Raw genomic sequence first — 72,089 nt, 5'->3', positions numbered from 1 at the left:
GCTGGAGAGGAGAGAGAGGCCACAAAATTGGGAGAGAAAAAGATCTTTTTTAACCCCTCTAAAGACCCCTTTTTATAGTTTTTTCAAAACCCATGTAATTAGGACTAATTAATACCTAACTTTGACTTTTTCAAACTCTATCTAAAACCAACAAGGGAGGATGATTTTTTATGGTTTCCTAACCCTAAAGGGACCTTAACTAACCCCAATTAAACTTGTAAATGTTTTAGGAAACTTCCCAAATGTGGCGCCACTTGGCGTTTTTCAAAAACCCTAATTTAAAACTTTAAAATCAAGGTTAAAATCTAAAGTAAAAAAATTTTATTTTTAAAATCATGTTTGGACTCTTATATATTTCTAACCTCTAAACTAACTAGAACTATGACTAACCCTAGTCTAACCCTGACTTTTGCAAATGTGGCGCCACCCAGTGTGGGCCCCACTTGAATTTTCAAAAAACGATTTTAAAACTTGAAAATGAGAGGGTTTTCAAAAGATATTCAAAAGTAGACTTTGAGATTGAAAGTTTTGAAATGGTACAGAGTTTTGACTGAGTCAGAACTCTTCTGGATATGGTGCCAACTAAGTGGGCCCCACATCGAAGTTTTGAAAAACTTGAAACAAAGACTGAAAATGATTTTCAAAAGGGGTTAAAATCACAGTTGAAATTCAAAGTTTTGAAAATAGAGTTCTAAGCAAACTGGAACTCTGGACCAGAGTTCTGAACCAATTAGGACTCTGAGATTTTGGATTTTAAAATTCAAATAAAGGGGTTTTTGAAATATTTTATCAAAATTGGTAAAATAAGTCAGAAATCACAATCAGGGTTAGAGTCCTAACTCATTCAGAACTCTGAAATAGAGTCCTGAATCAACTGGGACTCTGCAAAATGACCTAATTTTTGAAACACAAATGGAAAAGAGTGAAAATGGAAGTAAAAACAGACTCTAGAACAAACTTCTGACTGGATTAATACTCTGAGACGGCGTCCTGATCGGACTGAAACTCTGGATTTTTTTAGTATTTTCTAAAAAAACTGATGAAAGAACTTATGAAAACAGTGAAAACAATAACAAATATTGAAATAAAACAGAGTGTTGATCCAACTGGGACTAATGGAACAGAGTCCTGATTGAACTAGAACTCTCAGATTTTTGGATTTTCTGACAAACAACTGAGGAGATTTTGAAGAATAAGTGAAAACAAGATAGAATTGAAGTTTGGTTCAGAGTTCTGATATGATTAGGACTCTGAAAAAGAGTCCTAATTCGACTAAAACTCCTAAATTTTTTTGGTTTTCTGAGAAGTAAATGACGAGATTTAAACAAAGCTTTTGAAAACCAGTGAAAATGAAGTGAGAACAAACTTTGGATAGAGTCCTGATTCGATCAGGACTCTGAGATAAAGTCCTGATTCGATCAGGACTCTGAGATAAAACCTCAAAATTTTGAAACTCTCTGATAAAGGTATAACAGTTTTGATTCCTGAATGAATAAATATAAGAATTTTTGAAAGATTCTCTCAAAATTAAAATCAGGGTCAGAGTCCTGATCCAACTGGGACTCTTCAAACAGAGTCCTAGTTCAACCAAAACTCTGAGTTTTTGACTTCTATTTGAAAGATTTGATTAAAAACAGGTAAGAATATCGATGAAAGATAGAGTCATGATCCGACTGCAACTCTGAGGAAGAGTCCTAATCCGACTAAAACTCTAACATTTTGGCTAAAATAGAAGATTTTGAAAATCAGATGAAAATATTTTAAAAACAAGTGAAGAACAAAAGTAACAGACAAAATTAAGATAGAGTCTTGATTGGATTAGGACTCCGAGAAAGAGTCCTACTTCGACTAGGACTCTAGGATTTTGGCCAAAAACAAAGAATTTTGATAAGCTTTCTCAAAAATAGGTAAAAAGGGTAGTAAAAAATAGAGTTCTGATCCGACTAGGACTCTGGAAAAAGTGTCCTGATCCAACTAGGATTTTGGAAAAAGAGTCCTGATTGGACTGAGATTCTGAAATTTTGGCCAAAAATGACGAGAATGAGCAAGGATATGACTACAACTGGTTTAAAATCAAAATAAAGTTTTAAAAAGATCCAAAAAGATGAAAATACAGAGTCGTGATCTGATTAGGACTCTAAAATTTTTGAGATTTTTGATAAATAAAGAAATCCAGAAGTGACACCACCTAAATGGGCCTCATCTGTGAATTGAAATCAATTGAAATTGAGTTTAAAATGAATCCAGATTATTTTCTGAGGAAAATATTTCAAAATATAAGGTTCTAGGGGTTGGAAAATGACAGAATGTTGATTAAAAACCGAGGTTTTAAAATTGATTTTGAAAGAAAAGTTTTAAAACTCGAATCTGGATTAAATATTTTGAAAACAGGAGTGTTGGATCTCGAAAATGAGATGTAATGACATGCAATGCTATGCAATGCAATGAAATGGTATGCCGAATGCATGCAATGACACATGAAATATATGAACACTGGATGAGGGTAAACATTTGGGGTGTTTACACTATCACAGGAAACACTATAAATAATAAACGCTAAACCAGTAATCGCTATACGATTTAGCAAACGTAAGTACAAACCATGCTAACTTCATAATCGCTATATTGAGTTATCGTTATTACAAGAATCACTATAAATAATAAAGCCTAAACCAGTAATCACTATACGATTTAGCAAATGTAAGTAGAAATCATGCTAACTTCATAATCGCTATATTGAGCAATCGTTATTACATGAATCACTATAAATAGTAAACTCAAAACTAGTAATCGCTATACGATTTAGCAAATGTAAGTACAAATCATGGTAACTTCATAATCGCTATGCAGAGTAATCGCTATCACAGGAATCACGATACATAATAAACCCTAAGTTAGTGATTGCTATACGATTTAGCAAATGTAAGTATAAATCATGAAAGAATTATAGAATTACAAACCTAAGTTTATGTGTTTTTGTCGATTTTTCAGTGGCACTTATGTGTTACACTTATTAAGGAAAAAATTATATAATTACAACAAAGAATGATAGAATTAAACATAGAATTATCGGGATACACAAATCACATAGGTTTATTCAGTGGCACTTGACAACTGAGATGAACATACAAATCATCTCTTTATTTGCATTGGTGGAGTCTCTTTATTCGATGGCCCCTTTGTTCCCTTGAGCATATTACACCCACTGGTAATCATCTCAACCAGTGACCCAATTTGTCTCCCCAAATTTTGAATGTTTTTTCGTAACTCTTTATTCTTTCTCTCCAGCATCGCTAACCTTTTGTTGAACGATACATTCTCTTTTAGGAGCAGTGTTTGCTCCTTATCTTGTACTGCAATAGAGGGAATCACAAAAAGTTTCAAAGGGACATGAGGGACATTATGTCTATGCTGGAAGACGACATGATCGGGGATAAGAGCATTCTTACTTTCAGGTTGCTTCTCCTCAATCTGTCGATTTAGACGCATGGGTTGCTAATATTGTTTGAATTAGTTGGGGTTATATTGGCGTTCTTTATAATCACATGGTATGACACAAACACCTCCTTTGTTTCAGCTATTCAATTGTTTTTTGAAGCGTTCGTGCCAATTCATGTTCCTGGCCCCACCACTATTCATCTTCCTTCTCAATAGCATAGGCACTTTTGGTACCAACTGTCACAAGCTAGTTTATAGGAATACTCGACTACCATGCTGCAACTCGGCTTCACATTTGCTAAAGAGCCAAATATCGCAGACAGACAGACTCGCAGCCACAACAACAACCTATTTGTTCTCGTCCTCCCCATATCCATATGGTCTCCAAACAACCTGTATAATCGAGATTTTGGTTTAGATATAGACATAATTATTCATGAAAAATGTTGAATGCGATAACGATTTGTAATAAGGAAGACAAAATGCTAAAGCGATGATTACTTAAGAATGCTAAACATTATAACGATTTACACTAATGAAAGTTAGATGCTAATGAGATAACGATTTGTACTAAGGAAGACAAAATACTAAAGTGATGATTACTTAATGCTAAACATTATAACAATTTATGCTAATAAAAGTTAGATACTTTAGAGATAATGATTTGTACTAAGGAAGACAAAATCCTAAAACAATGATTACTTAAGAATGCTAAACATTATAATGATTTACGCTAATGAAAGTTAGATGTTAAGGAGATAATGATTTGTACTAAGGAAGACAACAACCTAAAGTGATGATTACTTAAGAATGTTGAACATTATAACAATTTATGCAAATAAAAGTTAGATGTTAAACATATAACAATTTATACTAAAGAAGACAAAATCCTAAAGTGATGATTACTTAAGAATGCTAAACATTACAACGATTTACGCTAATGAAAGTTAGATGTTAAGGAAATAATGATTTGTACTAAAGAAGATAAAATCCTAAAGCGATGATTACTTAAGAATGTTAAATATTACAACGATTTTAAATCATTTACCTCATTTAATTGCAATCCATCTAAAATAAACTGAGCATTTTCCTTATTGACATTTATTGAAGCCCACTGGCCGATCTTGGGAAAACCACAAACCGTAGGGCCACAGTGAGGACGCAAGGCGACAATATGCTCCCACGTTCAGGCCTACAAAAATAATTTATTAGTAAGACTATAACCTTCAACGAGCTTAGTCTATAAGTACTAAATATTTAATAAATAAATACCTGAACAAATGGCCAAAATCCTCCAACGATTTTTGTACCATTACTCGCACGGTAAAGTTGATTGTACAAGTGTGCGAGCATAGCAGCACCCCATGCCCAGTTGTCGACTTCATCTAAGTCTTTCAGGATCTGCAACCATAAGTATCTTATTCTTGAACCAGAACAATCAGAAAATAAAGTAAGTCCAAAAAAATAAAGAAGTCGTGCAACTCTTGGTCAGCTGCTTTAGATGCGCATGCAGCGGACCGACCTTTCCATTTATTACGAAAAAAATAAACTTTCATCGTTGAGGAATTGCCTCCACCAGAAATACACTCACGCAATTCCTCCATCGTCATTCCTAGAAGGGTCGTACAATTTTCACTTGGGTTATAGTTTGAATCCCTTATTAGGATAGCACTTTCATGGTACTTGAGACCCGTAATTCGTGCCACATCTTCAAGGGTCATGGTCATCTCAAAAACCCCAAACTGAAACATGTTTGTCTTATGGTTCCACTTATTGACCAGATGGGTCATGATGTTCCAGCAATTTTCAAAATAATGTTGGTCTAGAAGGCCGCTTAAGTACATCTTTCTTAATCGGTCCTTCTGATATTCACTCAGCTTTCTATACCACGACAGAACTACAAGCCACTGACACCGCCCTTTCAGTTTTTTACTTGCTGCTCTGTTTCTCTTCTGACCTGCCTATAACCCAAAATATCAACTCACAATTAATCGCTATACATAGTAATCGCTATCGCAGTAATTGTTATACATAGTAATTGCTATACATAGAAATCACTATAACAGTAATCTGTATAAAGAGTAATCGTTATTCATAGTAATCGTTATGCATAATAATACCTACAACAGTACATTGCGACATCCAGTAGCAATTAACATACCTTGGTCACACTTTTCTCCTCTTCATCCCCTCTCTTCCTCTGCTTTTATACTTTTTTCTTCCTTCGCTCTTTCGCATCCATCCTCTATTTTTTCCTTTTCCTTTCCTTCTCTTCCTCCTTCCGCTTCTTCCTTTCCCTTCCCTTCTCTTCCTCCTCATGCTTCTTACTTTCTCTTCCCTTTTTTTCCTCGTCCTCCTTCTACTTCCTTTCTCTTTCCTTCTCTTCCTCGTCCTCCTTCTCCTTCCTTTGTCTTTCCTTTTCTTCTTTGTCCTCCTTTTTCTTCTTTTATCTTTCCTTCTCTTCCTCGTCCTCCTTCTCCTTCTTTTGTCTTTCCTTCTCTTCCTCATCCTGAATCTGCTTCATTTGCCTTTCTTTCTTCTTTCTTCTTTCTTCTTTCTTCTTCAATTGTATTTGCTTCTCTTCCTCCTTCTTTTTCAACTATCTTTGCTTCTCTTCCTCCTCTTTCCTCTTCTTCAATTGCCTTCGTTTTTCTTTCTCTTTCTCCTTATTCTTCCTTTGCTTTTCCTCCTCCTCCTCCTCCTTCTTTTGCCTTCGCTTCTCTTCCTCCTTATTCTTCCTTTGTTTTTCCCTCTCCTCCTCGTTATTCTTTCTTTGTCTTTCCCTCTCCTCCTCCTCCTCCTCCTTTTGGCTTCGCTTCTCCTCCTCCTTCTCCTTATTCTTCCTATCATTCACCTATTCCTTCTTCTGCCACGATTTCCTTTGCTTTTTTTCATTATCCACCTCCTTCCTTTTCTTTTGCTTCCCTTCGTCATCAGTTTTCTTCTTTTACATATGTACTTCTTCCTTATCATTCTTTATTAGATCATCATCTTCAATATCTGATAGATTAGGCTCTGCTCTATACTTTACCAGCAATTCCTCTCTTTCTTTATCATTTTTAATCGTCATTATTTTGTAGTACGCTTCTAATTGCTCATACAAAGCATATTATTCGACGATTTTGTCAAGAGATTTTTCCTCTAACGATGAAGTGTTTCTTCTCTTACGAATGTAAGCCATTGGTAACCTGCATAACACAAAAACTCACCAAGACAACAAAGGGTGCTCTAGGGAAGACGACGAAGCGTTAGATTTTTTTGTGGAACGTTTATGGGGTAATATTGCGAGGATCTCCTTTTATAGCAGAGGAGTTTAATGCTTATGGGACCAGCCAAATATTTTATAATAAAATAACATATACCTTTAAGCGGTTCACATTTTAGATAGTTTACGCAATGACGTCTTTGTCGGCCACAAATTGATATGAAAATTCCCATTGATAGCTTATAAATCGATGTACAGAATCAGGATAGAAATCGATATTAAGAATCAAAATAATATCTTAAATCGATATCATGAATCCGCATAGAAATCGATATTAAGATTCAGAACAATATCTTAAATCGATTTGAAAATTTGTATTGATATCTTAAAAATCGATATTTAGAATCAAAATAATATCTTAAATCGATATAAAGAATCAAAACAATATCATAAATCGATATTAAGAATCAGCATAGAAATTGATACTAAGATTCAGAACAATATCTTAAATCGATTTGGAAATTCGTATTGATATCTTAAACATCGATATTTAGAATCAAAACAATATCTTAAATCGATATTAAGAATCAAAACATTAGCTTAAATCAATATAGCAATTCCTATTGATATCTTAAAAATCATTGTAATGTTTAGTCGATTTGCCTTTGTTACGAAAATATTGTCATAGTATCACATAAATCGTTGATCAAATATCATACAAATCTATATAGAAATTCCTGTTGATAGCTTATAAATTGATATACAAAATCAACATATAAATTGGGGGTTTAGGTTTAGGGATTAGGGTTTACGGTTTAGGATTTAGTGTTTAGGGTTTAGGGTTTAGGGTTTAGTAATATATTAAGGGTTTAAGGTTTAGCGGTACAGTTTAGTAAGATATTAAGGGTTTAGGGTTAGAGTTTAGGGTTTAGGGTTTAGTGTTAGAGTTTAGGCATTAGGGTTTAGGGTTTAGAGTTTAAGGTTTATGGTTAAAGGGTTTAGGGTTTAGGGTTTAGGGTTTAGAGTTAGGGTTTAGGTTTAGGGTTTAGGTTTTAGGGTTAGGGTTTAGGGTTAGAGTTTAGGGTTTAGGGTTTAGGGTATAGGGCTTAGGTTTTAGGGTTTAAGGTTTTAGGGTTTAGTAATATATTAAGGGTTTAAGGATTTAGGGGTTTAAGGTTTAGGGTTTAGTAATATATTGAGGGCTTAAAGTTTAGGATTTAGGGTTTAGTAAAATATTATATTTCGAGGTTAAGACTCTTCAAGCACAAGTGTTTACGGCTTAGGGTGAAAACAAAAGGTTATCCTTCATTTTTTGGCTGGAGGAGATTTTGGTACATTAATAGAAACATCATTTCATGACATTAATGGCGAGAAAGGATACTTAAGTCTTTGCAAACATACCGGACTTCGATGCTAAGTGATGCAGACACACACACGGGGAAATGAGCCCCACGTGCTTACATACGTGGCGCTCATTCAGACCAGAGAACACGCAACTGCGTTTTTGGGGGGGAGGGGAGGGAGGGGACATATACCTGCTTAGTTGGAAATGAGGGGAAGGAAGGCTCTTGCTAAAATCGTGACCGTCCCTTATACTTTTCGGATGAACGTGGTATTTAACAAAACTGCTTTTTCGTCAATTTTGAAGGAAAAAATATTTAAAAAGTAAAATGTACGAGTCTTCTTCCCTTCCCTTCTCTGCAAACTCTTTTTGAATGTTGGGTTGGGAGCTGGTTCTCCTTTTCTTTCTCTTTCTGCAACCCCTCTTTGAACCAGCAACATGCCTCCATCAACGCTCCCACTCTACAAACTCTCTTTAAAAAAAAAATTGTGGACTGAGAGTGTGGGGAGTCGTGTGAATGCTAGTTCTCCTTCCCCTTAGTTCATCGTGCCATCGGTGGTTTTCCCTTGCTCAACGCTCCATCCATGGATTTCAGAGAAGTCTTCAGCCGATAAGCCTCTCTCTTCCCCGCTTGAGTGCCTTGAATTGTCTCTGGGTAAGTTCCTTCTTGCTTGTGAGGTTCACACTGGAGATGTGAACGTTGCCCAGGATGCCCGTGTCCTCATCTTACTGTTGTTGCCCCTCTGCGACAATGGTTGTATAATTCTCTTGTTAAAGATCATCAAACCAATTTTTTGATAGAGCTTTAGCCTCCATTCTGTTTTGTAGCCGTCTGGGTCCATCCTTGCGTGGTGGGAGCTCTGTTGGATTTCTGGACTTTCGCTCACAACATGCAACAGTGGCTTGAAGAAGTAGGAGGGAAGTGGGTCGGTGAAAAGAGAGTTTGGAGAGAGAGAAGACCTGGATATATTATTATTATTTTTTATTTAAAATTGACAAAAAACAGCATTTAACGCAACTGTTAAATACCACGTGGCATTCATCCGACAAATATAAGAGACTGTCACAATTTTAGCATGAGCCTTATGCTAATTTCCACCATGACCTGATCTGCTTCCGTGCAACTGTCCTGACAGTAATTGGAAAACTTAAACGAATTGCCCCAAGGAGAGGAGAGGGTTGTGTATGTTCGCCCCCGATGATTCACTGAATCCCACGTCCGTGTTCGGGGGATCGAATAAGCGCCACGTATTCATGCACATGGGGCTCGTATTCCCGTGTATGTTGACATAACTTTGCATCGCACTCTGGTGCTGTTGCAAAGACTTAATCACCCTTACTTGCTTTTCTTGCCCTGAAATGACGGTTCGAGGAAATGACAAAAATATCCTCCATTCAAAAGTTGTGAAACGACGGGTGGGGAAAAGGACAAAAAAGTCCTCCTTCCAGAAAGTTTGATGTTAACCATTTAAAGTGGAGACGTTCGCCTGCGCCATCTGCTGTAACAGTGCTCCCATTATCAACGTTCCAGTGTTACAAAACATTCCAGTGTCTTCTCTTCATTACTGCTGTCGTTAGGCATCATGGAAGAAAGCAATGATTCACAAACATTCCAACCAGTGCCATCAAGGCACAGTGAGTAGCTTTTCATCTCATCATGCTATCGATGAATAAAGCATGTCGTCTTGTGTGCCATTAAGGCATTGTTTGGTTATTGCAGGTAGATCTTGTTATTACGAAGGTTGGAAACTTATCGATATTTGTAAGACGTTGGGACCTGTTGACAAGAACGCTTGTTTGCAGATGCTAGGAAGGGCCTCTACCCCATCAGGTATCCTACAGTCACTCATCATATGCATTGTATCTCAAACCGCTGTATTAGTAACAGACTCTCGTTTTTGTGAGATACATTTTTGTTAGTTAATATCGATTTGTTTGCTATTATGTTCAAGTTCTTCCTTATCGATTTGTAATTTATTGTGCGATATATTTATCGACCTTTTAGATAGTATGTTTTTGTATCGTCGAGTTATAAGTTATAAAAACTGAACTGCCGTATCGATTTTCAATATCTGACAAATCGCTATACATATCGTTTTGTAAGATATTATATGTTTTGTAATATGTATTTGTAAGATATTTGTACACAGACTTTGAAAACGTTTGGGTGCGGAAACACATCTTGACACGCATGGCGGGGCGATTTTCGCATGCATATCGTTGCTCTCTCAGCGACTTCTATTGAACTCGCTTTAGAGCCTCGTGGATATTATGAGAGCGTTATCGTCAACACACATGTACGACATGTTTATTTTATTGGCATGGTAAGCGACACGTCGATGCTCAGCACAAGCAAACATAAAACCGCACTTGCTTTGATACTTTCATTCATTAAATCGTTGCTTTGACTTGCGTAACCCTAGTGGTATCCGTTCTTTTATGCATCCTGATTAAATCGTAGTAAACCTATGCCGCTTGCTAACGGAAATTGATATATTGCTTACAAAACATTCCACTGTCTTCTTTTATTTGTCGTTGTTGTTAGGCATTAAGGAAGAAAGCAATGATGCACAAACATTCCAACCAGTTCCATCAAGGCGGCGTGAGTAGCTTCCCAGCATCATGCTATCGATGAAGAAGGCATGTCGTCTTGTGTGTCATTAAGGCTTTGTTTGGTTATTGCAGGTAGATCTTGTTCTTACGAAGGTTGGAAACTTATCGATATTTGTAAGACGCTGGGACCTGTTGACAGGAATGCTTGTTTGCAGATGCTAGGAAGGGCCTCTACCCCATTAGGTATCCTACATTCACTCATCATATGCATTATATCTCAAACCGTTGTATTAGTAACAGACTCTCGTTTTTGTGAGATAATATCGACTTGTTTGCCATGTTACTGCAAACACAAATTGATATATTGCTTAAAACATTATTGAGCTTATCATCAGGTTGTAATAAAGACGATGTAGCTCAATCAATAGAAAGATCTGGAGAATTGAATATCTATACTTATGACCCAACTGAAGAATTGAACATCTGCACTAACGATGCACATGAAAAGAAGGGTGCAGGCATTAGACCCACTATTGACTTGAATGTTCCAGTGGAAGAAATGCAATTCAATGATGAGGTAGACTACCATGACAACGCACATAATAAAAGTGTATGCACCGGGAATGTACACGGAAGTACACCTGACTTCAATATTCCAGGAGAAGAAATGCAATTTAATAATGATCATGATTTTGATGTCAGTACACTTAATAAAATCGTAGGAACTGGGAATGTACATGGAATTGCACTTGACTATGTTCCTGTAGAAGGAATGCATTTTAATAACGAAGAAGATGCATATAAATTTTACAATGATTATGCCTTAAAAGTTGGCTTCAGTGTGAGAAGGTTTTCTTGGTCAAAAAATGCACAGGGTGTCTTGGTTAGAAAGACATATGTCTGTTCCAAGCAAGGTTGGAAGAAATCAATGGAAAATCCAACTAGGAGCACGCCAGAATCAAGATGTGGATGTCAGGCGAGATTGGTTTTGAGAAGACATCCGAATGAGAAATTTGTCATGCGTACTTTAATCAGTGATCATAATCATGATTTATCTGCATCATTTATGACTCCTATGCTAAAGTCACATCGTAAAGTAACTGTAGCTCATGCTGCAATGGCTGAAATAGCCGATAGCGCCGGCATTGCATCAAGGAAGACATACAATTTGTTTACCCGCATAGATGGTGGTCGCGAAAATGTGCCATTCACACCTTTGGATCTTAGAAACCACTTGAGCAGGAAGAGGACAGATAACATGAAGAACAGAGAAATATGTTGTTTGGTTCGTTACTTACAGAATAAATCAAGCAATGAACATGGTTTCTTTAGTGCAATGCAAGTGGACGCAGATGGATATGCCGTGAATATGTTTTGGTCAGATTCAAGGTCTAGATTAGATTATGAATGCTTCAATGATGTGCTTGTGTTTGATACTACAATAAAGATTAACACTGAACAGTGGCCATTTGCGCAGTTTGTGGGAGTGAACCATCACGCACAGAGTTGTATATTAGGCGGTGCTTTTGTGTATGACCAGACCAAAGAAACCTTTGAGTGGTTGTTCAGAGTATTTACACAGGCAATGAACGGGAAGCATCCTGAAACTATACTCACAGATGGTGATCACGCAATTGCGGCTGCAGTGCTTCGTGTGTGGCCAGATGCACATCATCGCCTGTGTTTGTGGCATATCTTTCAAAATGCAGCAAAGAACATATGACACATATTTAATCAGAATACAGGGTTTGACAAACATTTTACAAGGTGTGTACTTCGTAGCGTAGACGAGGTCACCTTTAAGTCAGATTGGGACAAAATGATTAAGACATACGACCTTGCTGACTGTCTGTGGTTACAAAATTTATATGCAGAAAAAGAGAAGTGGGCATTGGCATATGGAAGTCAATACTTTTGTGCAAGTATGATAAGCACACAAAGAGCCGAATCTATGCATGCCACGCTGAAGAAAACCCTGTATTCATGTTTAACAATGTTTCGTTTCATGGAACAATATGAATTATTTGTAGACGGTCTAAGACAAAATGAGCTTGAACAAGATGTGAAATGCTTCAATACACGACCTCTAACTTTTGGCATGAAAATATTAATGCGACCTGCAGCTCTGTATACACTAACTGTATTTGGATGGATCAAGAAAGAGGTGTTGCATGTGATGAATTGCAGAATAGAAGAACTGGTGCAAACCGAGAATATGCACAAATACCATATTTTTTGTCAGGGCGAAAAGCATCAGGAAAGGCAAGAAGTGCATGTCACGTACAATGTCGACAACGGAAGGGTGGAATGTTCGTGCAAAATGTATGAATTCAAAGGTATCCTATGCTGTCATGCATTAAAGGCACTCAATCAAGAGAAGATACAAGAAATACCTGAGTCTTACGTAATGCGAAGATGGACGAGACGCGCGAAGATTGAAATGCTCGTTATGGACAATGCGAGTAAATCTGGTATTGACGAGAAGTGCCACATAGCCTCCCGTTACCAACAACTGTGTAGGTCATTCATGCATGTTGCTGATTTGGCATCGAGAAGCGAAGAAGGCTATGCATGTGCGAGAAAAGCTGCAACGGAGTTACTTGAAAACGTGGAGTTAATTCACATTAAGTCTTTTGCAGCGAATGAATACCAGCCGAAGATAATGGGATCGAACAACGTAGGTCAAAATCATGTCTCGCTTGACACTCCCGAGAAGTTGCGCCGAAGCGTAAACATTATCTTCAACAAGTCAGTAGTGAACGTTGTTGATTATGATGGACATATTCATGAAGCAAATGGTATCAAAAGAAAACCTGCCTCTGATCGCAGTCGTCGGAGAGCAAAGGGTGCACTAGAATTGGTTGGCAAGAAAAGGACTAAGAAACAACCAACCTGTAATAAAAAACAACAAAGCCCTTCGAATGAACAGGTATGTAAAACATTATATTGCTCCCCATTGCGTGAAGCTTGTCAAATAACTAACTCGTGTAATGTCCATCATGCAGCAATACCCTGCAGAAGTACCGGCAAACGTTCAAACCTACATTCCTCGCGACCAGATTTCCGGCAACGATCGCTACAGTTTTACAAGGCTTTTGGTATGTTATCGATGTTGCGAGGAGGTAGGCATTTCTTGTGAAACTTAATTCAGTGTCTAATATTTTCTCTTTCATGACAGGCTACGATGCAGTCGACAGATAGGTTTGGGACACAGGAATCTCGTGTGGGCTATTAACTTAGTTGGCATGCCTCTTTGCATGACCCGATCTCCAAAATGCCGGATTTTTGGAGAGTTTATAGTCGTTTGTCATTGACGACTTGCAGTTCGTGGTTGAATTTGTTCAAATCGATAGATAGCGGGTTTTTGCTTCTAGTTGTTCTAGTTGTTTCAATAATATACCTATGTTTTCTTTCAGCTAGACTGTTTTGTTGTGGTGTTTTTGGACAAGATCTATGATGAACTATTCTATGGTTTTCAAGATAGTTTTTAAAATCATTTGAAAGATACTCTCCTCCGGAATCAACTCTAAAGATTTTTAAATTATCATTAAATTGATTTTTAATCATCATATGATATGTCTTAAATGATGCAAAGACTTCATGCTTATGTTTAAGGAAATATATCCAACAAAATCTTGAATAATCATAAAAAAAAATAACATAGTAAGCAAATCCTCCCTTAGACTCTACGGGTGTCTTCGCCTCGAAAGAATAGCGCACAAAGTATTGGCGAAGACAAATACAACGATTGTTTGCCATCGCTGATTACAGCGATGCAAATAATCAATAGATAAGAAAAGGATTTGTTGCCATCGCTGGATACTTCGTACTTTGAGTCAGAGAGCGATCTGTGGCATCGCAGCATAAATCCGAGTGCACAAGTTCAAAAGATTTGTTTGTAAACGTAGATCTTTGTTCAAAAGTCAAGCTTCTCATTTTTCCAAAAATGCAATGATTACAATTGAAATTACTATTACAGAGATCTTTGTCTTCGCAATCGCTGTATTTGTCTTCGCCTCGAAAGAATAGCGCACAAAGTATTGGCGAAGACAAATACAACGATTGTTTGCCATCGCTGATTACAGCGATGCAAATAATCAATAGATAAGGAAAGGATTTGTTGCCATCGCTGGATACTTCGTGCTTTGAGTCGGAGAGCGATCTGTGGCATCGCAGCATAAATCTGAGTGCACAAGTTCAAAAAATTTGTTTGTAAACGTAGATCTTTGTTCAAAAGTCAAGCTTCTCATTTTTCCAAAAATGCAATGATTACAATTGAAATTACTATTACAGAGATCTTTGTCTTCGCAATCGCTGTATTTGTCTTCGCCTCGAAAGAATAACGCACAAAGTATTGGCGAAGAAAAATACAACGATTGTTTGCCATCGCTGATTACAGCGATGCAAATAATCAATAGATAAGGAAAGGATTTGTTGCCATCGCTGGATACTTTGTGCTTTATTCTTTCATGATTGAATCATAGTGATTTTTTTTTGAGAGCCTTATAACACATATATGCTTGATTGCATCACTGTGATTTTTTTTTGGCAGCCTTAGAACATATATATGCATGATTGAAATTTTTTTGATAGCCTTTGAAAAAATATATGCATGATTGGATCACTATGAATTTTTTTTGACAACCTTAGGAAACATATATGCATGATTGAATCACTATAATTTTTTGGACAACCTTACAACACATATATGAGTGATTGAATCACTATGAAGTTTTTTTGTCAAACTTAGAACACATATGCATGATTGATTCAATTAATTAGCTTCGTGCTTTGAGTCAGAGAGCGATCTGTGGCATCGCAGCATAGTGATTTGTGGGTATTATTCGAATGTCTAATCACACGTGGAAAACGTATTCTTGAATATTTGAAACTTAATGAGCGGTATAGAAAGACGTATTTTTGAATACTTCGAACGCAAGCATTTAATTTGGCGCGGTTATCAAAAAAAGGCGGCATGCGAAAAGCCGTATTTATTATCAAAAGAAAGATTGCCCAAGCTAAGAGTCTTGAGAGAGTAGAGGAGGGCCTCACCACCCACCGAATAACAAAAAATACAACGACTCAACTTCAAGTGCAGTAAGGACCCAGAGTCGAATAAATTTAGAGGCAGCTCATCAGTAAGGACCCACAACAGTCAATGTGCAGGTCAGTCGGTGCTTGATGGAGCAATGTAGGATCTTCTGATGGATGTGCACAGAAGCAGAAATAGAAGAGAGAGAGAGCGAGAGAGGGTTGATGAGCCCCCGGACCCCCTCCTGTAAGGGCAAAAGGCCATGAACACGCTGGGAGGAGCCCTCAGACCCCCCTTCTGTAAGGGTAAAAGCTTTGAATCAGACTCCATAACTCTTCAAGTTGAATGATGCTACCCACACTGGGAGGAGCTCTCAGACCCCCCTTTCTGTAAGGGTAAAAACTCTAAATCAGACTCCACAACTCTTCAAGTTGAATGATGCTACCGACGCTGAGAGGAGCCCCCAGACCCTCCTCCTGTAAGGGTAAAAACTCTGAATCAGGCTCCACAACAGTAAATGTGCAGGTCAGTCGGTGCTTGATGGAGCAATGTATGATCTTCTAATGGATGTGCACAAAAGCAGAAATAGAAGGGAGAGAGAGAGAGTGAGAGTTGAATGATGCTACCCACGCTGGGATGAGCCCCCAAACCCTCCTCCTGTAAGGGTAAAAACTTTGAATCAGGCTCCACAACAGTCAATGTGCAGGTCAGTCGGTGCTTGATGGAGCAATGTATGATCTTCTAATGGATGTGCACAGAAGCAGAAATAGAAGGGAGAGATAGAGAGTAAGAGGGTTGATGTTCATGGCCTCCTCCAGGGGAGATTTCTTTTTCGGATAATCCTGCAGTGCAGAGACTGAGTCTTAAATAATCATCTTCGGGGCACTTAAGTCTTTACAACCACTCCTTTTCAAGAACCGTCATTTTTTTTTTGCACCAATGGAGGAGAGGGTACTTAAGTCTTTGCAATCGCATCAAACTCCAACGCTAATTAATGGTGACAAACATGGGGATACGAGACGCACATGCTTACATACGTGGTGCTCTTTGGGACCCCCGATCATGAGATGTAGCTAACTGCCCTGTTCGGGGGGGGGAACATATAACCTGCTTCCTGTAGCGAGTGAAATTAGCGATCATCGACCCACACTTGCTTACATGGCACCTCTCTCTCTCTCTCTCCTACCTGGTTCAATCGATGAAGACAAGAGGATATAAATAAGGGTAAGGGATTTCCTTTTCCCAAAGAAACTTTGAGCGAAAGCTTGATCTCTGTTAGGGGATTCGGAAGGAAAGAACACTCCCCCCCCCCCCAAAAAAAAAAAAAAAAAACCCTAGAAGGTGGAAAAGGAAACCAAGCCAAGAATTCTACAAGGATGAAGAGCGAGAGGGAAAGCATTACGAAGACAAAGATGACGAGGATGAGGATGGCCCCGTATGGATTTGTGGATCACCTTCACAACAACAACCATAACCTCCATGTGCTCGCAGACGCCACTCTGCTCTTGCTCATGGAGAGAGACACACTTGGTCATGATCGCAGCAGTTGCCATAGACAGAAGGGACACTCGCTACTGATCCCCAACACGAAGCAGAATTCACCAGAATGGTTGTGGGAGATGGTGGACCTTCACCGTGGGAGTGAGCCGGTCTTGCTGTGCGTGAAGACGCTCACCCACAGTGACACCAGCCACCAACTCAACCGCCTCGTGATACCCAAGCACAAGGTGTGGACCAAATTCTTCCTGGAGATGGACGATCGGGAGCGAGGCATGGTCATGGGCTTGATGGGAACCGATGGGAAAGCTGAAGGCCTGTGGGTACAGGTGTTTGACGGGAAGGACCGGTGGCGGAACCTGTGCTTCAAGTATTGGTACAACAGCAAGACCTTCGTGATGATAGGAGACTGGAAACACATCGTCGACGAACACCGTCTCCAGGGCGAGAGTGACGCGGTGCAGGTGTGGTGCTTCAGAGATGGTAGCACCAAGAAGCTTCACTTTGCCATATGCGTGGTTAGAGGAGGAACGAAGGAGGAGGAGAACGTGGGGATTGAGAGTGTGGACGAAGAGTGTGGGTACAAGGTTTTCATGCAGGACAACTGCTTCCAAGAGACCCGTGGGTATTGCCACGATTGTCTCCAGAGAGGAGGAGGAGGAGGAGGAGGGATGATGCTCGGTTTAGTTCAGGTGATCGCGTTGAGCGTGCGGTTGAAGGGCTGCATGAGAATGACTCTTATATTCATTTGATGCTCCTTTTATTTGTTAATTAATTGTTCTATCTCTTGTTTTATTATTTCTTTCTTTTACTAATCAGCAAGGGTCTCGATGTGAAAATTGTGCTATCGTCTTTGTAAGGGAATTGAACTTGTGTAAAATTTTAACAATTTTCCTTACTTCCTCTTCTATGTGATGTTTGATTGTGTAATATTAATTATTGTTTCTTATAGATGGATCAATTTCAAATTTCAGTTCCATATTTTCCCCCCAAGGCTCTTAAAAAACAATTAGGGCTAGAAGGGGGAAGGGCAACATGGTCGAAGCCATCGCTGGCATGTCCGATGACTAGCTTTTTGTTTTCAACTTCTGAGTAAAGAAGGTCGTGATAAGAATGCCATCACCGTTACATGTTTTTTTGCATATGCGTCCGCTTCCATTTGACGGCGGACGTACGACAGTTCTATCAGAAACGAAAAGACTTCTTGAAAATTGGTACAAGTAGGAGAGGGTGGTGTATGTTCCCCCCGGATGATTCACTGAATCCCACGTCTGTGTTCGGGGCTTTGAATGAGCACCATGTATACAAGCACATGGGGCTCGTATTCCTGTGTATGTTGACATAACTTTGCATCGAACTCTGGTGTTGTTGCAAAGACTTAAGTACCATTTCTTGCTATTCTTCTCATAAAGTGATGGTTTGAGAAAATAACAAAAATGCCCTTCATTCAAAAAAGAAAAAACAAACAGTTCAAAAAAGGACAAACATGTCCTCCATCCAGAAAGTCGAGGATGATGTTGACTCTTTAAAGTCTTTTTCTTCTTTCTCCGTTCAAAAAAAGGACAAACATGTCCTCCATCCAGAAAGTCAAGGATGATGTTGACTCTTCAAAGTCTTCTTCTTCTTTCTCTGTTCAAAAAAAGGACAAACATGTCCTTCATCCAGAAAGTCGAGGATGATGTTGACACTTCAAAGTCTTCTTCTTCTTTCTCCGTAAAACACTGTAAAACCCTCTCTCTCTCTCTCTCTAGAGAAGAAATCAAGGGAGACAAAGAGTTCTCCCTGGATAAGGACATGAACATCAACCCTCTCACTCTCTCTCCCTTCTCTCTCTACTTCTGTGCACATCCAAGAGACGATCCTACATTGCTCCATCAAACACTGACTCACCTGCACACTGACTGTAGCATCGTTCAACTTGAAGAGTTGTGGAGTCTGATTCAGAGTTTTTGCCCTTATAGGCGAAGGGTTTGGGGGCTCCTCCCAGCGTGGGTAGCATTGTTCAACTTGATTCGTTGTGGAGCCTGATTTAGAGTTTTTGCCCTTACAGGAAGGGGGTCCAGGGGGGGCCGCCCCTGGCGGGGGGCTCGGGGGGCAGCGCCCTCCGGACTAATTTTTTTTTGGGCCTTCCAACAATAATTTATAGTGTTATTGGGCTTTCCTACAGCGATTTGTAGTGTTTTCGGGTCTCCAACGGGCCCCACAACAATTTATAGTGTTATTCGGTTTTTCAACAATGATTTGTAGTGTCTTCCGCAAATCGCTATAGCGATTTATAGTGTTTTAGATCTCATTATAGCGATTTGTAGTGTCTTCCGCAAATCGCTATAGCGATTTATAGTGTTTTTAGATCTCACTATAGCAATTTATAGTGTTTTTAGATCTCACTATAGCGATTTGTAGTGTCTTCCGCAAATCGCTATAGCGATTTATAGTGTTTTTGAATCTCACTATAGCGATTTGTAGTGTCTTCCGCAAATCGCTATAGCGATTTATAATGTTTTTGAATCTCACTATAGCGATTTATAGTGTTTTTGAATCTCACTATAGCGATTTGTAGTGTCTTCCGCAAATCGCTATAGCGATTTATAGTGTTATTCAGTAAGCAAATCGCTGTAAATCGCTACCTGAATTAGGACCAACTTGTCAGGGCCATATCTCCTTAACCGGAGGTCATATTTCAAATCCGTAAAAAATGGTGTCTTCTTTATTGAGTCTAGTTTATTCTTGTAAATTTTAAGCAATTTTTATTGTCATTTAATTCCCCATTTTAACTAAAAACCAGACCCTTATTATTTTGTGTTATTTGAGTTGCACAACACCATTCTCGCTTGACATCCACATCTTGATTCTGGCATGCTCCCTGTTGGATTTTCCATTGATTTCTTTCAACCTTGCTTAGAACAAATGTATGTCTTTCTCACCATGACACCCTGTGCATTTTTTGACCACGACACCCGGGTCCCGTGCCGGAGGGGAGCCCCCGGACCCCCCTCCTGTAAGGGCAAAAACTCTAAATCAGGCTCCACAACGAATCAAGTTGAACGATGCTACCCACGCTGGGAGGAACCCCCAAACCCTTCTCTTGTAAGGGCAAAAACTCTGAATCAGGCTCCACAATGAATCAAGTTAAATGATGCTATCCACGTTGGGAGGAGCCCCCAAACCCTCCTCCTATAAGGGTAAAAACTCTGAATCAGACTCCACAACTCATCAAGTTGAATGATGCTACCCACGCTGGGAGGAGCCCTCAGACCCCCCTTCTGTAAGGGTAAAACTCTGAATCAGACTCCACAACTCTTCAAGTTGAATGATGCTACCCACGCTGGGAGGAGCCCTCAGACCCCCCTTTTCTGTAAGGGTAAAAACTTTGAATGAGACTCCATAACTCTTCAAGTTGAATGATGCTACCCACGTTGGGAGGAGCCCCAAGACCACTCTCTTGTAAGGGTAAAAACTCTGAATCACGATCTACAACTCATTTAGTTGAATGATGCTACCCACGCTGGGATGAGCCCCCAAACCCTCCTCCTGTAAGGGTAAAAACTATGAATCATGCTCCACAACAGTCAATGTGCAGGTCAGTCGGTGCTTGATGGAGCAATGTAAGATCTTCTGTTGGATGTGCATAGAAGCAGAAATAGAAGGGAGAGAGAGAGAGTGAGAGGGTTGATGTTCATGGCCTCCTCCAGGGGAGATTTCTTTCTCAGATAATCCTGCAGTGCAGAGACTGAGTCTTAAATAATCATCTTCGGGGCACTTAAGTCTTTACAACCACTCTTTTTTAAGAATCGTCATTTTTTTTTGCACCAATGGAGGTGAGGGTACTTAAGTCTTTGCAATCGCATCAAACTCCAACACTAATTAATGCTGACAAACATGGGGATACGAGACGCACATGCTTACATACATGGTGCTCTTTGGGACCCCCGAACATGAGATGTAGCTAACTGCCCTGTTCGGGGGGGGGGGGGGGGGGGGAAGGGGAACATATAACCTGCTTCCTACAAGTAGGGATGTTTTAGGAGTGCCCATTAGCTAGGAGACTTCTCTTTGAAAGAGCTCAATCAAGGGAGATGTGTGGTGGCGGTAAAATATAATTAAAAATAAAAATTAAACCCATAACAGTGGACAAACATTTCGTTCAACACTCGTAAAAATAAAAAATTAAAAATATTCTATTTTTTTTTTAACTTAAAGGTTCTTTATATACCCTAGTCGGATAACAAACATTAACCCTATCCCTATATATTATACACACTTGATTTATATAGATCTAAGCACAAAAATAAAAATCTAACCATTGGATCATGTTTAGCACATTCTATTTATTATTTTCATGTTAAAGGTGACTAAAATATGAAGTTTTATACTATTTTTCAAGCCACCTTATTTTCATGAACTGTGCACCATTGATTTTCACCATCTCAAAAATAAAATCTCATGGTATATTTAACTTGATAAAACTTTCTAATATACTAAATAAATCATACTAAAACACATCCAGATGGTTAGATTTACCATTTGGTAGCAAGATATGCATAAACAAGAGTGTGTACCACCATATGATATGATCGCACAAAACAACTATGTGTGTGTACATAGGAATGAAAACCTCTCTAATGAAAAACCCTCTCAAACCTACCAAATGGACATTTTATTGGATTTTTGGTCTTTTTTTTTTCAAAATTCATGGAATCCAAAGCTTTTTCCTCCTTTTGGGATGAGGGAAAGCTTGAAATCATGGAACTAGCATGGAAAAAGCCAAAGCCAGTTCCACGATTTGACTACCACCATGGAGAGGTGGTAGTCAACAATGCCCACGCCAACATTGCTTTGGGATATTTTTCTCTTTTTTTGATGTTATCCCAATTTACCACGATAAAACCCCACCTACCCCCTTAACTCTACACACACCATCATCCCCGTCTACCACGTTTGCCCGCATTTCAGGATCACGTCAATGAAATTGTTATACAATAGAACAATGCACTTGACCTCCAAGTCTTTCACTTTTTAGAAAATCTTTAATGACTTTGTTAGGCCCTCATTAAGAACTGTTTGAATCCTTTCAAAGCTTGGACAAGAAAGAAGCCTCGGGCTAACATCAGACAAGTACTCTTGTTTGAGCCCAACGAAAGTGAGAGGATCATACATGCGGTTCTTAAATCATGAGGCCTTGGGTACATGTGTCGGGGTGCTGAACTTTGTTGGACATGGTGGGAAAGATGTTTGAGGTCTCTCATGGTTGCAGATTGGGCAAAATAAGAAAAATATGGCAAAATAGCTAAATCGGATAGGTGCGGTTTGGATCTAATAAGCATTTTGGGTGTAGTTTCGGTCAAGAATTGAGAGGCTCTAGTTTAGGGGTTCTAGGGACACATAGGGATGTGTGTGAGGAAAATAGATATAACCTAAACTTAGGAGAAGGCTGCTAGTGATCATGGGTTGTCAGTTTAGTGAATTCAAAAATTTCAAGTACCTGACAAGATGCAATTTTGAGTTTCGAGACTTAGGGAGTTAATGAAGGTTAATCTAAGGCTAAGGAAGGTTAGCAAAAGTGCATGAGAGGTTTGTAGCATGTTGAAATAAGGTTTTACTCTGGAACTCATACGTATGATTTGCAATGTGAAGATGTCATTCGGCTTCTCGAAAAAGCAAAATGCGCAATTTAAGCATTGGGGGGAACTCAGGCTCTAAAGAAGGGTTGGATGTCTAACTCTCGCAGGCCTAATATGCAAGGGGTTTAGGGAGGACCAGAGGTCATGCTAGAGGAGAGAGAAAGTAGAGAGAGAAAGAGAGGAGAGAGATAGAGAGAGATGAGGACTACTAGAGAGAGAAAGTGTGAAAACTTCAATCAATTATTCAATAATAAAATAAGCTTTCTCAAGCCTCTTTATGTCCTAATTATCTAGTACTCCAACTAATTAGAAAAATCAATAACTCATTTAAGCTAGGACTTCTACTTATCTAAAAATTAGACACTGATAATCAAACTAATTAAAGATTCTTAATTAAAAATTAATTAATAAACTTCTACAAGGGAGGACATCTCCTAGGACTCTAGATTCAAGCTCCCTTCATATGGGGGCCCTTCTGCTAATTGGCTTGTCTCATGGTGGTGTCACATGTCCAGCTTTTTCTCTTTCTAATTGAGACGGTGAACAATTAACCTTTCTTTAATTAGAGAAACCACAACAACTGCCACATCATCATCCTAGGACCTATACAGTGCTGGAATCCCCCCTTATGAGCATGGGTTAGCATATCAGATTTGGAGCACGGATCTTGGGACATCTCCTGGAAAATTGAGTTGTAACAAGTTTTGTGAACGATCCCTATCCCTAATTTCACATAACTATTGATGAGCTCAATGAAGAACTACTCATCCAAGTCAACACCCTTCTTCTGCATATAAAAAATAATGCATCTGGGATGATCGTGTTTCTGATATTTGCCAAGGATCTAAACCATCTTGAGATAGGTCGATCGGTAGTGCTGAAAACATGTCTTCTCGACCCATCAAAAGAAATTCAGAGCTTGTTCGTAATTCTTAGCACCATCCAAGACACTCAAAACCAGCTCCTTATCAGGAACCAATGACCTAATGGAGTTCTGCAACCTAGTAGTCCAGTAGTCCATGCCCATTTAGACATCATTCTACAAATAATCGCACCAACATCTTTTGTGGTTTTGGGCTTACCTCTTTCCCTTCTTTCTTGGTTCGCAGGAAAGATTGGTTCCTCCTGGGTGTTCAAGGGCTCACCACCAACAGCTGGATCTTTATCATGTTGACAACGTACGTGGACTCGAAGAGGTAACTATGAAATCCACAAATCCTCCCAAACAACTTTAATAATGGATTTGAAAGTTTTTGCCCTTATATTGATTTGATGGTGCTCCCAAACAGATAGGTGGGAAGTGCCAAATTCATAGAATTTGTGGATTTCGTACTTCCCTCTCTAGCTACCTTCATCACTGAGATTCCAAACAGGCCCTTATTTTGCTAGTGGATTGAACTTATATAAGGCTCCGAATTAAGTCACAATCTCAATGGGCATTGCTAATAGAAGTATTTGAGGGCCAAGATATGCCCAGTGCAGACATATTACTGATTCATTTGCATCCCAAAGAAGTACTATTACATCGAAAGTGGATACCACACACTAAAATCAGATACCATGATTTGCATCCTACTATAACCTATAGCCACTACAACATCTTTCCCCTATAATGGTAAGAGTAAATTTCCTTTTTGGCAACTCAAGAGTGCTTCTTGCTGGCTTTTAGGGATGGTAAACGAGATGAACAAGACGAACTTGAAGTGTTCAAGCTTGGCTCATTCTTGGGGTGAGCCAAGCCGAGTCTGAGCTCATAATGAGCCCGAGTTAAATGAGTCGAGTTCAAGTTGGCTTGTTTATAGAAAACATACATCAGTTTAACGCTGGAAGAAAATAAGATTACAAAAAAAAAAATACATGTAAAATATATATTTTTAATACTTAACGACTTTATATGAGTCGAGTATCTATTGTTCATATTCAGCTTGCCAAGCTTATTTTACAAGAGCTCTCTACGAGCCGAGTTGTTTTGCCAGCCTCATTGGCTTTCTTTATTGTTTATTTATGTGCTACAGAGAATCATTTATGCAGGTTCACGTAATATTTCTTGATTTATTGATTAGGTAAGGAAAGCCATTGTCGAGATGCATGTCCTAACAAACCTTTTGATTAGTATGCAAGAACTTCACTATAAAATGGTTGTAGGGTAACCCCATATTTTTACACTTTCTCACCAAGTATCCTTAGAAAAATGAAGCTTGCTAAGGTGCTCTTTGCTCTCATCCTGGCAGTTTGCTTGTGCGTGCATTCTGTATAAGGAGAAAGAAGAATGCTCACTGTGCGGCTCTTTACAGTGTATTTGTGACTATGTGCCCACCCTAATTTAGATTTCTGTCTCCATCCTTGGAGGGAGATACATAAGGATTTGCACATGAAAGGTGGTGGTGGGAAAAAACTGAGACTTGTGCTAGCATGATACTTTTCCACCATTGATAATTTTTATATTTGTTTCACTCATGAAAGGAAGAGGGAAGCAGTACCAGGTCAACAATTTTCCATGAAAACTGCATGAAACAAACGTGCCCTTAAAGCTTTCTTATGTCATTTCTCATATGAGAAAAAGACGATTTCTCATAACCTAAAACAAACATTGAAAGAATTTCTCATATGAGAAAATTTTCATATGAAGCTACTTCTCACGAGGAAACAAAAAAAGAGGCGTGAAACAAAAGTGCCCTAAGGTTGTCAATGGGTTGGGATCCCACCCATTTGGGTCTGAGTTACGTTAGGTCAAGCAAATGAAAGCCCCAACATCACTGGCTCAATTTAAAGAGTATTGGGTGATTTACATATAGGTGCATAATGTTATGGTAAATTTGCATTTAGCCACATTAGGTTTTAGATAATTAAGATATAAACTTTTAAAATTTGCTCAAATGACTACTTGCTTTTTGTTGACCTCACTCCTGCTAACTCTTAGAAACATGACTATTGAATGTCACTTGTGTAACCTTATATTTTTACATAAAATAACTTTATTGTAAAACAAAAATGATGTATTTTTATGAAAAACCCTATAATTTTAAAAATTTGCCCAATGTCCACACTAAAAGAACTATTTTAATCTTCGCACAATGAACCTCTTGAGATTCGCAGGATATATCAATAGACTCCTAGGGCATCACACACTCTCACTTAAATGTAGATTCACATGTTTTTTTTTTGTGAACCTTACCAACAAGGGTGTCAATGGGTCGGGTTTGGTTCAAACCCATGTGCAACCAGACCCAAACCTGACTTGAGATGATAATACCCAGTCCAGACCCGAGTCTGATCGAACCCACCATAAGAGAAACCATACCCAGATCTTATAAGGATTACATGAACCAGACTTGAACCATACTTGTAAAACAATATTTTTTATCATTTTTATTTTGAAAAATTATGGATCTTAATCGGAACTCTGGTCGGGCCCAGGTCTGGGATGAAACTTCACAAACCATACCCGACTGTCTCGGAAGTTATTTTAAAGGGGAAAACGTGTTCCTAAACGTCTTATTTGATACATTAATAATGGTTAGGCCATTACATCAAACCCGGAAACCCCCACAAAATAACGAGTTAAAAACAGGTTATTTTTTAAAATAACTTCAGAGACAGTCATTATGGTTTGAGAATGAGGTTGGTTCACGCTAAAGGGCAGTTCAAGAAACAGGAAAGATTAAAGAAATAATATAAGTGAGGCATCCTTTACCCCGACATTCTATTTGTTTTAGTTACACCTGCTCTCTCTCTCTCTCTCTCAATCTCGAACTTTCTCTCTTTCTTGGGCTAATTTATTGCTGGATAGAGGAATAAATCGATCGAAAAAGAGATGGGTGGTGGAACATTCCTAATGGTGGTGGCTCAACATTTTGATGTTCTTGCCGGGTGAGAGATAAATGAGAAAGGAGGAAATCGTTCTTTTGATGTTTTTATCAGTCAAGCATCTGAAATTTGGGGAATGGGAAATGGTTTTTCTTCGTTTTTGTATTCTCTCCTTTTTTTGGTGTCCCTTGAATTCATTGGTGAAATTTGTTGATGGTCACTTAATTAATTTGATTATGTGAAATGGCTTCTTGTTAATTGCTGTTTCTGTTCATTGTTTGTTGTGGGCAGGCCTGTGATTGCTTTGCTTTATCCCTTGTGAGTATAATTTTCTTCATCAATTTTGTGTTTTTCCAATTAGATTCCTTTAACAAGACTGAGATAGGTTTCTTTATCTCTCTTTAATTTTCTAATTTTGTCGAGAAATTTAATGATGGATTTCTGGCTTTTGGTTGTTTAGATTGGGTACTGTAGTCATATTTGTTCTCTATCTTTTCGCTTCTGCTCCCCCTCTTCTGGCAGGTATGCTTCAGTTAAGGCAATAGAATCAGAATCTCGTCTCGACGATCGACAGTGGCTGACGTATTGGGTTCTCTATTCTATGATCACACTCTTTGAGATGACATTTTCCAAGATGATTGCATGGTAATGTTTCTATTCATTCTCAAAGAAATTCGGTAGTTGTTTTGAGTAGCTTGAAGCCTTTCAGTTGCAAAGTACTTTCCTTTTTCATGCTATTTTTTCATTCATGAAAATTGTGGCAAACAAATCTCACAAGTCCCAAGGTCACAAAACCAACACTACAAGCTCCTTGATATTGAACCCAGGGCACAAATGTCACCAAGAAATTTAAATTTACCATAATATTCAGATATTTTTCTATGAAAAAATGTACCAAAAATATCATGAGAATTTTGACTTGTTAAACATAGATTTCTTACTAAACTATGATGATATTTTGGTAGGAAATCCTTTGAAATTTTCTATTAAGCTGAGAATTTCTTTCAGTAACCAGCTATTTAAGTATTTCTTTTCTAAGTTCCTTTCCATAAATACTTGAATAATGCCCTTTGCGATCATGACTTGAATTCCTGACGTTAGCAATAAGCCTTGTGTGATCAGCAACAATGATGATGGTATCAATGAAAAGGAAACCCTCAAACAAATCAATGAACATCTAAGACAAATATGCGGCAGGAAGCATGTTAATGCAATTAGAGTTCCATGTTGGATTGCATCAGGAGAAAAGAAGGAAGCTCGTTTTGGAGTACTAAAATTAGAAATCTGGAAAGTTAAATTACATCATAAGGTATCTTTGTAACAATAGAGGTTAAGAACGACATTGGCTGATGCTGCTGAAACAATCACACAGCCTAAGAATGGATTCATTTTAAATACATGACTGAGAAGCTTACTAGAATTTTGCACCTTCAAGATGTAAATCTGAAGAAGAGAAAAGAAGACTAATTAGAGGGTATTACTTGGCCCAATCATTCTCACTCCGTGGGGCCACACAATAGTTGATATATATTTATACTATATGTTACAAACACTGATTAAAATAATTGAACTATTAAAGGGTGTCTTGTTGACTTGAGTGAGAAGAATATATTGTAGTTTACAACAACACTGGCATTCCCCTGAAGTCATGAATGGTTCTTGAACATGTGCAACTTGTTCATCAAATACGTGAATGTTTCCTTTTGTAGCCCCTTTGTAAATGTATATGTTTTCTGATGTTCTATTCCAATGAATCTCACTTTTATTTCTTCTACTTCAATCTTGTCACACACAAGATGATAGTCAAAGTTACCATGTTTAGGCCTATTATTGAAAATTAAGCTTTGGAACTGTCTTTTATTCTTGTTTCAATCAAAATATTGACCTCATTAATTTTCACATGTACTTACTAGTACGGCTTGGCAAAATTCCATGGGATGCTTCATGTATACTTCTTTTTTAATTTTCTGTGAAAAATGTATCCTTGACATCTAATTGATATAAGAACCAGTCATATGATAAGGCTAAGGATATTATAATCGTTACATAGGTAATCTTAACCATCTGGTTGAAGGTTTCCTCTTAGTTAAGAGACTATTTCTGTTTATAACCTTTTGCTACAAGGCATGCTTTACAACTTTCCATGCTGCTATCATGTTCATATTTGATCTTAGAGACCCATTTACAACCTAGCTATTTGTGTTTGGGTCTTTCAACAATGTCCAATATTCTATCTTCATACATGGCCTTAATCTCTTCTCCCATTGTCTCAATCCACTTATCATTTTTTACTGCTTCAAGGCAAGTTGTGGATTCTTTGATCTTTAACATTTCATTCATGTCCATTTGATGCTTACTAATCCCTTCATGTAACACCCATCTTTCAATAGGGTGTCTAATGAGAGGGCTGCTAGACGTGAACATGTACTGGATCATGTTGCTCAACATTTTTGTCTTAATTCCGAGAGATATTAAGCTGATGGTATCGTGTTTCACTGGCTGCACCATGCTGCACATCATCTCTTCCTTCAGTGTGATATGTGGCAACCTCTACATTTTTACTGATTTTCTATAGATTCTAATTTCTGTATATTATTCTGGCTCTTATTCTCAATATCAGCGGCAACTACCATCTTCTTTAATGAACAGTGACCTGTTTGGGAGCAGCATTTGAATTTCCTTTCACACCCATTATTGCTTCTAACTGACTTGGATGAGAGTCATGACTTGTTGCTTATTTGTCGATGTCATTTTCTTAAAAAAAAATGAAATCTTCACCTAGATTTGTTGGAACCTCATCCAAGTCTAAATCTATGTCACAAGGACACGTTCCTCAAGGGGTGAATCGTGTGTCGGTATGACACAACAGATCCAGGCACAGAGTGTGATTCGTGCAGGACACGATCAATACCGTGTCCGACATGTTGACATGATGCACTACACGTAGACACAGAGTCTGACACGTTTGACACAGTGTCCAACACACATGGTTTTAAGGGTGTTTTATGAGGTGTTAAAGTTGTATGCCTTTAACACTTCATGCCCCAATAAGCCTTGAGTCTTAGGCCTCTTAAAGGGAAAGTGAAGCCCACACTTCTTTCCCAAAGAGGCCTAAGCCTCTATATGAGGCTTTAGCTTCATATGAAAGGCGTGGGCCTCCATGCAATTAGTTTTTTTTGATAGAAACACTTTTCAGTACATTTTTTTATTGATATTTAATAATAAAAAACAAAATCCTATCATCTATTTACAGTGTAAACTGTAAAGTATTAAATAATCAAAATAATAAAAGTAAAAGATATTTAAAGGAAGAAAATCAAAGCATAGTTCTTATGGGGAAAAAGAGAAAAGAAAAAAAGGGAGACCAATAAAAAATTCATTAAAGGTAATTAGTGTTCTTTTACATTATTTACTTTTCGTTCTTATATATTTGAATCAAATTTTTTCTTTTATTTAAAGGTGATTTTAATTTAATAACTTTCTTTTTAATTGTTGTTTTTCTTGAATTCTTAATCACAAAGCCACAACTAGAAGCTTTGTAGAAGAATGCAAGTAAACTTTGCTCTCTTTCACTTTATTTTTTCTAGTTACTCAAAACTAATATTATTACAAGGTCTAAATCTTTTTAAGGATCTTTAATTCAAATCAACATTCTACTGAACAAAGAATAACCTCCTTTCTAGTAATGATATTGTATGATGCTCTTAATTTGCGACAATTATTATTTATGTATATTTTATAGTTGAAATATGTTTTCGAATAAATCTTTTTAACTTTATATATTGAAATTGTTGAGGCTTACGCCTCGTTCAGATTTTTCAAGAATGCCTCATTACACCTCATACCTTTAAAAACCTTGCCGACATATTTGACATGGTATCCAACACCCTCGACATGGTGTCTGACACATCAAACACAGTGTCCGACACACTCAACATGGTGTCTGACATGCCCGACATGGTAAAAATATGCTTATAAATATATGCTTTTAAGTTTTAATGGATAATATATATATTATTGTTATATGTAATTTATATATATAACATATGTACGGCTGTGTCCCCGAATCCTAATTTTTGAAAATTGCCGTATCATACCAAGCGAAACCGCATCATATCCCGTACCCGCATCCGCATCTGCATCCATGTGACATAGGTCTAAATCATTAGCGGGCTGTGACTTGTGCTGTTACGATATCACAGTCCATATTGCGTGCACCCATCTAACCTTAACTTTTGTTCATCAATAATAGCATTCTAGATCAATACAAATTTTCTAAGGTTAAGTCGTCAGGAAACACACATCTCTTCCTTTGAGTCAAGTTTATTCCTATACACTCAAAAATTTTTCGATGTAAAATAGTCAAGTTTCCTTCCAACTAGTATCTCATGTGGAGTTTGTCCATCCATGACAGTTTGATGGCATCCTATTAATTAAAATACTGCAGCATGAAAAGCTTCAACTCATAGGTGCTTCTTGATGCCACTACTAAACATGAGAAGCAAGCTAGTTTTCTTTATTTGTACATTTTCTTTCAGCAGTTTCTTTATGTTGAGAGTGTTAGTGCAATTGTTGTTCAATCTCATTGTCTCTTAGGTATTCTTTTAAGTATATTAAATGTGTATTTTCCTCCATAATATTGAAGGGTTTAGAAATATCCATCAAAGTGATTTCAACAAAGGGTTAATGGAAATTTTCAATTACTGTGTATTTATGCTTAATGAAATATACCTACGTGAACCTCAATTGATAATGAACAAAAATAACATGGTGTGATGTACAGAAAGAGAAGCGGTGAGATAAACACGGCTAGACAATTGGCAAGCTTGACATATAGAAGTATCAACACTTGTAAAGTAAAAAGGAACTAAACCACAATTACACAATTTATTCAAGGATTCAACATTATGCTGAATTAATCTGTAATGCCATAAATGTGCATCTTTATTGGCATGTTTGGAAATAATCAATGCCTTGGAGCTTCGTTAACTTATCATCAATAACATAGAGTTCTCATGGTATGATCAATAAAGAAGTAAATCAGATCTGATTTAGTGGATCTTTTGGATTTGATGGAATCCAAACAGGTCCACAACTAATATCTTGATTACTGTAGAAGGAAGATATCGATGCACAGCCACCTGTGTAGAGAGAGAGAGAGAGAGAGAGAGAGAGAGAGAGATGGCTGCACAATAGAATAACTCGTTAACTTGGATTAGGGCTTCTCTCTATATTAAATAGAGAGAGGCTAAAAAGAATAATTACATCTAAGCCCATTATGAAAACAAATTTCAAAAACCCTCTAATATAAAAAGACTTAAACTTAAAACCACCTATTCTCTACACTCCCCCTCAAGCTGGAGCATAGATATCAATCATGCTCAGCTTGTCACAACATTTTGAGAAATTTGGCCTAGCAAGAGGCTTTGTAAACATATCCGCAACTTGGTCTTCCGACTTTAGATATTTGGTAGTGATATGACCAGCTTGAATCATATCTCTTACATAGTGGCAATCAACCTCAATGTGCTTTGTTCTCTCATGAAAGAAAGGATTGTTCGCTATATATGTTACCGCTTTGTTATCGCACATCATGGTCATGGGAGAGGAAACCTTCACCTGAAGATCATGAAGAACAGTACGAACCCACATCAATTCAGCAGCTGTTTGGGCCATAGCCCGATATTCTGATTCTGCACTCGACCTGGAAACCACATTTTGCTTCTTACTTCTCCACGAAATCAAGTTGTCTCCCAAAAACACACAGAATCCTATGGTAGATTTTCTATCTACTACAGATCCAACCTATGTCACATGGGTGCGGGTGCGGGTGCGGGTGCGACACGGGTGCGGCGCAATTCCAAAAAATTTGGACACGGGGACTCGGCTATATATATATATATTAAAAAATATATATTATAAATATATATATTTTAAATATTATAATTATATATATATATAACAATAAATTAACACATAAAGATTGTAAATTTTAAAGCAAAAAAAAAACAATTCTTAACAACACAAACTTACCAAAATATAACACATAAAGAAGCTTGTGAGTGTGATAAACAACAAAACTTATCATAAATCAGCCTCATCGTCTGAATTAGAAGGAAGAACAGGATCGATGTAGTCCATGTTGAGAGTATGTAAATTATGTTCTCCCTCCAAGTCAAAATCTTCTGGATTTACATCCCAATTCTTGGATGGTCCACAACTGCATCAAAAAATCACTATATTAGTATCTAACTTAAAACTTTGAATACAAATATGAAATATTTAAATACAAACTTTGAATACAAAGAAAAAAAAGTACCTATACTCTTCTTTGGTGCGGCGAGTAGATTTGAGTGAACATATACCAAATCCTCTGCTCTTTTACTAGTGAGTTTGTTTCTTTTAATGTTGTGAATTTGAGCATATGTACTCCAATTTCTTTCACAACAAGATGATGTAGCAGGTTGAGATAACAACTTCATTGCAAGACGTTGCAGATTTGGTGTCTCTGATCCATATGTTGCCCACCAATTAAGGGGATCTTCCTCGTCCCTTGCCACAAGTGCTGCTAAAGAATCAAATCTTCCAGTAGAAAACTTGCCAAACTCACTATTTACAACCTTAAACATGTGAGGATCATTAAAAACTCTTCCCAAATATATCATTCTATTTCTTGATATCTCAGGATCTTCATTTGGAGAAACACGACCAACACCTGCTGTCAACCATTTTTTTGCATAGTATTTTGGATTGAGAGAGTGTGCCATGCAATGCAAAGGTGTATTGCTTTTATCCCATCTTCTCACTAAAACTGAATGTACATGATTGTAAAATTCTGAATCATCAAGTGCAATATCTTTCTTCTCATGTTTAAAAATGATACTTTGAACTTTTTCAATCATATTGTCCCACATTTCATAAATTCTATGAAGCATGGGTACATCTCTGTCAACTTCTCTCAGCATTTCCCAAATAGGCTCTGTAAATTCAACAAAATATGTAATTTTATCCCACCAAAAATCATCACAGATGCATTTTTTGATAGCTTGAGCCTTGACATCATCTTCAGTACGATAAAAATCCCAATCTTGATCAGCCACCATCATCATCAATGCATTCTTGAGTTGCTTAATTCTTTTTATCATAACAATTAGAGAAGCAAAACGAGTTTCAGCAACTTTCAGTAACTTGAGATCAGAATGCCTATTAAATATAGAAAGGGCATGATGATGGTTTACAACAAAATTTCTAATATTTCGAACATCATGCTCTATTTCCTCAATCCATAAGCACATTTCATGTACATGTGCATCATCTTTTGATGGATTGCATATACTCTTAAGTGCCAAATTTAAACTGTGTGCTGCACAAGGAGTCCAAAAAATATGTGAATATGTATCTTCACTTGCCAAATTCATTCCTACACGACTGCAAACTGGAGCATTGTCAGTAATGATTTGCACCACACTTTCTTCACCCACTTCTTTTATCACTTCAACAAATAATCTCTTTAAATATTCAGCATCTTTATACTCTCCAGATGCATCAACAGTCTTCAAAAAGATTGGCCCATTTAGTGAGTAAGCAATGAAGTTTATCAATGGTCGCCTTTGTATATCAGTCCACCCATCAGAAACAATCGACACTTCATGTCGTTTCCATGCAAATTTTTGGGTCTCTAGCAAGTCTTCAATTCTATTTTTTTCCTCTGCAAGAATGACTGTTCTTAGTTTTTCTGAACTAGGAGGCACATAACCACTCAAATTGCAATTAGCCAAAGATGTAATCATATCTTTCCAGTATGGACTTCTAGCTACATTAAAAGGAATTGAGCTTGAGTAAAAGAATCGACCAATCTTTTTATCAATTTCTGCTCTTGCCATGTTTTTGAATGACGCTTGTATTGTTTTATTGCTTTCCATCTTTCTTTTCTTTAAAAGCTCTTCTTGTGTATCACTAGCAGTAGGAAAAGACAAATTAATCGAATCGCTTTTCATCTCTGCAATTTTCTTCTTTTCAGCTTCCTCTTGTTCTTTTTTTAATTGCTTTAACATGTCTTTGTCAACCCCAGAACATGCCCTAATTCCTTGACCACGAATATGCAAAAGATGTGCTTTCACACGCATATAAGAACCTGTGAAAACAGTCTTACATAGATTACAATGAAACTGCACATTCCCACCACCACCACTATTAGCTTTTATCCCTTTTGTCACAAGCCTCCAAAGTGGTTGAGAAACATCTAATTCAGGGTTAGAACTTGAACCAAATGTATTGACACTACCGCTAGAACTCGCCATTATATCTGAAAAGTGAAAACTGAAAAGAAAATAATTAAATAAGTAAATAAAATAAAGTTAATAAAACAGGGAATATTGGAGGGGCCGAGCCCCTCTTCTGCGAGCAGAGGGTGCAGGGAGGGGGGCCGAGCCCCTCCTCTGTGAGCAGAGGGTGCAGGGAGGGGCCGAGCCCCTCCCCTGCGAGCAGAGGGTGCAGGGAGGGGGGCCGAGCCCCTCCTCTGTGAGCAGAGGGTGCAGGGAGGGGCCGAGCCCCTCCTCTGTGAGCAGAGGGTGCAGGGAGGGGCCGAGCCCCTCCCCTACGAGCAGAGGGTGCAGGGAGGGGGGCCGAGCCCCTCCTCTGCGAGCAGAGGGTGCAGGGAGGGGGGCCGAGCCCCTCCCCTGCGAGCAGAGGGTGCAGGGAGGGGGGCCAAGCCCCTCCTCTGCGAGCAGAGGGTGCAGGGAGGGGGGCCGAGCCCCTCCTCTGCGAGCAGAGGGTGCAGGAAGGGGGCCCGAGCCCCTCTTCTGCGTGCAAAGGGTGCAGGGAGGGGGGCCGAGCCCCTCCTTTGCCAGCAGAGGGTGCAGGGAGGGGCCGAGCCCCTCCCCTGCGAGTAGAGGGTGCAGGAAGGGGGGCCGAGCCCCTCTTCTGCGTGCAAAGGGTGCAGGGAGGGGGGCCGAGCCCCTCCTCTGCCAGCAGAGGGTGCAGGGAGGGGCCGAGCCCCTCCCCTGCGAGCAGAGGGTGCAGGGAGGGGACGATCCCCTCCCCTGCGAGCAGAGGGTGCAGGGAGGGGGGCCGAGCCCCTCCTCTGCGAGCAGAGGGTGCAGGGAGGGAGGCTACGAGCAGGGTCGACATACCTGACGGAGGGGGAGACGGTGGCTGCCTGTCGCCGGAGTTCGGATCGCCGGCGTGGTTGCAGGAGAAAGCTGCAGGGGCTGAGGGGGAGAGGCAAAATCGAGAGGGTAAGCCTCTCTCCCTGTCGATAAACCCCTTTTAGGGTTCGGCTGCCAAAAAAATTGGATATGGGTCGGGTTTGGACCCGACCCGACCCGGATCCAAAACAAAATTTAAAACTCGAACTGGACAATTTTGGACTCGGTCAAAGTTGACCGAGTCCAAAATGTGGTCGGACTCGGCCCGGACTCGTTGACCGAGTCCGACTCGGAGTTGACCGAGTCCGGGCCGAGTCCAAAGCCGCACCCGAGTCCGCACCCGAGTCCGTGCGTGTCGACGCGGGTGCGGCAACCCTTTAGCCGAGTCCGTGTGACATAGGATCCAACATAGTCAGCATCAGAACAGGCTACTATCTCCAGAATTCCACCTTTCCTGAACAATAACCCCTTTCCAGGAGAAGATTTTAGATATCTGGGAATCATTATGGCTGCATTCCAGTGTACCTCAGTTGGTTTGTCCATAAACTGGCTAACTTTGCTTACTGCTAAAGCAATATCTGGCCTGGTCATAGTTACATATAATAGTTTCCCTACTAGGGAGCGATAACTTTTGCTATCAACTGGTTTTGACCCTTCTTCAAATAACTGAACTTTATGGTCCATGGGAATATGTGTTGGTTTAGCTCCCAACATGCCTGTTTCCTTTAATAAGTCAAGAACATACTTCCGTTGAGACAAAACCATCCCTTCACGGCTCCTGGCAACTTCTATACCCAGAAAATACCTGAGTGAACCAAGGTCTTTTGTAACAAAGTGTTTTTGAAGATGAGCCTTTGTGACTTCAATAGCTTTCACATCATCTCCTGTAAGAATGATGTCATCCACATATACCACCATAACAACTATGCCAGAGCTAGTTTTCTTTATAAATAGTGTATGATCTGCTGCTGACCTATTAAAGCCAAAGCATAACATCACTTCAAACAACTTTTGAAACCATGCACGAGGACTTTATTTCAAGCCATAAATCACCTTTCTCAATCTACACACCTTCTGACACTCCCCCTCAACCTCGAATCCTGGAGGTTGTTGCATGTAAACGGTCTCAGATAGATCCCTATATAAAAATGCATTTTCACATCTAATTGGCACAAGCTCCAACCATGCTGAACAACTACTGAGAGAACAAGACGAATGATACCCATCCGTGCAACAGGAGAAAAGGTTTCAAAGAAGTCAATACCATATGTCTGAGTATACCCTTTTGCTACTAATCTGGCCGTGTACCTTTCAATAGAACCATCAGATTTGTACTTTATTGTATATACCCATTTACATCCAACAATGTCAGCATCTGCTGGGGAATCAACTAGATCCCATGTATGCTGAGATACTAAAGCATTCATTTCTCCTTGCATAGCCAGCTTCCAGCGATTATCAAGCTCTGCCCGTTGATAGTTCAGAGGAATAGTTTCAGCAGATAAGGCTGAAATAAAAGACTTCATTTGATTTCCAATTCTGGCATCAGAGACAAAATGAGATATGGGATATAAGGTACATTGTCGTGTCCCCTTTCGTAGAGCAATAGGCCTGTTATCATCATCATGAAGATCACTGTTGTCAGTAGAACTTACCTAAGGAGAAGAAGAAGATGAAGGCTCTTGCGGAGGTGGAGCTCTACGCACATATACCAATGAAGGATTATTAAATCTAGAAGCGGATGAAGTTTGGTTCGGTAATGAGGGCACAAATTCCAAAGGAAAAGGAGGTATAGGTAATGGAAAAGACTCAGCTGGATCAACCTGCAGCGGAGAATTGGAAATGGAGTAATATGGAGTGAATTCCAAGAAAGATACATCCGCACTGACATACTCTCGGCGAGAAATAGGATCATAACATCGATATCCCTTTTGATTTTTGGGATAACCTATAAATATGCATTTTGTAGCTTGAGCAGCTAATTTATCACGGTCAGGGCCAAGTTTGTGTACAAAACAAACACATCCAAATATTTTTGGTGAGAAAGAAAAGAGTGGGGCAATAGGTTTTAGGATATGTAATGGGATTTGATCACCCACAGAAGACGAAGGCATGCGGTTGATCAGATAGCAAGCAGTGGTAATCGCATCACCCCAGTATAATGCAGGAACATTGGATTGAATCATAATGGTCCTGGCAACATCAAGCAGGTGCCGATGTTTTCGCTCAGCCACCCCATTTTGTTGAGATGAATAGGCACAAGAAGTTTGGGGTTGGATGTCATGATTTTGGTAAAATTGTAACAGACCTTTTGATTTAAACTCGAGAGCATTATCAGTGCGAACAATCTTGACAATAGATTCAAACTAAGTTTTTATTTCAAGAATTAAGGATTTTATAATACTTGGAACTTCAGATCGTTCTTTTATTAAAAACACCCATGACAACTTAGAGAAATCATCAACAATAACAAGATAGTAACGACACTGAGTCCTAGTAGGAATCTTACTAGGACCCCATACATCTGCATGAAGAAGTTCAAAAACTTTATTACTAGACTGACTCTGACTCGAAGGGAACGAACTTCGATAATGCTTTCCCAACTGACATGCTTCACACTGAAATGATGTGGTAGAAGGAATTTGAGGAAAGACCGAACGAAGCTTTGACAATGAAGGATGACCAAGACGACGATGCCACTGAACAGGACTGAATGAGTGTTCCACTGCAGCATGAACATTACCCATTGGATGATGTAGGTAGTAAACTCCATTTTCTTCATAGCCTCCACCAATCATCTTCCCCGTCAGCAAATCCTGAAAATGACAACCCATCGGATCAAATATTACTCTACAATTTTGTTCTCTTATAAGGCAACTAACAAAGAATAAACTTTGAGGAAAGTTTGGAGCATGAAGAACATTTTGCAACTGTAATAAGGAGGATATAGAAATATTTCTCTGACCAACGACCGGGGAGGAACTCTCATCGGCTAATGAGACTCCTCGATGAACATTAATATCCTTTATATCTGAGAAAACAAGTGAATTTCCACACAAATGTCTAGATGCACGAGAGTCAATAATCCACTTACTATCAGTCGGATGAAGATGATTTCCAGTTGAATATGCAACACCAGCTATAGGAGTGAAACTCAAAGGACGAAGAGCTATCAACTCATCATATTCAGCACGACTGAGGGTGATACTACGGTCACTTGCAAAGATATTCTCCTGTACATTTGTTGCCTCAATAGTAGTAACATTTGCTTTAGGAACATATGACTTTGATGAAGAAGAGGTTGGCCGACCATGCTTATCCCAGCAACGATCTTCTAAATGTCCAGATTTTCCACAGAATGTACATTGAAGTTTTCCTCTGCCTCCCATACCACGTCCACGACCTCGTCCTCTGATATTCTGAATATTTCCACGCCCATAACCAGATGAGACAACAAGAGCAGATGACTGAGTCACAGGCTGAGATTGTGGAAGAGAGATCGCAAGTCTACTCAGACGATTGTATGCATCAGCAAGAGTAGGAACATCTGATCCGGTCAACATTTGAACTTTTGCAACAGAAAATTCTGAAGAGAGACCTGTAAGAAAGCGAACAACCATGGTTTGTTCTTGATGATCCTTTTGCTTCGAGCAACAAAGAGGCCTGTGAGCGTTAAGTCTTTCAAACGCAGCTTTGACAGAGGCATAGTATTGGGCCAAGGTCTGATCTCCCTGCTGCAAATTATATATTTCCTGTTCGACTTGCAGGATACGACTCACATTAGTTTCTTGTGAGTATGTATCACGAAGATTGTCCCACATCAGTTTGGCTGTATTATAGTAGATCAATCCATCTACAATATGGGGTTCAACACTATTCATGATCCATGACATAACTATGTCATTATCTTCATCCCAAGTAACATATTTTCCCAATTTTTCAGTGGGTTCGTCTTCCAACAGAATATGTTTTCGACGATGTCCAGATACCGACATCATAAAGGTTCTGGACCACCTGACATAGTTGGTTTCATTCAACCTTACGGAAGAGTCGTACGAGAATGGGTTGGCAAAAGCCTTATACTCCCCCAATATGTTCCATTTTAGAATCACATTTCGAAGTTTCAGCCATACTGCTCACTTGAACAGCAAGTGCTCAAGTAGAATTTTCCAACACAGCAGGGAATCAGACCTGCTGTTTCCACAAAAAAAAAACAGCCCACAAACAACAGGGAATCACTCCTGCTGTTTTCACGACAGAAGGATAACTTAAACTAACATGCTTCACAGCACGAAACAAAACTCGACACAGCAGGGAATCACGACCATTGCTGCGCCCAAACACACCACGACCAACAATAATATGCAGTCGCAAAAAAAATAATCACGACAACTGTTGTTCTCCAAACATATAAGGCACGACAGCCAATAAGTCTTCAGGGCACAGTTAAACAAATCAATCATATCTCGATCACACGCAACAACCCATTAAATAAATCCTGATCACACGCAATCAACACAGGAAATAAATTTCAGCTGCTCTCAAACAGCAAGAAATCACGGCAGGCACACAACAACACAAGAAATGAAATCACGGCAGGCACGCAATAGCACATAAACTTTCTGCTGCTCCCAAACAGCAGGAACACAACTCGACAACAAAAGATCCACGACAGAAAATCCAGGAAATCACGACAGGAGATCACGAAAACAAAAAAAAACTCCAAACTGAGGAGCTCAAGGGTTACGGCTCCAGGAAATCCTCGTTGGGAGCTCCATCCTTAGATCTGACGACAGATCTGTTATCAGATCTTCCACAACGTGCAACAGCAAACCTGATTTCAAGCAATCGGGGTTTTTTTTTATTTTGTTGGTGAAGACCAGTCCTCTCGTGATCACGCTCCCGAGATCGAGGGCTCTGATACCATGTAGAAGGAAGATCGATGCACAACCACCTGTAGAGAGAGAGAGAGAGAGAGAGAGAGAGAGAGTCGGCTACACAATAGAATAACTCGTTAACTTGGATTAGGGCTTCTCTCTATATTAAATAGAGAGAGGCTAAAAAGAATAATTACATCTAAGCCCATTATGAAAACAAATTTCAAAAACCCTCTAATATAAAAAGACTTAAACTTAAAACCACCTATTCTCAACAATTACAACAACAACAACAACTACGCCTTCATCCCAAAACAATTGGGGTCGGCGATATGAACCAAAAAAGAAAATCATTCTGGGTCTTCCACATGAATCCTTCTCCAATCATAAGAATTTCTTTTTTTGTTAAGCAACCTTGGCGATGAACGATATTCGGATCTGACTATAAATAAGAAAGGCAATATTAGGAACAACAACAACAACAACTACGCCTTCATCCCAATATTAGGAAATGAGTTGAAAATGGTGTTCAAGAAAGATTTGGAAAGGAAAGTTTGAGATGATGGATTAGAGAATAAACTTAAAGGACAAATTAGAGGAAGAAGGAAAGGGATTTCAGCAAAGGGAACACAGTTACGAGTCATAGATCATGCCTGCCAGTTGCTATGCTCTAGTACAACATAAATCTAAAGAAGAAAGAAGGTGAGTCATTCCCGGTGTGTGGGGTGGCACTTTTGATCTGTATGTGTATTTTATACTGTAAACCATAGTACGATATTTACTAATTAGCGATTAAAAGAATTAATAGTACAAACGCGCCACTATTAAGGGGCCTCTTAACTTAAACAATAGGAATACACTTATTGTCCGTCATTAGTGCACAGCCATTTTTTATCAATATAACTATATGCTGAAAAAAAGGGGGATATGATCCTATGGACATGTATAGTGCTAATGAAAATGTCAAGCTATGCTGCTTCTTTGAATTGTTGTGCTAAAATAAGTGAACATTGGAGAAATTCATACATTCTTATTGTGTTCACAGTATAGGCTTTGATTGACAAACAAGGAAAAGTAGATGGTGGACAAAATAGCAAATTCAGCCTACAGCTATTTTTGACTGTTATATTTTCTTATTATGCTTGTAGGTTTGGTCTGCTTCAGTCATTGTTGTATATTTGTTGGAAGTTTCTAGCAATGATGTAAAAGTCATGAAGTATCATATAATAAGTTACGGCAACACTTTTTAATGTAAAAACCAACAAAATACACCCTTGAAACTAGTCTCAGGGTGTATCAGGCATGTACTATACATGTCATATGATACACATACATATCCTATGATAGTATATTCTATGAACTCGATAATGTCAGAGCTTTCATTTTTTTACAGTATTCTTATCATTTTTTAAGCTGTACAACCAATTTTGGGGGGTCCTTTCTCACTTAAAGGTCATTTTTTACCCTAAGCATATCTTAAGCTATTTTTCTCACTTTGGGTATGAGATCTAGACCTTCCAAGGATTGGGCTTTTGGGGTTGTTCAATCTAGAGCTCAAGTTTGTGAGATTGGGGTGGATTTTGGATGATTGAGGTGAACGAAGTGAAAGAATGTATCCACCGACGTTGGGTTGATGCTAAGGAGGGAGAAGACGCTTGAGAGAGAGAGAGAGAGAGAAAGAGAGAGAGAGAGAGAGAGAGAGAGAGAGAGAGGCTGCAGCAACGAGTGGCATGATCCTCAACACACAGGATCGTGCCCTATATGTTATATTTATATTGAAAACAGGTTGGGTTTGGATATTACATTATGTTATATTAGATCCAGACCCAATACAAACAGTACAATGACTTTGAGATAAATACATGGGTTTCGGGTCTAGACCCAAATCCGTAATGGGTACAATGATCCAGTCAGTCTTAATATCCTCCCTCAAGTTGTGCATGGTCATATACCATGGACAACTTGCTCTTCAAGAACCAAAATTGTATGCTGGTAAGACCTTTAGTGAACAAATTCGCCACCTAATCAGCCGTCCGAATATAAGCAGGTTCAACTTCCCTATCTTCTACTTTTTGCCGAATAAAATGTTGATTAATTTCTATATGCTTTGTACGGCTGTGATGAATGGGATTGAAGCAAATCTGGATGGCACTCTGATTATCACACAAAAGAGTAGTGGGTAGAATGGTTTCTCCTAATTCTACCAAAAGATGTCTCAGCCATGTAACTTCTGCTGTAGCTGCTGCCATAGACCTATACTTAGCCTCAGTACTGGATTGTGCAACTGCACGTTGTTTCTTGCTACTCCATGCTATTAAGTTTCCATCAATAAAAACACAATAGCCAGACACTGACCTTCTGTCATCTGGATCTCCAGCCCAATCGGCATCTGCATACACAATTAGTCTATGTTGCTCTCCTTTAGTCATAGATTGATGATAAACTAAGCCATCCCCAAGTGTTCCCTTTAAGTACCGAAGAATTCTCTTGACAGCATTCATATGTTCTGTGCATGGATCATGCATGAATTGTGAGACTTGATTCACTACGTACACAATATCGGGTCTAGTGAAAGTGAGATATTGAAGCATACCCACGAGGCTGCGATATTGTCTGGGATCTCCATATGCCTCCCCATCTAGAGCACTGAGCTTATGATTCAATACACTAGGAGTGGACAGAGGTTTACAGTCCTTCATACCTGCCTTATCCAGTAAATCTAAGGTATATTTGTGTTGAGTTAATGAAAGATATCTATCTCGCCGGTCTACTTCAACTCCCAAGAAATAACGCAGAACCCCCAAATCTTTCATCTTAAACTTTTGACTCGAGAGAGCCTTTGTAGCTTCTATATGTTCATCAGAATTCCCAGTGATAATAATATCATCTACATATATGAGGAGTAAAGTACTGACTTGACGATCTCGAAAAATGAATAAGGAATGATCGAGGTAAGATCGAATGAATCCATGTCATTGAACTTCGACAGAGAAGCTATCGAACCAAGAACGAGAGGCTTGCTTTAGTCCATAAATGGCTCTTCGTAATTTACAAACATGAGTGTTGGGGTTGCGTTCTGCATAACCAGGGGGTTGCTCCATATAGACTTCTTCTTTTAGACTGCCATGCAAAAATGCATTTTTGACATCAAGCTGACTGAGAATCCAACCATACTGAACCGACAAAGATAAAATTAATCGAATTGTTCCCATCTTGACCACAAGGCTAAAGGTCTCATCATAGTCTTGCCCGTATTCTTGAGTAAAGCCTTTGGCTACAAGTCTCGCCTTGTAGCGTTCAATGGATCCATCAGGTTTATACTTGATCTTATAGACCCATTTAGAACCTACAACATTTTTGTTTGAGGGTCTAGGAACAATCTCCCAAGTTCCACATTCATGCAAGGCTTCCATCTCCTCATTCATGGCCTCAATCCACTTGATTGACATGTATGCATCCGAGAAACTGACGGGTTCATCTTGCTTTTCAATCTGAGAAACAAATAATTGCAGATCTGTAGAGAAGTTGTTATAACTGACCCATCTCTCAATAGGATGGCAAATTCTTCTAGTTCATCTGGGCTGCACATCAATTGGTTGATCATTATTCTTGTTTCGTCGTACATAGACGATTCCTTGAAATTTTGCGGCATCTGAAGTAGACATGCTAGGAACCTGCACATTTCTCAATTCTTCCATATGAGGTTGAATGCCGGTCTCACACGGTTCAACAGATGACGTGTGACGCGGGAAAGCATCATACGTTTCTATCTGGTTAAGCAACTCAGTGGCAAGCCACGACTGATACCACTCAACGGCCTCGTTGTGTCCATCTACACTTCCTGAGTCATGAACAATGGTTTCATCAAACACAACATTTCGTGAGACTCTGATGCGGTGAGTGATAGGGTCATAGCATCGATACCCTTTGTATTGGTCAGCATATCCCACAAACTTGCACACACATGCCTTGTCCTGAAACTTATTTCGTTGAGAGCTATCAATGTGGACGTAACATATACAACCAAACACTCTCAATTCATTGTAATCGGGTTGAATCCCGAAAAGAGCAAAATAAGGGGATTGGTTCTCTAACAATGTCATGGGTAAACGATTTATGATATACACAACTGAGTGGAAGGCCTCAGTCCACAAACTCACGGGAACGTGAGTGTCATGCAACATACTCAAGGCACTTTCCACAATGTGTCGATGTTTTCTTTCCGCCATAGCATTTTGTTGTGGTGTATGTGGGCAAGATATACGACGACTTATTCCATTATCTTGGAGAAATTCAGTAAATTCCTTTGATAGATACTCACCTCCTCCATCACATTGGAAATGCTGAATCTTAGACAAGAATTGATTACAGACCAAAGCGAAAAATGAACGAAAGAGTTTGAATACTTCAGATTTATGTTTCATAAAATAAATCCAAGTATATCTGGAGTAGCTATCAATAAAGGTTACGTAATAGCGACTACCAGATAAAGAAGATTGTGGGGCAGGACCCCAAACATCAGAATACACAATTTCAAAAGGTATTGAAGCTCTTTGATTTATTGAATTAAAAGGAAGAACATGACTCTTGTATAGTTGAAAACTAGAACAAAGTGAAGTATCAGACTTAACACTCGGACTAGACTCTGGAACAAGTCCACTCGACACAAGTTTCTTAATGAAGGAATCATTACAATGACCCAAACGACGAAGCCAATTCTCTGGCTTATTACACTGAGATAAACTAAAACAATCTTTGGACGACACTGGCTGGACTCGCTGAATGACGGATGAATTTAATGAAGCACCACGGACAGAAGAAGAAGGAAGTTCCTTGAGGATATACATGTTTCCTTGTCGTTTTCCTTCAACGAGCGTCTTCTTCGTGAGAAGATCCTTGACACATACAAAAGAAGAAGTGAATTCAACGGAAGAATTAGTATCATCAGCAAGTTTATAGACAACGCCAATGTTCTTGACAATACTTGGAGAATGATAGACATTGGACAAATTTAGATAAGAGTTAGGGAGTGAAAGGTTAACATTTCCAGTATGAGATATAGAGTGAAGAGTACCATCTCCAGTTTTAATATGAATTTTTTCACGATAAGGAACATGTTTTAAAATCTTACCGACATCACCTATCACATGTGCTGCAGCCCCATAATCAATGTACCAGGTTCCTTGCTCATTCTGCTTGAAGCTTAAACTTGAAAGAGCAGATATCAGAAGATTCTTCACATTATCCTTTTCATCATCCTTCGAGTCTTCTCCTATTCTTCCTCTGTGAGAGGATCCTGCACCATTGAATTTTCCCTTGTTCTGTGGATTGTACCAACAATTAGCTTTGATGTGCCCCCTTTTGTTGCATTGAAAACATGTCGGTATGGTTCTGGAGCTCTGATTCCCTGGGAAAGAATTAGGTGACACGTTAGGCGTGGGCAACAATCCTCGTCCTCCTTGACTATTCCTTCCCTGTCCACGTCCACCTCGAAAGCCTCCACGTTCTTGTCCTGTTATCATCCCTGTAACCAATACATCATGGTGGCTGGAGTGCATCTCTTCTCCTCGAATGGTAACTTCATACTGTAATAACTTCGCGCGAAGATCCTCAAAACTTGGTAAAGAAGGAAGGCATAGGAGGGATGTGACCAGCATATGATAATCAAATCCAAGACCATTTAGTGCCTGTTGAACTTTTTCTTTGTCAGGAATTTCACAACTCACCATGGCTAGTTGATCAGTGATGGTCTTGACTTTGTTCATGTACTCTGTAACCGACAAGTTTTCCTTCTTTAAGAGCTGAAATTCTTTCTTCAAATATAGAATTTTGGCCTCTGAAATCTGTGAATAGGTTTGCACCAACCTCTGCCATAGTTCCATAGCGGAGCATTCATCGGGAATGCCCACTAATACCTCTTGAGAAAGAGTAGAGGTAATATATGCCACAACCGCCTGATCCTTTCTCCTCCATACTGTGAATTCTGGATTACGAACCAATTTGTTGGAAACCTCCTCTTTATCATCTCTCTTCTCTTGCAAAACAAACTCTGGTGGTGTAGGGACAGATCCATCAAGATATCCAGAGAGATCCAAACTCCTAATAAAAGGCAATATTTGCCTCTTCCAAGTTAAGTAATTCGAGTTGGTGAGTTTCTCGGAAATAAGTTGACCAAGGAAGCTAGATGAAAGAGAAGGAGAATCCATGAAAGGAATAAGGATAAATGGAATTGAAGAGAAGAACGAGAAATATATCAGCGAGACAGTCCCACAAGTTAGAGAAACAATTGGAGTTCACGCCATTTTTTTTTAAATATGGGTCACTGTTTCTCTAATACCTTTAGTGGACTGCACGATTTGTACTGGTCAGAATCTCGACAGATCTATCGCAGACTCCAAAAATGTAACGTCAGGTCTGGCAAAAATTGGGTATACGAGTTTGAAAATCAAGAAGTTCTGTAAGATGACTATTCACGTAAAAACTGATGTTAATGCGAGACAGAGTTTGCACCAATCAGATCTGATGCACCAATCAGATCTGGAATCAACGATGAAGGTGGGTAAAAAAGAATTTTTTTTGCAATAGGAAGAGAAGAGAAACAGATCTGGAACGAAATCAGATCTGAAAACCCAAAGATTGAATTGAAATAAAGAATCGATAAGAAGAGAAGCAAATCCAAAAAAAAAAAAATCAGATGGAAGAATCAAAATTAAAAATCAGTTTTGAAGGAATGAGTGTTGATGGAGGAAATAGAGAGAGATGATAGAGAAAACCAAAGATTTTTTTTTGTGGTTTTACTAACCTGGAAAAGAGGACGAATCTCTAGAGACACTTTCTGGAATCGGATTCACGCCCTTGAACTGAAGTCAGATGCGATCCCGCTCTAATACCATGAAAGAATGTATCCACCGACGTTGGGTTGATGCTAAGGAGGGAGAAGACGCCTGAGAGAGGGAGAGGCTGCATCAACGAGTGGCACGATCCTCAACACACAGGATCGTGCCCTATATGTTATATTTATATTGAAAACAGGTTGGATCTGGATATTACATTATGTTATATTAGATCCAGACCCAATATAAACAGTACAATGACTTTGAGATAAATACATCGGTTTTGGGTCCAGACCCAAACCCGTAATGGGTACAATGATACAGTCAGTCTTAATACGAAGGTGATCTACTCCATTTCCATTCTTCTTGGTTTTTAGGTAACAAACTCTTATCTTTTGCTTTAAAGCTACAAGATTTGGAGTAACTATGACCTCACAAGATTCGACTATGAGAACGATTTTCATAGGTGTGTTTTGATTAAACATCTCCATGCAGGTCAAGAGAACTACCAGAGGCTGTAATGATGTGCTCACATAAATTACTCACTGTTTTTGTATGTTTGTGTAAATTATTCATTTTTTAAAGGCTTTTGAGTTAGGTTTATTGATGAAAGGAGGAAGAGACCAAAAGGACAGAAAATACCTCAGCGTGGAGCCCAACCGGTTGAGACTAGAAAGTTATTAAAGTGCCTCTTTGATGGGCCTGTAATTCAGGGTGGATTGTATATATTCAATGCCATCTGACAGGCCAAGGAAACTCCCCACAACAGTGTTGCTCTCCTTGTATTGCAGACAGTATTTGTCTTGAGATTGTTAATTTAGGAGAAATAGATAGAAGAAAAGTAGGTCACAAAGTTGATGACAATGACCCGTAGTCACTACCACCGACTTCAGAAATTGGAGAAAACTCTCAAGCTTATGAGGAAACAATGGGGAGAACTAAGAATGAAATGTTGAAGATATACATTCCAAAAATTTGGAAGTTTAATCTAAAAGTGTTTAGAGTTTAGAGTTAAGAGTTTAGAAAATTAGACCATGACTATTATATAAAATGTTTTATATTTTTATGTATAACTATGATCTTTCATATTGATCTCAGATCAGCTTGAATGTTAAGAGTCTTAAGATTGTGTTTTAGTTCTTTATAAATTCATTTCTTGTGACTTGTTTTTATCTAATAACAAAGCATTACTCTATCTGTTGTATATTTACTGCATTAGTTAGCTTCGTTAATAAATACTATTGTGACTTTTTTTTATCTTATAAATTTTTTATGCTTATATTGTGTAGAATTGCGATTTTTATGATATGGTGCAATGCAGTGTTATTTTTTGCAATTACAGTGAGTTATAATAAGCATTTTACATTGATTTCTGGTTTATGATTAATGAAACTTAGGGTAGTTTTCTTTACCTCCCTCCATATTATTCCAATCAAATGTGATTTGGAATCATATGAATCAGAATCACAAGGGGCCCTTTGTGATTTCAATTCTGGTGACAAATGAGAAAATGATTCATTTGCAAAGCAAATGACAGTCGTTTTCTCATCCTCCATGCTCTCACATTTGCTTTGATGTGAGAGAATGGAGCCAACAAGAATCATTCCCTCACTCTCATTTGGATGAGAGAATGATTCCCACCAGAGTTAAACAAACATCTCCTTAATTGCATCATTAATTCTCTTATCATATGTTATCTGAAGTTACCAATATTACCTATGTGACATAGAATATTACTTTATTCATGCAGCTTTGACATGTTCTTGGCTCGACAGGTGCTAGAAGACTAACATGTTGAAGAAGGATCAACACACAACACACACACACACACACACAAAGGCTGCACAATTAGCTAAGCCTCTCTCAAGTAGCCTAGGCTTGGCTTGGCCTCACTCTTTTACTTGAAAAAGGCAACCTTGAGCCTAGTCTTAGGCTTGTTTATTCATATGAGCCAAGACCTAGCCTTGAGCTTGGTAGGTTCATCAAAAATATTAGCAATGCATATATTAATACAGATGAGCCTCTTGGTGCAAAGGTCAGTATGTTTTCTGTATAAGAGTTGTCATGAGCTCAAATCCGCCCTCTCCTTTTCCTTTTCACACACACACACACACACACACACACACACAAAAGCTAGACCAAGCAAGCTCAATTGAGCAAGCCTGAAGATAGGCATTCAATTTTGGCTTTGAAGTCAAGTCTGTAATCAAATGAGCGGAAATAATAAAAGCCTCTAAGGGCATACAAAGAGCATAAAGAACAATCACAAGTCCTCATAAAGGACAATACAAAGAGCCAAACAATGGCAATAACAAGAGCACAAACAAGTGCTTACAATGGCCACTAAGGGCAAACACATCAAAGTTAAAAATAGGATCTTTATTAGTCATAAAACTGCTTAAGAAAAGCATTGAAAAAGAGAGGGATTGATGCCCTCTTTAAATATGCTACAAGGGAGCTCAAAGAGCTGTTGGGGAGCCCCAACATTTCTATTGGCTGTTTTACAATAATGCTCTTTCACATCAGCGAAATGGACAATAAACAGAAAAACATAAAATTAAAAGAAAGATTACAATGCTGGAAGGAAAAGACAAAAATGCCCTGGTAGGCAATACAAATTTACAATCATAGAAACATAATATATATATATATATATACATAAACAAGAGATATATATACATATATGAATATGTATATATTTTAACAAAGTCAGCCAAGCTTAGGCTCATCTCTGCTCATGCATAGCCCTACACACTCACGCACACATGTGCTGAAATTTATGATAGTCCTACTGAGTTATTTCGGTAATCCTTTCCCAAGACTAAGTTTATGGTTATTTTGTCTCTAATAACAATTTTTAATTTATGTTTATTTTCTCTCTAATAATAAATTTTAGTAAAAATTGATATGCACGTTTGGAAGTGGGAAAAAAATCTCATAGGAAAAGAAATTTTTTCCTATGAGAACTTTTTATGAAAAATATTCTTCTGTTTGTGTGACATGAGAAAATCAGGTTGGAAAAAATGTTAAGAGTGTTTTTATTAAGGTGAGGGCGTCCCTCAAAACTGGAATTTTTTATAAGAAAAATTTTCTCCATCTCTGAGATAGCAAATTTTTTCCTGTCAAAATCAGGGCAAGATAGAAAATTATTCTTTTAAAAAATTTTCTATTGTTTGGAATGAAAGGAAAAGTTGCCACTTTTCCTTTTTAACTTGCATTTTTCCTAGCATTTTTCCCACTTTCAAACAAGCCCTTAGAAACCTAGACTATTAAGTAACCTGCACACCCTGATTTTCATACTCCTAAATGCTATGCACTGTAAAAACTGCCCTAAAATTAATTCATTATCTATGACTTTCAAACTTGAAAGTAATATATGTACTTTGTGAAGCCTCTTTGGAAGTCAAGGTAGCTGCTCATACTAATAATATGTATAGCATGCATTATCGGCCACTCCTTTTTCCTCTGCTCTATTTTTTCTTGTTTCCGTTTGGAATTTGGCCATATTTGCTAGCTGCCAAGTGTCTAGAAAGTACAGCTCAGTTTGATCATTTTAGGTTGAAATGAATGTGAAAACTGGAATGTTGTCTTTCTTGGGCAGAAAACCATCTATCCAGAATGGTTTTAGACATTAATAGTCTTCTGAAATCATGAACAAGAATTTGTGGTTTTTCTGTAGGCTTCCTTTTTGGCCTTATGCAAAGTTGATAGCTACAAGCTGGTTGGTTTTGCCTTATTTTAATGGTGCTGCTTATGTTTATGAGCACTTCATACGTCCATGCTTTGTGAACCCTCGTCCAGTTAATATTTGGTTCTTTGCTGGAAAAAAAAACGTCTTTAGTACACTCCCAGACGATTGTAGTTCTGCTGTGGAAAGGTACATCGCAGAAAATGGACAAGAAGCATTTGAGAGGCTAATTACTCAGGTAAGAGAACATACTACACTGGATTTTTTTAATTATTTTATTAGTCCTCTTTTTTTAGCTCTCAGAGTTCTTTCCTTTGCTGATACAACTACTCTGCATATAAGGTTGTAAATTGCACCAGTTCATGGTCAGTAGCCCCTTGTGTTGGTGCTGACACCATTTCTAGGCCGCTTATTTTGTATAATGATTACAGAGGGACCACATGCATACTTGACCACTTTCTGGTCTGCAGTGAGGATCCTTCCCAAGTGCTTTTTTGCTCCCTACGAGATAGTATGGAAAGTGGTTAAGGAGTTAGATCTAGGTTTAATGGTTCCAGTGCTCTTTGGGTCGCTTAGGTGTTATGCTGCTGAAATGTTATGTGTGTGTGGTGTGCTTCAGGTTTGAATCCCGACCCTTCCTTCAATACAAAAGCGTTCAAATGCATAAGTATATAAATAAATACAAATGAGGGAAAACATTGGCTAAACTCTAGAGTATGGTACTCTCTAGCTAAAACTCATAGGTGTAAATTTTATTTCATCAATTTGACCCCACATGCATTCAACATGGTTCATTTAGTAGGGAATGCACATTTGATTGGTTGATTTTGACGTAAGAACATGATTTTCTCAAATGTGAATTTTTTACACATTATGGACCACTGAACTTTAAAAAATCTGCTTTTACATGTAATGAAATGGTGGTCTTCCACAAGAGCATGAAAACTCACAAAGGGTGTTTATTGGAGACACTACAAGCATAACCCACAAAAGGGTATAAATGGAAGAACATAATAAAAATAATAATCTTTTATTTCTCACAAGAAATGCTTAAGAAGCATAGATTTACAATGGAGGGGATCACCCCTATATACAAAAGAAAAAGAGAAATAGAGGAGAGCTCTCCTATAGCTGTTGGACTAGGTCCAACGACTATAAGTCTAGTCAAGTTCTAATTGGAACTTCACTAGATTCTAATTCTAGTTCAAAATGAACTAGATAAAAATAAAAATAAAAAAAGAAAAAGAAATAAAAAGAAATATTATATTATAATATTATTATTTTATTAATATATGTATTATATATATTACATTTTACATTTTAACACTCCCCCTCAAACTTACGGTATAATGAGCGAAAGTTTGTTTAAGAGAAAGTGAAATCTAGGAGCAGCGAGAGGTTTGGTGAAGAAGTCCGATAATTGATATTTTGATGTAACATATGGCAGATCAATGGTTTCATGTAGATATTCCTCTCTGACATAGTGACAGTCCATCTCAATATGTTTGGTGCGTTCATGAAATGTTCAGTTTGCTTGCAATATAGATTGCACTCTTGTTGTAATAACATATTTGTGAAGCTTGTGTTGCTTCAACTCCCATGTTAGCAAGCAAACATCTGAACCAAACTATTTTCATTGTCATGGTCGCCATGACTCTGTATTCAACTTCAGTGGACGAGAGAGAGACTTTATGCTGCATTTTGCTCCTCCACGAAATTAAGGATTCACCTAACAAAATACAAAAACCAGTGGTTGAGTGTCTATTATTTGGATCACCTCCCCCGTTAGCATCAATATAGGCAATTAAATCTAATAAAGATGAAGCACACAAGAAGAGGCCTCGTGAAAGAGAGGACTTTATGTATCTAATAATACACAAAACTGCTCCCATGTGAACAAAGGTGAGAGCATGCTAAAACTGACTAGCTGTGTGTACAACTGGAAGGAGTGAGATCATTAAGAGGTTTTCCATTATTAATTTTCATTTTAACGTTGACAACTTTTGGAGTGTTCAATTTCTTATCATCTGTAGTTGTAGACCTGAAAACAATATCAAAAGTAAATTTAAATTAAGATATCAAATACCCACGAGGAGAATAAGCAACTTCAATTCCTAAGAAATATCTCAACAAACTTAAATTAGTCATTTCAAATGAGTTTTACAAATTTTTTTAATGTTTTCAACTCTCTGTTTGTCATCTTCGGTGATGATCATGTCATCCACGTAGAGAAGAAGAACAATAATCTTTGCATCAGAATTCTTAATAAACAAAGCAGTGTCAGTCAAACAAGAGTGAAAACTAGAGTTACCAGAAGCGCCTAGGCGCATGGGGAAGCGTGCTTCCCCGAAGCGCATTTCGGAAGCGCGAAACGTCACGCTTCCAAAACGTGTAGGGAAGCACACTTTTTTTTGGAAAGCGCATTTCCCTTTTATGGGAAGCGCGCTTCCCCATTTTTTTTCATTTTTTTTCGCTTCCCTCTCGCTTTCGGTTTGCTTCCTAGGTCGCTTTCGAGACAGTTCGTAATTTTCTTCTAAGTCATCCCACGCTTCCCGCTTCCTAAATTTTTGAAAGTGCCTCGCTTCCCGCTCCCGCTTCCCGTATCGCTTCCCACTCCCGCTTCCTCGACCGGTAACTCTAGTGAAAACCAATATAGCATAACATGACTAAACCTGTCATACCAGGCTTTTGGTGCCAGTTTAAGACCGTAATTTTTTTTTCTAAACGAAGACCTTTACCCTTAGGGATACTAATACCAGTTAGGGTTTCCATATAAACTTCTTCAACTAGATTTCTATTGAGAAAATCATTTTTGACATCCATTTGAAATATGAGTCATTTTCTAATGGAGGCTAAGGTTATTAAAGTTCTGACAGTGGTCATTCGGGCAACTGGAGCAAAAGTTTCTTCGTGACCGATGCCATACTCTTGGGCAAACCGTTGGCCACTAATCTGGCTTTATACCTTTCAAGAGTTTCATCACTATTGATTTTAAGTTTGTAAACCCATCGACAGTCTATAGGTTTTTTGCCTAGAGGAATATCTTGAATAGTCCGAATTAGCTTTTTCTAATGCTTTAAATTTTGCCTTCATGGCTTCTACCCACTATGTATGGTTTTTGGCTTGAGAATAGGATGACGGTTCTACATATGATTGTATTAATGCAATAATAATTGCCTTATATGTAAGTGAAAATATTTATGTGACACAATTTTCAGGAGGTCTAGAAGTTCTGGATGACCTGGTTTGTACTTCGAAGTATTTTTCTAATGCACATGGAAGATTTGATTCTCTACGTCTTGAATATTGTAGACTAACGTCCCTATGAGTTTGCTCTTCATTATCAACATTATATTCAAAATCAATAGTACTTTGATCATTGTCTAAATCATATTCATTAGATTTTGAAGTCAAATATATTAAAAAAGAATATTCAGTGACTTTCTTGGGCTTTTCAAATTCTTTTTTCAAGAATGATACATATAATTTTTTATTTTGAAAATCAAAACACCTATAACCTTTTTTATTATCTGCATAACCTAAAAAGGTACAATGAATCACACGGGGTGAGAACTTATTATTGTTGTTGGTGAAAACAAAACATTTGCATCAAAAGACCCTTAATCTAGAGTAATCAGGAGATAAGTTAACAAGTTTTTCAATTGGAGTTATATTTTTTAAAGAAAAAGATGACATTCGATTAATAAGATAGGTAGCAGTTAGGGCAACTTCTGCCCAAAAATCTTTTGAAACTTTATTTGCTATTAATAAAGTCCAAGCGGTGTCATAATGTGTCGATGTTTATGTTCGGCCTGACCATTTTGTTGTGGTGTGTGTGAATACGATCTTTGATATGTGATGCCATGTAAATTGAGATAATCTTTGAATTCTTTGGACATAAATTCTCTCCCTTAATCAGTGCGAAAAATGAAAATATCATTTTGAAATTTATTTTTAGCCATTTTATGAAAATTTCCAACAATCTTTTTGCAAATCTAACCATGTAGATGTGTTCGGCATGGTGAATTTGCTAGGAATCAATTGTTGGATCGTGTATTTTCGATGAAAAATGTGATTTTTAGATGCTCAAATATTTATGAATATCATGAACCGTTGATTTAAAGCCTTAAAAAATCTTGTTTATGCATCATAATTGGATGATTCGAGAGTTGGGCTTTATAAAACCAAGCATGTAGATCACATCTGTGCAGTTAGATTTTAAAAGAAAAGAACAAAAAATCCACGAGAATCGTGGTAGTTCTCATATCCTTGTGACTCTCTCTCTTTCTCGATATATATATATATATATATATATATATATGTGTGTGTGTGTGTGTGTGTGTGTGTGCAATCCATAGGAGTGCAGCTACCAGTGGTGCCTTGCTGAGAGTCCATCGCGCATGTGATGGATGTTCAACATTTTTTCTCCCGAAAAATGCTGAAACAGCGCCGAAAGCGCTCAAAAAAGGATTTAGTGGTGGTTCCTGACCGCCGTTAAAAACAAAATTTTTAATGATGGGTGCATCCCTTAGGGGGCGTTAGCGACAGTTTCGACTGCCACTAAAGGTCCCAACGGAACTTTGTCCTTGGCGGTCCATAACTGCTGCTAAAGCTCAAAACAGCACAAAAAACATGCTTTTTGCCGTTTTTGCACCGTTTTCACGTGCTGGCCGTCCATCATGTGCGATGTTGGACGGCCAGCGTCGTTTTACTATATCTGTGCACCTAAGGGTTGCACAGCTACGATTTTTTCTATATATATGAGATGGAATTTGCTACCCGCGTGGGTAAGGAGCCGCTTAATTAAAACTTATATGGGGAAGTTGTTTTGACCAGGATGTGTTCAGCATGGTTAAAATAGTAGAGATTGACCCTTGGAACATAGTTTTTTAGCATAAAAATATGTTTATTTGAGGTTTGCAAATTTGGTACATTATAGGCTGTTGTTTTTTCAACATCATAAAATCTAACATATATGTCAAAAAAGCATGAACCAAAGGTCAGTTTCTACTAAACTTAATATGTAGATCACATCTGAAGGATGAGATGTGAAAAAAACTCAAAAAAAAAATTTATATTTTTTAACTAGGAGGTTCCTTAACCACTAGGGTACCAAATATATATATATATATATATATATATATATATATATATATATATATATATATATATATAGGAAAAGTGGTAGCTGCAAACCACCAGTAAATGGTGTTGCCGGGTTGTTTTTCGCCAATCTGATCCTAAAGATGTGTTCGGCATGGTCGATTTGGTAGGAAATGACACTTGGATCATGTTTTTTTATTAAAAAAACATGACTTTTTAAGCATTGATTTTTTTTTTAAATTGTAGACCGTCGATCTTTAAATCTTATAAAAACCTACTTATGTGTCGGGATCGGAGGATCCATGAGTTGATTCGTATAAAATCAAGTGTGTAGATCACATCTGTATGGTCAGATTTTAGAAAAAATAGAAAAAACTCCTTCAAATCCTGGTAGGCTGGCAGTAGGCATGATACGGAGTACGCAGCTACCACCTACTCTCTCTTGATATATATATATATATACAAATATCAATATCAGCTATATCTCAGCGAGTCTATTTCTCGCGATATTATAGGTTTGGTGAAAAATATCGAGGCTTAAATATATATATATATATATATATATATATATATATATATATATATATATATATATATATATATAACAAAAATAAGTAAAAAAAAATCATGTTTAAATAATAAAATACATATAATAAAAGAAATAAGTAAAAATGCAAAATAAAAAATAAAAACACATTTAAGCTGTAGAAAATAAATAAAAACAGTAACAATAATTGATAATGTTGTGATATTACTACAAGAATATCACAATATTCTTAAAAAATCCTATTTTTATGTCCAAAAAACATGATTCAAAACATGATTCCTATCAAATAATCCATGTTTAATACATCTATATGGTCTGATTGAGAAGTTGCAACATAAAACTATGCTTTCTAGTAGGTGTGTGTAAGTGCTCCTGGAGCACCGTAGCATTACTCTCTCTCTCTCTCTCTATATATATATATATATAGTCTACTAATGAAGGTAAGGAACTAATGAGTAGAAATCACTCTTTTCTTCAAAATTTTCAATTTTTTGTAGATCAAAAACATTATCCTTACATGGTTTGTTTAGTAGAAAACTTGTTTTGAATCATGTGATTATGACAAGTAATTAGGTTTTAAAGGGGTCCAAAAATCAGTGACCCATAATGTGCCAAAAATTCATAAATCAAAAGATCACATTTTTACATCAGAAAAGCATGATCCAAGGCTAGATCCTTAGCAAACAAACCATCCTCACAATAGTCGAGTCCACAATAGTCTAGTATGGTTCAGTACCTATGATAATCATGATATACATGATGATGTTAATCCAGAAAACAGTTTATGTAAACTAGGATGTGGCTTTAAATGCCTAAGACCTAGTAAGATGGATTCTAATGGAACACATGCTAACATCACATCATGCTTAGGCTATCAAACATGAAGCATTCTGGTAATATAGATTCATTATTTATCCCACAATGGTCATAAGTGCAATCTACTTAGGGATTGCGTTAAGATGTATTAAATCCATGGGTATTGATTGCTTAACTTTTATTTTTTTTCTTCAGCATCATTATTATGGATTGCATGTTTTTCGTGACTCATGATTAAGATAGCACAAGCACTGTTGATTAAGATTTAAGAGTAAACATGCTGTACCGCCTGTTCAGAGCCTGCCCAGATTGAACTCGTGACCCTGATACCCCTGATGTGGGCATTACCTGGAGTGTTTATTGAACTATCCAGGACAAGAGGGACTTGATTTCAGGATGGCCACGTTCCTTGACAAACCTCACTGTTCCAACGGAATAGAACAAGAATCCTTGATTAGATGCTGACAATGGTTCCTCTTACACAACTGGCATCAAAATTCTGTTTTTGATTTCTCCACTTATTGATAGAAAAACCATTTGAGTGAAAAAAAGGAAAGAAAAATCTGATGGAATTCTTGAAGCGTCTAACATCTTAATTATTATAAAGTAAAACTTAATGTAGTCCATTTCAGTATAGAATGAATAGTTTTCCTCTTTGATTAAATAACGATTACTTCAAAATTTTGGTAGCAAGTCAGTAGCCTTGCTGTAACAAGCATGTGCATGTGCATGTGCATGTGCATGTGCATGTGCATGTGCATAGTTGCTTTAGCCATCATGACCATTCCTGTATTCACCTTTTCTGTTTGAATGGCAGGCTGAAAGTGAAACGAGGTCTAGAAAGAACACCTGTGGGATATTTGATCACGATGATGGTCGGTATTGAAGTCCAGAAAAGTATAGAGTTTAAGGTTAACTAACATGAGGTTAGCCTAATTGCGTTGTATACCGAAAGTCCTGAACATTTGAATTTTTCCAGCAGTTGCTTGCGATTTTCTATGTATTGCAGACGGTTTCTGTACACAAGACATCTCCGAACAGCTTGTACAAACAGCCATTTGATCCAAGAAAATTTTATGAGTGTGTTAGCGTATCAAATTAAGCTGATTTGCAGCTTTTTTTGTCTTATGCAATACTATGCCTTACAACTTGATGAGTGTTATTGATTCCTGAAATCTCTCTCTCTCTCTCTCTCTAGTGACATGAGTGCTTTCAGGCTTGATCGAAGTCTCAATTCAATATTCTTAATTGTACACTTTGCTTGGTGTGATAAATTACCAGACGGTTGTTTTCTCTAGGCGCACTCCTGGGAGTGGTTTCTCTAGAGGTGTGTTTGATTGTCCTGTATCTCAGATCTGAGACTTAGTGTAGCATGCAGATCAGAGGGTTGAGCAAACAGTTCTTAAATCCCCTGATCTAAGATCCTTAAAACCTCTCCCCAGATTCATGGTTCGCAGGTCCGGGTGGTTGGTGTTTCGGGCCAGAAAACTGATATTATGGGATTCATGTTCTCTCACTCTATCTCCTTCCAAACATGAGTTATGAGACCTGCTCAGATTCTAGAATATAGATTTTTATGATCTCAAATCTGAGAGCCAAGGCAATGAGCCTCACCCTATTATCTATAAAGGAACATAAATCTTTAAGCTGCTTGTTTTGGAGTCTTAAATCTCTTATTTTCTCGTGCATTTGTTCATGCGATTAGTGAAGCAACAAATAAAAGCTCTCGTTGAACCTTTTAGGTGGCCATGTCAAGTGAAAACGAAAAAAAAACAAGAACGTGACAAGCTGTCACTCCTAAGAAGACAAGTGTATACGAAAGAAGCATAAGACAGATGTCACATGTTCACTGCCTCGCATTTTGTGCGCATGCAATTGTTTTATGCTGAAAGCTAGAGGTAAACTACATCTTACCTTTACCAGGATACTTTGACTTGTTCTCCCATGCACATGTGCTCTGCTCCATATTGTTCACACTCATGTCCTAGCAACCTGGGAAGTAATGCCACTGATGATCACAGTCTGTATAGTTCCCTCTGCATATTCTGTTGGTTTATGCAGGAACCTTTGAAATTTTCTAGTGTTCTCTGCTACAAATGTTTACCATATTTATGTTTTCTTCCTCAAAGTGGGCATCACATGGAGCACTGCATCTTTGGTAACGTCTCATGAGATTTAGACTCACGATAAATGAGAGAGTGAATCTCATTGGCATTGGCTAACCAAACACCAGAGAATGAGCTGTCACAAACTCTTCTCATTTACGTGAGAATCAGAATCACAAGGGCCTCTTTTGATTCTGATTCATATGACTCGAAATCAAATTTAATTTGGAATCACGTGACCAGCAAACCAGACCTACCTTTAAATGTATTCACACAAAACTTGGTCTTCTGCACCGAATGCAGTCTTACATAGCTATTTGATAATGGGAAGAAGAAATGACTAAATGGGAATTCCTTGACTGCCATGCTTGCATTTGAAAAACCAATCATTAAAAAACTTGCAGCCATGTGCAGGAGTGTGAATTTCCCAGAATGTTTTTTTATCTTTTTGTTAAAAATTTCCAAGCACCAAGTCTATGTTTGCATGGTGGCATCAGAACGTTGGCTTGTTCTATAGATTCTATGCTGGGTCAAGCACTACCATCAAAACAAATATGATGCAACTATGGTTGGCTAACAATAATTTATACTGACAGAATGGCCTAATGAAGACATTTTACATGGACCATCTAATGGTATCAGTGCTTGGTTCTTGTCACGGGATACACATTGAAGTGTCTGCATCATGGTACATACTTGTGGATCTTAACTTGGAGCCAAAAAAGAGTGGTGCACTTCTTCCCCTTTCTGAGCATCTAATAACTCTACAAGCTTGGTTGGAGAGCACTATCTGGAACATTTGCATGAAATTTTCAATGCAGTTAGCATGATAAAGAATTACTGTAATAACATCAAGAAATGCATGATCTTTTGTAGCTTCACATGACATGGTAGGGGTTAGAAAGGATAGTGTCTTTAGAAAATGGCATATATGTTGCACGGAGGAAAAAATAAGATGAGTTTAATCAAGCATGCTCTGAAGTCTGAACTCGGTACAATTTTATACACAAGCATATGATGAGATGTAGAACATTGGAATCCAATGCTTAAGCTTAATTATTTTATTAACTGACTGGTTCGTTGGAATCCAATGCCCAAGCTAACCAACTGGCTGTAGGGAGACAGTGACTCCACCAAACGGCTGATCTTGAACTTCAAACTTACTTGAGTTCAAAACCGTTGTTAGATCAGTAAGAAGGCCAATAGTCGTTGCACATTTTATTCATTAACCATGATGTTTGATGTGAGGGAATTCATCATGCTCAACGTGCTACAGATTTGTATAACCATAAAACTACACTACTGTTATAAACTGCAGTGCAAGTGGTTCATCTTTTCGAACAAACTACACTACTGTTCTAAACTGCATACCACCTTATCATCTATCAAGTTTGTTAAGCATGTCTTTGCAGATAAATATTGATAGACTTTGACAAAGAAATCCCTGTTTTATCAGGTACACAGAGGATCTCTCAATATCAATTTGTTATCCATGTATTGTCAAGGTTTGTTCAAATCCTTTTCCTGCACCTTTATGCCACTCTCACACTGCTAGTGATTGTTAGGAATTTCTACCTCAAATCACATGACCTCTTCTCTTGACTTGATCCCACCAAATTTATACAGTTTGATGAGCTGTCAAAGTACAAAATTTTGGATTGCATAGGGGAAGAATGGCAATATCATGCAATGAGCTTTGTCACGAAGTGGCACAGAACACAAGACATTCCAAATAGTAATTCAAATGACAAATCGAAATGCATTTGAATACTAACAAGATGCAAACTAATGTAAGTTTTGTGAATACATGATTTTATTCATAATGAACAATAAAATACATAAAAACATACACTCAAGAACACTCAAAATACCTAGAACTACCCATCACTCTCACAACCTCATTTAAGCACACACACACGGCATAGTGGTAGTCTCAAATAAAGCTGTTGGAACAGTCCAACAGCTATAAATAGAGTTGTTGGACTCTTCCATCAGCTATATTTGACTAATTAACTTTATGTTGACTAGTCAAAAAAGAAAAAAGACAAATAATAGTTACAACTAGTTACAATATTTACATATATAATATATATGTATACACATTCATATACACAAATACAAATATGTATACATACTTAAGTATGTATACATATAGATACATGTATATATCATATGTACATACATTTTAATAACATTTATCTTAACACCCTCCCTCAAACTTACGGGGTGCATCACCCTTTACATAAAATCTCTTGATTGACTCCATTAGGTTCTTCCATAAGATGTTTTCTTGAAGGGTTCTCTTGATTTTCAATCATATACTTTATTATACAAAGGGTCTCTTAGATCTTCAATATCATCAATACTTGAGAACCTATAAATAGAGCTAACAAAACAATATCACAAAACATAGAAGATTTAAAAAATAATTATAGATTTATTAGTTATACATTATGAAGAGAGGATATTCAAACATACAAAAAAAAATACAATATATAGAAAATATCAATAATGCGAGTCATTTTTTTTCAAAAGCATTAAACATAAAAAAGGTTTAACAAAATCATTTTGGAAAAACAAAATTATAGATAAGAGGAATATACCTCAAAGATAGTCACAAAAACATATATTTCAAGAAAACATAAATCCTAATTAGAGATTTTGTCCATAAAAAATCAAACAAGCATATGTATTTAGATAATCATGCATGCATAACATTTTAAGGTTTTAAGAAAATAAATTATCTATCATACTAAGCAAAATTCAACACTTATGCATACAAAATGTTTTAAACTTTAAACACTGGCCACAAGAGAAGAAGACTAAATTTACACATCTATCCAACATGTAGTTATTTTTAACACATGAATATGAATCTTTAACTATCAAGAACAAGATCTAAAGAAAACAATTAAACAAGACAACTCACCATGGAGTTAAATCCACAAGAGAAAATAAAATATTCATGTAAAGGGTTTTTCAAAGAATACCATTTTTCTTACAAATGTACAATGAAAACATCTCACATACAACAAAATCAAGAGAAATGATGCTCTGCAACAATAGCTTGTTTAGATAGACATTTCATACAAGAAGGATCACAATAATTTAAATTTAAATAATAGTAACATCACTAAATGGATTCAATTTGTATCAACCTATAGAACCAAGGCATATTATAATGTATAAGCATGCTAATGGATCATTCAAACATAATTATTTCCCATATAAGGGTAAAGGGCAGCGAAAAGATTAGAAAACACATGAAGTGATTTTAAAATTTTCACATATAACAAAGTTTAACATCATAAAAGGAGAAATGATATTGGCAAATCCCAACAATAGTTTAGTCACCATAAATAATCACTTCATTAGAACTCCAATTCGAAACCTCAAAATTCAAGTGTATCGGCTCATAGAACAAGTGCTCAAACACAATTGTCAGTCATTACCAAACCGGTGACCATGCACCAACAAACCAGTAATCGAAACGGACAACACCAGCTACAACCACAAGAGGTGCACACAACTCACCTCACAAATGATTGTAAAACAACATCAATGGATGCACGTAACTCACCATATTGATAAACATCTTTTGTCTAGCAAACAATAACACCCAAGTAAGAGATATGAGTGGAAAAAGCAATGAGGTAAAGAGAGATTGTCATGAAACTAAACTAATGTCATAAAAAAGACAAGAAAAATGATTTACAAATCAAGGCAGGGATGTTAAATTTTATAAAGTTTTGAAACACCATGGTTTAAAAAATAGATAGCCATCACAAATAAACATAATTATAAGCATCCATGATAATAACAATGACCAAATATACAAATGAGTGATACAACACACTCATAGAACCAAAGATCAAACAACGTCAATTAAAATCAAAATATAAGCCGACAATATAAACTGACAAAAAATGAGGTGCACACAACTCACCCAAACAATCATCTCTAGTTCAACAAAAGCAACATGGATCTAGAAGCCAATCAACTATCAATCAGGCCCAAGACAAGTGCCATCAGGATATTCATAAGCTTCATAATTCAGATTGATAAGATGACTTGAGGTGCACATATAACTCCCTCAACGGCTAACTCCAACCCAATAACAACAAAGCCAAAAAGAAATGATTCATCATTTAAATTTCTGTGATGGACAAAACAAATGCCATAAGAAGACGATATAAGCATATAGAAACCAATTTCCAAATAAGAGAGTTCATACATAAGAATCGATTTGAAAAACAAAGTTCTCAATCAAACCCAATATAGTTAGATTAATCATGTTGCAAAACAAGATATCAATTGATAATTTTTTATAAATCTTTAACAAGCAAAACAATCAATATTATATCAATAACAATGGTGAATGATCATGACCAATATAAGCAAGATGTATAGAAAGATAGCTCAATTTAGATTATAAGTCTAGTATGAGACAATAATGACATGTAACATTAAGAAAAAAATATATATATAGATGCTTAAAGAACCATATATAAATCTAAGAGCATACATAATTACCACCAATCATGAATAACAAAAGCAATAAAATATTCTAATAACTTATAGCCACATATGTTATATAAAGCTATTAATTTTAATACCACATACTAAATATCACTCACAATGCATCAAATATAAACCTTTTAAAGGGCACAAGAACCCACTAGGAGGCAAAATATAATTCATAATGAGAAAACAAATTAATATTATGTCACACAAAATGCATTCAAGTATATGTGAACAAAGCATCCAATGCAAAAGTCATTTTCAATATGAATGACAAAAGAAAATGAACACAAGCCATACATAAAAAATCTAAGATCATTCTCAAGTCTAATCAATCAAGGATGTTTTCAAAGAATTAATTTTGCATAATGAGATCAACATCTTAAAGTCAACCATTGAAGCCACATAATCATAAAAATATGAGACATGAGAGCATATAAAATATCCATGGTATTACCAAAGAATTTAAAATCATGATGACTAAAGGTATACATTCTACTAGAATCTAAAGTTCTTAAGGAACACATTTTGAGATGAAATTCACATAATATACCTAAAAATCATGCTTTGACACATGTTTAAAGTCACCAATGATCTTTCCGATAAAACAAAATCTATAACAAAAACATTAGTATTTTGCAAATAACATGAAAAACATACAAGCATAGTATTTAAGATTTTAAGAAACCACATGCTCTTACAAAATATAATTTTCATGATGATATTTTTCAAAAAATATACATATTCATAATCAAAACATATATTCCAAGTAAACATGCTTACACAAAAACATATATCAAAAGAATAATTTTCATAAATTCTATTTTAATTAATTTGAAAACATATTCATTTTTAACATATTTAATAAATAGCCATAATATTTTAAATACATTTTTAAATATATATCATAAATATTTAAAGTAGATAATCTAAAGAAAATACATATCAAAATATGAGAGTCTCGATTTTAAGTTGTACATCAATTCAAATATTTCTTTCGAAGCACAAATAAGAACAAGATACCAAAACCAAGATGACTTGCTCTGATACCATGTCACGAAGTGGCATGAAACCCAAGATATTTCAAATCGTAATCTAAATGCCAAATAAAAATGCATTTAAATACTAACAAGATACAAAATAATATAAGTTTTGTGAATAAATGATTTCATTCATAATGAACAATAAAATACATAAAAAAATAAATATATAAAAACCTCACTACAAAGTACACTCAAGAACACTCAAAATACCAGCTATATTTGACTATTCAACTTTATGTTGACTAGTCCAAAAAAACCTAACTAAAAGAAAAAAGAAAAAAGAAAAAAGAAAAATAATAGTTGCAACTAGTTACAATATTTACATATATAATATATATGTATACACATATACAAATATGTATACATACACAAGTATGTATACATATAGATACATGTATATATACTGCACATATGCATATACAAATATGTATACATACAAGTATGTATACATGTACAAATATATACATTTTAACAACATTTATCTTAACAAGTTTGACTGAGCACCTTACAGTGGTAGAATTTGTGTTTGTTTTTGTGCTCACTTACTGTGTAGGAATTAAGTCCATGTCTCAATATCTTCAACCCTTCGTGTGGACAATACATAGAATTTTAGGAGTTAGAAGATGTAGATCAATATGTGAAATCAAGGTAACTGGATTGAACTCATTTTCAGATTGAGCCTATGCCAGAATGGTGGTCAACCGATCTGGGTCTTGGTGAACCAGTTATTTGCTAGATTTCTCTTCTTTAACTCGTATTTATTTTGCTCATATTCAGTCATGATGGAACCGTGTCTGGCATGGCATTACCAAGTTGAAGATTAATCAAGCCGATCTTGGGCCAAGTTGGTCTAAATCTTGAGGCTACACATCCTAAGACTAAGTTAGCCAAGTAGTTCTCATGGGCTGTGAACTCCTCATGAATGGTGGTAACTGGAATTTTGCTATGCATGAAGTCTACATTCCACTCATCTCAAAGTGGTTCTCATATGGTCAATGTGTATAGGGCATATCCATGAGTTAAACAACTACTACTGATTGTTGTAAAGGTATTCATTCTTTTTCATGCAACTTTATCTCACAGGTGGCTTTAAGAAACTGTGCAAATTGTCCTGCATTAAGGGTGTAGTTTTGGCTTTTATTGACCGCATCTTTTGGGCTCCTTGAACTTGAAGAGTTTATGCCGGTACTCTCATGCTCTCTGCTGTCCCAAGCAATGATGTTGCCAGCCAAAACACTACATTTGAAATAAGGTTGGCAACCCCCAACACCACATTTTTCAACACAGCAACTCCAACCTCAACACCACATTTTGGCAACACATGAACATGTGTTTTTATCTCAATGCAAGGCTCACAAGCAGAGCCTGCGGTGCAATTGGTTATTCTTTACTTTAGAACAAATTGATTATTGGGGCAATCAAAATTATAGCTGACGTACCCGAGGCTATCGTTATAATGGGGGGGCAGTGCAGCAAGTTCGGCCGTTCAAGTTTGACATTTAGGAGGCGTTTGTGTGCAGCAAAAGAAGACTTCACTCAAGGGTATTTGCGGAGTCTTTTTCCGCTGAAACAGAATCAGACCCTACCCCCCAAACAGAAAAGCTTCCTCTTTACCCACGGAAAGCAACATGATTCCCCCCTTTCTGCGGAAAGCTTTTCCATTTGGGGGAGGTTCCGATTCTGTTTCGGGCGTTTTCGTGAAAAAAACCACCAGTTTTCGTGGCACACAAATGTGCCCTTAGGTGCAACGGGCTGGGCAAGACAAAGTATTGGTCCGGTCCAGTTGACTAGATGGACTTGGCTAACCTTGGCCAGAGGCCAGCCCATTTGCACTCATGGCTGAAAATTTTGAAGCATCACATGTGGTCTCATTCAAGTCATCCCTAAAGTGGACCAAAAACAACGATACGGAGAAGTCGTTGCTGCTAAAAGGTTTCCATACTGTACTCAGTGCCATCAACATGGTCTGACTCACATAATTTTGGTTTCAGACCACGGATCGGAGCCGAATTGCTTCCAAGATCTTGGTCTCAACTTTAAAAGACCAATTGGTTTCTTTAAAAAAAAAATGAAAAAATCGAATCGACCTTGAATCAGCCTTTTTTACCAACAGATGACACGTGTTATTAAAAAATAAAAATGTTAAAAAATTTTAACGCCCTTAAAAATATTAAAAAATGAATTGAATTGACCTTGAATTGGTCCCTTTAATCCTCTTTGGGCCGATTTTGAGAAACATCGAGTTTAGCTAGCTGACCTAGTAGAACTCTGGGTACAACACTGTAAATCCGTATGTTTTATGCGCTTCGAAAATTGAAATAATCCAGTATGATGAGATCGCATACCCTAACTGGATCCAGAGTTATGCCATGATATTAGAATCAGATCTGGATTTGAAATTAGACCCATATTTTAAAATCCAGATCCAGTGGTCGATCGGTTTTCACCTTTAATATTGACCTGGCCGGGTAGACCTGACCCATTTCTCCCTAGAGAGTTCTAGGAATAGCTGTGGCGTATGGTTAGTTGAAAATGGGCTTGGGGTTTGAGGTTAGCTTGAAGAAAAAGGATCTCCCTTTTCAAAAAGGCTGGTCCCCATAATGCCTGCAGCTTCTTCTTTAGTCAATGTGACAGTGACTTGTAAATGATTTCGTATTTGCTTCCCCCAAGAAACACACTTTTGAAAGTCGTTCTTTTGCGTTTTTCAGCTTTAGTTTGAAGATTTTTGTGCTTCCCCTACTTTTCACACTTGTTTGCACATTTACTTCTGGGTCTTTCCAGAGAGTTTCGATGTTTCCTGGTTTTAAGTTGGGGTTGTAAATTTTAACCATAGGGACCGGACCACCTCAACAGAATGCCAATTTAATGGCGTCGAATTTTGAAACCCTTAGTTTGATGAAGATTTAAAAATAAAATGCAACAAAAGTATGTGTATATACAGAGGGAGAGAAATGGGTTTTTCAGATCTTTAGGTATTTTTCTTTTTGTATCTGTCTGATCCCGATAAATGTGTTGTGCATGGTCGATTTATAAGAAATTACACCTGGATCATGTATTTTTTTGTTAATGGAGCCTCAAAAATTTACAAAGATTTTGGACCCTTAATTTTTTGAATGCTATAAAAACTCACCCATGTGTTCAGGATCTAATCCCTATAAAATCAAGTACATAGATCACATCTGTACTGTCAGAATTTAATAATAAAATGAAGAAAACCCTGAAAAACTCATTTAGCATGTTTTTATTTTTCACCAACCCATTACTCTCTTTTATATATATATATATATATATATATTTGGCATATTGACGGACTACCATGAGGTTACTGATATTTTTCAGGTTTTGACACTGCAAATGTGTTTAGCACGATTGATTTAATAAAAAATGATACTTGGGTCATGCTTTTTATAAATAATAATAATAATAATAAAAATTGAAGCTATCATTTTTTAAACCTTATAAAAACCTACCCAAATCTTAGAATCACACAATCCAAAAGTCTACGCATAAAAACAAGCACATAAAACACATCTATATGCTCAGAGTTAAGGAGAACATGAAAAAAAAATCATCAAAAACCCGTAGGCTGGCGGCATAGTGACAGAAGTTAAAAACGGTAAAATATAAGCAGTAAAAAACTTGAGAGAATTTGATTTTTTTTAAATCTCACATTTTGGAAAAATCTTGGCAATGAAAATAAATTAAAACATAAAAAATAATTGTTTATAAGAAAATATAAATTAAAAAATATTTAAAAATAAAAACTACAATTTTTTCACGATAAGTAGTTGTTAAAAATGTAAACATGGCATTTAAATCAAGATAATTACGTCTTGATGAAAAATCATGATATTTTGAAAATATCATGACAAATTGCATTTTTTAACTTTCAAGTAATTTCTCGCAATATAATCGTGTGATTTTGATAAATATCATGATATTTGTCACTGTGGCTAGGGGCAGGCTAGAACATTGGTAAGCTGATACCACCTTTTCTCTCTCTCTCTCTCTCTCTCTCTATATATATATATATATATATATATATATATATAGGCTAAATAAGTTTTCCAGTTTTTTTTGTTTTATTTTTAAATTCTGAGAGTACAATTGTGGTTTATGTACTTGATTTTTATACTGATTAGCTCTTGAAGTATTTCATTCTCACACATAGGTGGGTTTTTATAACGTTAGAAAAATCAATGGTCTAAAATCTTTGAGGCTCCAAATATCAATTTTTTCATCTAATACACGATTCAAGTGTGACCATGCCAAACACATTTATGGGGTCAGAACTACGAAAAAAAATACTGAAAGAACAGGAAAACTCATTTAGCACGTACCCATTACTATATATATAATATTTAGCGTTTTGAAGTCACAAACTATAAATCTGAAATTGCTGATGCAGCCCAATACTGGGTCAGTGAAATTGCTTTTCTATGGCGTGTTTTATATTTGCGCCAGTAAATCTATTTTCGTTGGTTGTTCGCCGATGCGCCAGTGAAAGTGTGAATTCTTGTAGTGGTTTCAAGTTTTATTAACTGGATCTGAGAGAAGTCGACCAAGAGAGAGAGAGAGTTCATCAATTGTAAGTTACATTTAAAGAGAGGAGCCAATCATTCCCAAGAATTATTTCTCCACGACAACTCACCATGTAAAAGATATCCATCCATACGAATCTACGAACAATCGTGTGAATAACTCTATAAATATAAAAAAAAAACTTCAATTTAAGGAAATCGGTGGTATGCGATGGAGGACGACATGGGAAAAAAATAAATACCTTTGAATTGAAAGGAAAGTATTGTCTCCATAGGCTCATAATGCTGGAACCAATCAAGGCAAAACATTATAAGAAAGTAATGATCTAATTAAAACTGACCCCTCATAAGGACTGATGATGCCATTAAGAGGCGTCAACGATTCTTGACATACGCAATACCCATGGGTGTAAATTTCATCAATGAAAGTGATGAACTCACAATGCATATGGCATGAATATGCTATTTAATTTACTGAGTTGTAGATATGAAAAGGGATTCCTCACCTAATCGTTGGAACTAGATGCCTCCTTAATGACGATATCTGGAAGCTCTTCACTTGAAAACGAGGAACTCGAAGTCCAGGGTGGATTGCAAGAAGATAGTAAAACTCTTGTACGCCTTTACAGGTTTGATCGATCCTCTTGGATTGTTCGGTTGAAAGGAGATGAAAGCAGGAATTTGTGAATAGGAGGGGTACAAGCAGGGGGTCGAGAAGTAGGGGAGGAAGTCGACAGGGAGATTTAAAAAGGCCTGCAGGGTTGGAATCTCCTCTGCAAACTCCAAGAGCTCTTTTCTCTGTCAGTTGGAGGAGAATAGGGCAGAAGCCGTGAGAGGAGAGCCTGAGAGATAGGGGAAGCCGACGCTCAAAATCTGATCCCCTTGGCCCCCAGCGTGGTTCCCCTTTTAAAGATTTTCATAAAGTTTTACCGAAAAATCAATTGTTTTTTGAAATCTTTTGAACTGACTTTTGAAAACATTTGAAAATTTTCAAACAACTTTTTTGAAAAGCCTTTGAAACTTGTCAATCCTTGAGAAGGGGACGATTGGCTTGTTCGAAAATCTCGGTTCATTTACCTACAACTTAGGTAAAGTGAACCCTTTTTGTGGGTAGGGCTTCACGGTGGCTTCTTCTTGGGGCTGAAAGGTAATAAACAAAACAAAAATAAAAGAACTGATAAAAACGACTTTTGTTTTTCTTTTTCTTTTTTTCTTTTTTTAAGGTAGTGTCGCCTCATTGGATTTGAAAACTTTTTTGAAAAGTTTGTTTTTCTTTGCATAGGACTCTTAGTGGGGTGTCACCTACGTGGGCCCACTAATTATTTTATTAAAAATTAAATCAAATGAATAAGTTTTATAGATCGGTGCCACTTCTGGATGGGCACTGTTTTGAAAATAAGAGAAATATTTGAAAATTTGAGTGTGACCACCTCGAGGTGGGTCCCACGTCACTTATTTGAAATAAAAGCCAAGTGAGATTTTTGGAATTTTCATAATAGTAAGCTAAGTTTAGAAAACACGAAGTGAACTTTGGTTCGGTTTCAAAACTTAGAAGAAAATGGCTCTTCAAGGTAAAATTTAAAAAGATGCGGAGAAATTTGGAGCCCTTTTTGTAAAAGTTTGTCATGAAAAATTTTAGTATTTCTCTCCTTTAAAACGGCCCACCAGGTGGAGGTGCTCCAAGAATGTCATACAAACTTCCAGCGTTCACTGCAATGGAGGGTCAGGGTCCAAAAAGGAGATATCTTGGATCGTGTTATTTTCATCTAAAAATATAATTTTTTGAGTCGTGAAATTTTTGTGCATTGTAAACCATTGATTTTCAAGCATTTAAAAAACCTGCTGACATGTCACAATCACACAATTCAAAACTCATCTTTTTCTAAAACAAACCTTGTATGTCACATCCGTAAGGTCTGATCTACTAAAAGGATTCATTTTTTTAAAAGAATGTGATTTATACTCAATAGTTTTATATATCAATTTTATGTCTTTTTTTGAGACAATATTAAAGAAAACGAAACAAAAAAAAATGTAAGAAAAAGAACATATAATTAAATGCTACACAAAAGTAACATAATTGACATTTCGATGGTAACATGCTGTTATGAACGAAAATATCACTATAAAAATAGCAATATTTTAGTTTAGACTTTAAACAGTAAAATTCTGATAATTTTGAGAATATCACAGTAATTTATCCGTTTAGAGTGGAAATTAAAATATCCTGTTTTTTTTTGTGATATTTTTAGCTGATATTTGTCTTGGTTTACTTCAAATTTTTGAGGCGGTCCGTTTTTGGTGGTTTACTTGTGGAATGCACCCAACCCAGTCAAAAGCCTTCCAATTTGAAAACAAGACATCTTGGTACGTT

General features: G+C 37.3%; 1 protein-coding gene across 3 annotated transcripts; it reads left to right on the top strand.

The window, feature by feature from the left end:
• Positions 1–26,389: 26,389 nt before the first annotated feature.
• On the top strand, positions 26,390–58,603 carry HVA22A (HVA22 homolog A). Of its 3 annotated transcripts, XM_089987777.1 has the most exons (6): positions 26,395–26,558; positions 26,787–26,813; positions 27,018–27,140; positions 51,031–51,072; positions 51,193–51,277; positions 58,323–58,603. In XM_089987777.1, the coding sequence occupies exons 1-6, from the start codon at positions 26,503–26,505 to the stop codon at positions 58,389–58,391; spliced, it is 402 nt and encodes a 133-aa protein (XP_089843903.1). In that variant the 5' UTR covers positions 26,395–26,502; the 3' UTR covers positions 58,392–58,603. The 3 variants fall into 3 exon arrangements, with proteins under 3 accessions (XP_089843902.1, XP_089843903.1, XP_089843904.1); XM_089987776.1 differs by having other exon boundaries at positions 26,390–26,558; positions 51,031–51,277; XM_089987778.1 differs by lacking the exon at positions 51,031–51,072.
• Positions 58,604–72,089: the final 13,486 nt, after the last annotated feature.

This window comes from Nuphar pumila, chromosome 14 (genome assembly GCF_984573655.1).
Source record: "Nuphar pumila chromosome 14, dmNupPumi1.hap1.1, whole genome shotgun sequence".
In the NCBI taxonomy this organism is placed as follows: Eukaryota; Viridiplantae; Streptophyta; class Magnoliopsida; order Nymphaeales; family Nymphaeaceae; genus Nuphar; species Nuphar pumila.
Note: the sequence above shows the minus strand (reverse complement) of the source record. Positions and strands in the feature narration are given on the sequence as shown.

Coding starts and splice junctions, on each gene's coding strand:
- HVA22A (XM_089987776.1), top strand. CDS start 26,503: ATGGGTGGTGGAACATTCCTAATGGTGGTGGCTCAACATTTTGATGTT. Junction 26,814..27,017: donor ATTGCTTTGCTTTATCCCTT/GTGAGTATAATT, acceptor CTCTTCTGGCAG/GTATGCTTCAGTTAAGGCAA. Junction 51,278..58,322: donor TTGAGAGGCTAATTACTCAG/GTAAGAGAACAT, acceptor TTTGAATGGCAG/GCTGAAAGTGAAACGAGGTC.